The sequence below is a fragment of the Talpa europaea genome (genome assembly GCF_964194135.1).
Source record: "Talpa europaea genome assembly, chromosome: 11".
In the NCBI taxonomy this organism is placed as follows: domain Eukaryota; kingdom Metazoa; phylum Chordata; class Mammalia; order Eulipotyphla; family Talpidae; genus Talpa; species Talpa europaea.
In genome coordinates, this window is record NC_140078.1 from 69,217,693 (window position 1) to 69,285,855 (window position 68,163).

Consider the following 68,163-nt stretch of genomic DNA (forward strand, 5'->3'; position numbering starts at 1 on the left):
TCGGCGCCTCTACTCACTCTGTACCGGGGGAGAGAGGGCGGAATTAAACATGACGGGGACGGGCCAGGCTCATAGCACCGCCTCTGGGTGTGGCTTGTGCCCTCCCCGGCTTCGGAACATTTTTTTCTGGAACTAGGGGAAGCTTTTCCAGTAGTACCTTCCGGCGTCGCCAACTCAATTTCCCGTGCGGCACCGCGGCCGTTCTTTCTCTTCCGGCTCAAGGCGCCTGGGGAGCCGCGGGCCTCGGTGAGTGCTGGCCGCGCGGCATCCGAAGCCATCCGCTGCTCGCGGACGGCGGCAGGGCGCTAGCCATAGAGAGAACGGAGAGAGCGGCTGCGTGGCTATGGAGAACGGAGGCCTCGCGCCTGGGGTGGTGGTCTTGGGTTCTCAAGGGATGGATGAGAGGGGAACTCGAATTCGGGGGGAGATTGCAATCTTGCGGCTGGGTGTGTTTGAGTGAGGAGGTCCGTTTTGAGGCTCCACTAACAGTTTGGGAGGTGGGAATTGATGTCGGGTTGTGCAGAATGAGTCGTGGCGCGAGTGGAGGCCCCAGAACCAAGGCATCCGTGCTACTGCCTCCCTCTGTTTCTGGAGTCACGTTCTTCCAGATCAGGGCAGCACAGTTAGGTCCTCGGCAAGACCCCAGCCCTTATCTCCACTCTTCTCCAGGTGCAGACATGGCCAAGTCCAAGAACCACACCACACACAACCAATGTAAGTTTCCCAGGCCCGTCGTCCATCTCTCGCCCCGGATCCTGGCCAGCATTAGGGATACTGGAGCAAGCGAGAAGGCGCATTTATGCCATGGGGTCTGGGACTGATTTTGGTTTCAACCAGCATAGCTTTTGGGTTTATAGATTTTTAAGGAAGGAGTCCACTTGAGATACCTACTGTGTTTTGCTTGCAGTGTTAGTGGGGTTCCCAGGTCAGCTCTGGGAAGTAATGGTGGTCCTGGGTTTGTCAGCTATGGTGCTGGGTGGTCTTATTAGAATGCATCTCATTCTTTTATCTAATTACTTTCCCTGCAGCCCGAAAATGGCACAGAAATGGCATCAAGAAACCCCGATCCCAAAGATACGAATCTCTTAAGGGGGTGAGTATATGCACTGAATCACATAGTATGTGGCTGTTTGGCTCTAGTTGCACAGTAAGGGCCTTTCATATAGATTTTTGGCTTCAGCCAAAAAACTGATGTTTACTGTCTCACTTCTTACCTGGACTACCAAAGCCTACAATTTCTGTATCTACCCTTTATTAATCTTTGCCAGATCTATAACAAAACTTTAATTGGCCTTCCCCTGTCTGGGGTATAACTCCCTAGTCAGGATATAACCTGCTTCCTGAGGGCAGTTAGAACAGGTACTTTGTGAGCCTTCCATTCTGCACTGACCAGTCATACAGCTTTGATCTGACCAGTGCTGGGTGGAGGCCAGCTTCCTTTCCTGTGCCAGGGAGTACTGAGGACTAGGTGAGAGAGGCTGATGCTGTAGGGCCGGAGAACTGAACTCTTATCATGTCTGGCCTCCATGCTTTTGGTCTGATCTGTGGAGTAAATCATTTAATCTCAGAGTCTTTGTTTCCCCATCTTGATCCCTTTATCTTAACTTATTGTGAATCTGTTGTACTAGGCTTGATACTTAACTAACATCTTGGGGGAAGGGGTTCGGAATGGTCCTGAGAGGACTGGGGAGATGAACTGAAGCCTTCCTGTAGGAAGTTGAAGCCCTGTGACCCTGACACACAGGGTCATCTTAGTTCTTGCTTTATTTTGTATCTCTGCCATGATCTGGGCATGTAGCCATGAAAATGTAGTCCATATATAGCATTAACAGGGTGAGGTACTGACTTCAGGATGATAGTACATGTTTCTCTCCAGATAAGTTGCTATGGGTTAAAGCTATTTCAGCATTTAAGATTGACAGAGGGTGTTTAGGCCCCTAGTTGACTTCGATTGGGGCCCAAGTTTCCTGGGAAATCGCTATGGAGGGGGGTACCTGGAGTGACTTGGGGGCTTCAAACTGCTGCACTTCAGCCGCCTGTATCTTCCTGCCTTTCAGGTAGATCCCAAGTTCCTAAGGAACATGCGCTTTGCCAAGAAGCATAACAAGAAGGGCCTGAAGAAGATGCAGGCCAACAATGCCAAGGCCATGAGTGCACGTGCTGAGGCTATCAAGGCCCTTGTAAAGACCAAGACGGTCAGGGCTAACATCCCAAAGGGCAGCAGCCGCAAGCTCAGCCGACTTGCCTACATCGCTCACCCCAAGCTTGGGAAACATGCACGTGCCCGCATCGCCAAGGGTCTCAGGCTTTCGCGGCCAAAGGGCAAGGCTCAAACCCAGGCCAAGGATGCGGCTGCAGCACAGGTCCCCAAAGGAACACAGGCTGCCAAAGGTACCCAGGCCGCCAAAGGTACCCAGGCTGCCAAAGGTGCCCAGGCCCCCGCAAAGCCTTAAGAATAGAGAACACTGTCTGCCCGTGTGAGGACAGAAGGACTGGTGTCACCCCTAGGCTGCTGTCTACAGGGCACTGGTGTCTTCCTGTGCTATTTGTACAAATAAATCTGAAGCAGAAACTATCAGCTCTGTGTCTGATCCCTGGGCTGGGGCTAGGGTTCAGCTGGGGTTCATACCTTCATTTTGTGTGTGGGGAGAATTGAGTTTTCCCTGGGAGGTAGGGTCTGGGTAGGAGAGTGGGCCTTGATATGCAAGAGGGACCTAGTGAATGAGAAATGGTTGGGTACTATAGAGAATCTGGCACATAGCTTACTGGACTGGGTAGGCTGCTGAGGGAAGAACATCCTCCTTTGGTCTTTGGTCCTTCCTTTCCTGAGGAAAGGAAGGGGGCCCAGCTAAATTCTGTGCTTTGAGATGAGGTATTCTAGACTCAGTCTGTTCTTAGTGTACCTGGCCAGCAGCCACTGCTCTTGGTGGTGCTGATCCCCTAAGTGCTAGGGACCCTGGAAGACCAGGCAGTAACTGAAGTCATTTGACCAGGCTACTGTGCCTCCAGGATCAGCTGCTGCCCCTACTTCCTCAGTGAAGCAAGTAGCTAGCATAGTGGTAATAGGCATTTGTGGAGCATTCCTCCTGGTCATACTTTATGGTCCCCCAATCTGACCAGGTGCAGCAGGGCTTCAGTAACATTTCAATGTCAGCTTGAAGTTGCAGTTTTCAAGCATCTACCGAAGATGTCAAGTAAGGACTTCTTTTGTTTCACAGGTAAGCTAGGAAGAGAGCGAAGTAGCCATAGAGCCGGGTAGTCCATATAGGACTCAGGAAGTTTTGTTTGCCCACCCAGGGCTGGGCTGCTAGTTCTTGGGTATGATCCAGGTATGCTTTGGGTTGTCTGTTACTCCTCACTGAGGTGTCAGCTGGGCCACAACCAGGTTTTGTGTCCTGAAATTGGCTTGGCTCAGCCTGAAGTCATCAGGTCAGCTTCCAAACTGTGGGGGACATCCTACTCCAATTTCAGGGTACCCCAGGTGTCATGCTTCAGCTAGACTTTAAAGGGCCAGCCAGCCAGCTTGCTGCCTTATGCCTCTAGCTTCCACACAGCCTGTCTTGTGTAAAAAGCACAAGTCCCTCAATCTTCATCACCACCCGGTCTTGGGCAAGCTATTCTGGCAGAGCTTTTAAAAGGGTTCATGGTGAAATCTGTATCAAAAGGAGGAGGAAGCTGGCCAAAAGCCTGGCCCCTTGTCTGCTCCATGAACAGAGGTGATTAACACTATCAAGATTAGCCTGCAGGCCACAGAGCCAGGCTCTGCATTTCCTTCTTAACTAGGAGCTAGCCTTCCTGTGCACCACAGGAGGTCAGAACAGAATCAGATCAGATTACCTAGAGGAGCAGGCTCAGCACCCAGGGTCCCTACCTGACTTAGCACTGCAGGGATCTTAGCAGGCCTGACTGAAGCCCAACTAGGTCACTCTAAACACTGACCCGTGATACCTGGCCAAGGTGCTGGAGACCCAAAGAACTGACCTGGCCAGGGCTCTCAACACCAAAGCGGGGGTCACACTTTTCCTTTTAAACCCTGGGGTTTTTGATTACCTGCTATTCAGGCCTTGCTAGCTATCTGCCTGCCCCACATGTGGCAGGCCTCAGCTGGCCTTCAGTTCAGGTCCTGCCTGAGTGTGCTTAGTGTTCCGCTCAAAGTATATCCCTTGCCTCACAAGTCAAATACAGGCATGGTGGCCACTGAGAACAGAAACTGGCCCCTTGTTTCCAGGGTGTGTCTTGTGGGGGCACACACAGCTGGTACTGGATGGTGTGCTGAGTCAAGTGCCACAGAGTAGCACGGGGTGTTGGGAAATGCCCAGAGTCGGGCTATTTCCTCATCTGTGAAATGGGGATGATAACGGCATTTCCCTAGAGAAATGAGAATCCCTGTTCCATGAACATCCTCGTGAGTACTTCAGAGGTATCCCCTGTCCACATAGACTTTATTGTTGGACACGGGGAATGAAGGGTCATTGGCACTGGTCAGGGTGGAAGCTCCAGGGGTAGAGGTGGGGAGCATGGCGCTCACTTGTCATTGGGCAAGGCTGGAACGCTGGCCAGGGCAGGCAGCAGCCGTGCATATATGTCCACCCCACGGAGGAACACAGCCTCATGCAGCCGCTCGTCGTGGTCATGCAGCAGCACAGGTGTGCGGTTCATGGGTGAGAAGCCCAGTGCCGGGACCCCCATCTGCAGGCAGTGAGGAGGAACCATTAGGAGTTGGGCCAGCATCTGGGATCACCCCACTCCCCAACCTGCAAGCGGCTGGCTCACCGCACGGATATAACGGCTGTCCGTTGCAGCAGGGAAGATCTTCGGCTCTAGAGTGAGGTTCCTGCAGAAGGAAGAGCCTGATGAGTGGGGAGAAAAGGAAGAGAGGGCAGGGGCGGGGACTGAAAGCACAAAGGAAGAGAGAGGGAAGGGGAGCGGGGAGTGGAGGGCTGGCCAGTGTGCTCACATGTCCTTGCAGACCCCGTTAAATGCTGCCCACCAGGGGTCTGAGTCATCAGTAGATGTCATTCGGGGCTTCGTCCACTTCTGGGGGAAAGGGAAGAATGACAGGGTCAGGACAAGGCCTGGCCATCTTGCTGTTTGGGCACAGGGCACACTCAATCACCCACCTCTCCACCCAGATATCCAGCTGGCCAGGCCAGCCACAGGCCCTCTTTCAGTCCTTCAAAGTTCCCCAGGTCAGGGCCCTTCCCCTGCCTTCCATCTACTATCTATCCTTCAGATCCTAGCCCAAGTGTGCCTTCCTCAAGATAGGTCTCCCAGCAGTCCGGGACTGTTAAATATTCCAATTACAGGTTCTCAGAGAGGAGGTCACACCCTTTACTGGACCATGTGTTCATACTTACATAAAAGTAATGTATAAATATTTGATTGTCTATTCCCCATTCACAATGAAAGGACTAGGAGAGCAAGAACCGTGACTACACTGGCTCCCTACAGCATGCCCCAGCACCCGGTGGTCACATCCGTAATACTTGGTGGTGTATGAAATGTGTCTCTCAGCTTGAGAAACGCTCATAGACAGGTACACGAGCACACATCTCCTGTGGCATACACTTGGCGAGCCCAGTCTCCTCAGCAATCTCAGTTGACTCCCTGTCAATACCTGAGCAAACTCGAAGGTGACCCCCTCGCCAGCTGCCCGGCACCAGCTATGCAGCTGCTCCTCAAAAGCCTGCAAGGAGGGAGATGAGTTGACTCCTCAGGCTCTCCCTGAGCCTCCAGAACAGGACTGAGAACCGGGGCTCCCTCCTCAAACCCAGATGGAGGTGGCACCTTCAAGTCCACATCTGGTGCCACACGGAAGTCAAAGCTGGCGCTCATGGTGGCAGGTACCACATTATAGGCCACGCCACCTTCTAGCTTAGTCAGGTTCACGGAGGTCACAGCCCCCTCTGACAGGTGGGGGTTTGACTGCAGCCTGTGGTTGGAGGAAGGGGCGGCAAGGGAAAACAACAGATAAAGAGTAGTTCAGTCTCCCTCTTGCCCAGTGTCCAGAGCCCAGCCCCCTCCCAGGATGTCTCACCTCTGCTTCTCCTTCTCTCGGAATGCCAGGATCAAGCTCACGACCTTGTGCTAGGAGAGTATGAGGTTAGATGTGAGTGGCCCAGGATGGAGTGTCTACAATCCCCAGCTCCTCCCCTGCATGCCACGCACCAGCTTCTCTGCTGCAGTGTCCTCGATGAAGCGTGAGCCATGGCCTGGCTTCCCAGTGCTGGTAACCCGCACCCCTGGGAGATGTAGGGGGAAAGAGGGTGTCTTCAGCATGGTAGGGGCTGGAAATGTAATCAACTCTGGGGTGGTTTTGGTCTTCCCCTCATTCTAAGCTCCTCTGGCAGGGTTCTCCCAGAATGCACAGTACAGAGCTGGTTTCTGCTCAGCATTAGGATCTCCCCTCATTAGCTCAGGAAGGCAAATGGGAAAGGCAGTGGGGGCAGAGACTGGGTTCAAGATGCACTCAGGTCCCAACTTGTTATGTGACCCTTGGCAGGACCTGCCCCATTGGCCTAGTCTCCAGCCTGCATGGTAGCCCCTCCCTCTATGTCCATACGCACACCAGGGGCTCCGCTCGCTGTAAAAGACAGTGAAGGCATCAGTGGGGTTGGCCAGACCTGAGGAGGGAAAAAGGGTTCAGAGAATGGGGTGGCCCAGACCCCAACAGCAGCGTCTCCAACCCCTGCCTGCTCCTCTGTGTTTTTCTACCCTGCTCACCCTCATCCAAGGCAAAGCCAGCCCTCAGGGCCTGGAACTCAGGTCGCTGCACAAATAGCTCCATGCCTTGGTGACCCCCAATCTCCTCATCTGTAAAAGCAGCAGGGATATGAGATGAGGGGACCACACATGCCCCTCCCTAAAGGTGCTCCTTCCCAAGCCACTCCTACCTGGCACAAAAGTCATGTGGATAGTTCTGGGGAAATGGTGGCCCTCAGTCTTCAGCCTCCTCACAGCCTCCAGGTATCTGAGGGTCAGTGAGAGGGTGTAAGCCAGGTGCTGGGGGAGCCACCAGATGCCAGAGCAGGCAGGATGGAGCCCTGAGCCATGGACCCTGCCCTGCCACAATCTGGCAGGGGCTCCAGAAAGTCTCTGTCTTTCTCTGGACTTCAGGCTCCTCATCCATGCAATTGTCACAATAGAAAATCCTGCCCAAGGAGGGGATGGGGGTCATAATGTTCCTTGGGGTTTTGCCTCATTTCATCTGAAAAAGCAACATGGGTCACCAGCAGCTCTATTAGAGCCATCTGAGAAAATCTGGCCAGGGTTTTTGCTCTTGTGATGCTGTTCAAACCAGCATAGTCTGATCCAGAAACAATACGGCTTCAATATGAGCTGCCAGTGTTTCTGCCCGTACTCGAAGGATATAAGCTTCATTAAATTGGACTAAGTGAACTTCTTTCAACAGGTCATTCAAGATCCCTAGCTTATGGCAGAAACAAAGCTAGCTCTGTACTTAAATACTTGAAAAAAAAAAAAAAAAAACTCCAGTCACAACCCAGGTTGTGGGGGACTGGAATTAGAGGACACTCACTGGATGCTGACACACTTCATGTCCTGGGCACCCCTGGCATAGATGTAGCCCTCAGCATCCTTGACGGCCTCAAAGGGGTCATGACTCCAGTGTTCCTGTGGACAGGTATGGGAAGAGGAACCCAAGCCCCAGATTTCATCATTAATCTAACTCTGGTCAACTGTGGCCCACCCCTAGGAGCCCACTGTAGGCAGGGGTGACTGGTGGGTGTTAAAGGGGTCAGAAGTGTGCTGAAGAGGTTAACTGATTGCCACCCCTCATCTCTGCCTCCCACCTCAATCCCCATCAGCATTAGGATCTACCCTCAAAGCTCAGGGCATGAAGTAGCTGCTGAGCAAAGGCTGCCCTAGTGGAGTAATACCATATGATGTTGACAGGACCAGCACCGTGGGCTCCCTGAGGTTGAACAGGGGTCTGCATTATCTTTGTCCCTAAGAACTGCACCATTCCCTGCCCCCCCCCCCCAAATACCTTGAAGACAGGTACCACATCTGTGTGGGAGTTGAGCAAAAGGGAAGAGAGTCTGGGATTGGTGCCTGGCCAGGTCAGCACAGTCACCACACGGCCAGGTGCCACCTGGACAGGGTCAGCAAGTGGGATAGTCAGCACAGGGTGAGGCGGTACCCCGGGCCCACCTCCCCTTGCTACTCAGGCTCACCTCTACTTTCTGACAGCCCAGGCCCAGCTGGTGGGCTCTCTCCTCAAGGAAGGCCACAGCTGCCCCTGGGGGGACAGAGAGTCTTGAAGCTGCTTCTGCCTACCCATGCCTTCCACTGGCCCAGACAGAACAAGGAGGGGTGTACGTCCAAAGAGGGGAACAGACTCCCAAAAGGACAGTTGCCTCCTCAATACAATTCCACACCCCTCAGAGACAATTGCATTTCTGTCTCCAAAAAGATTTTTGGTTAGTGACCCTTAGTGGAAGGCCAGGTGGGAATTTCAGGCTTAGAAGGCGTCATTATCTTCTGTAAAGATGGGACAACTGGGGCCGGGAGAACAGGAGATTGACCTGAGGTGTTCCAGCTGATGAACCACATACCAGGGATCTGGACCCAAGTACACAATTCCCAAAGGGCTGTGGCCTTTGTCCAGTCCGGTAGGAGAATAGAAACTTCTTTCCTTGTGGTTGCCCCAGGCTCCCGTCCTACCTTCCCCCCTCCTCAAGCCCTGAGGAGTGAGATGAAATTGATCCCTAACTAGGAGACAGGTACAGCAAAGCCTCCCAGGAACAGGTTGCTCCACAGCCTGGAGGGGATGCTGAGCAGTCTGCTGACTTAGGGAGAGACTAGAGAAATTGAGGAGTCCGCAGCAGCATGGAGATGACCAGGATTAGAGCTTGGTTTAGAACACAGCCCCCACCCCTTCAGCCCCACCACAGGCCCTGAACGGGCGTGCTCACCATAGTCGGGCTGAGGTTGGACTGTGCGGATGCGCAGGTACTGGCGGAAGAGCGTCACGGATGGGTGCTCTGCTTCGCGACCCTTGCTGGCCATGGCTGCCTCTGGCGAGCTAGGGACAAAGCGAGTGGCTCGCCTATCCCTTCCAGCTGCTGGGACCAGTGGACTCCACCTGCAAACAGCCCCTCCCCAGGGCAGTTCCCCGGACATCCCCAGCTAGAGCCCCCTTCTGTTTCTGCTACTGTACTGGCTTTCTTTCTTTCTTCCCCCAAAGAACCCAATAAAATTCGTGCCTCTGGCTGCCCACTTTACAGGAAAGAAAGTTGAGGTTCAGGAACGGCTAGAGTAGCTTGAGCCAGGTTTGAACCCAGACACTTGATTGCCCAATTCGCCCAAACGCCTCAAAAAATTTCTCCTGGGTCTCCCTGCTGGCGCAAGGGGTTAAGACGCAGCACTAAGAAGCTACCCGCAGCCACCGCAGCACGAGTTCGATCCCCGGCCAGGGAACTACCCACATGGCGCAACAGACCTCTCCTGACTCACCCACTGCTCCCCTCAGCAGTGTATTTCGTCAGTCTGCCTGTTCTGTTCCCCGCTCTGTCTCTGGTGAATCCTCTCATCTCCGCCCCATCTCTGGCCTGCACCCCAGCTCTTGTATGCATAAATAAAAAAATCTTTAAAAAATTTTTTCAACCAATTGTCCGGATTTCATGCCAGGGAACCCCGGGCCCTCTACCCCTCTGGATCCCCCACCTCGCTCTCTACAGGTCTCGGGCACGCGCTCCCCTCTCAGCGCCTGCCGCGGACTGTGCGGCGGGACCGAGGGTCCCGTGAGGTCGCAGACCCGGAACCGCCCCGATCCGCCCACCACGTGGCCAGGCCCGGATCGCGGGGCGGGGCCGAAGAAGCCGCCCGCCGCCCGCCCCAGGTTCCAGCCTCCGCCAGGATCACCCAGCGCGCGGATCTAGCCCCCGCCCCTGGGTAGCCCCTCCCGCCGCCAGCTCCGCCCGCGCCGTCAGGAGCTCCGGCCGGGCCCGCCTTGCCCGTCAGAACGCGCCGCTCCGGGCCGGGGCCGCGAGCTCCGACGGCCCCGCCCACTGTGGGCTCCGCCTCCCGCAGCCTTGCGGTTGCCCGAGGAGAGGAGGGCGGGCTCGTCGCGAAAGGTCGCGGCCGCCCCCAGGCTTTGTGGGTAAACCGCTGCAAAATCCTGTCGAGCCAGGCCCGGCCTTCCCGCCCCCCCCAGAGTCTCCTACTTCTCCCCTTTTCAGGGCTCAGCACCGACGAAGGTCCTCCTTGACTGCCTCATCCCCCAGGTTAATATCTGTTGTCCCGACTGTGAGCTCCAGGTTGGTTCATGTACCTGCAGAATTCTGTTCCTGGTAAGGTGCAGAGCGGCTGTGGGCAAATCTGTGTAGCAGTGGGGATGACAGTTCACATACAATACCAGTGTGAGATGATGTTGGCTGTGACAGCATCTGTGACAGGATGCCGTCAGAACACTAGATGACGGTGTGAGAGGGGGGGAAACAACACGAAGGCATAGATGCGGCACACTCTTGGCTAACCCCGCTCCAGGGCCCCAGAGAGGGGGGATAAAGAGGCACAGATGTCCCACTGGCCACCCACAGGCTACCACTTGTGTGCCCAGCTGCCCTTTGTACTGCTAGCCAGTTCTACCCTCTGTTCCAGGAGCTGAGTCAGCTTGAGGAGGGTCAGGGGTTGAAGAGTTCAACCTCTGGGCTCAAAGGAGGGTGGTTGGGAGGGGAGAGGAGAGATCTACCTCGGCCCTCTGAGGTTTAGGTCTGGACTGCTGAACCACAAAGTACCCAGGGGCAAGCAGGCTTGGTGGCTCAGTAACCATGCTATGTTAATTGTTAAATCAGGTCCCCTACCCTCACGCTATACGTCTAGCTCCCTTTGGCCATGGATCCAACATTCCTCACTCAGCTCAGACCTTGATATCCCATTAATCCCAGTGGTCATGCAGCAGTGGTAACACCCTATCCCTCCCACCCAACCCCCAGCCTTGTGTGGCCAAGTACGCCTCATAGCCAGAGTCATTCCATCTCAAACTGCCTTCTGAGGTGGGTGTTACCATCACATTCATTTTATAGATGAGAAAACTGAGGCACAGAGTTGTGAGGGCAGCTGGTTAGGAAGTAGCCCGTGTTCTTAGTCTTTCCAGGCCACTGGAGCATTTCTTCCAGCTCGCAGCCTCGCAGTAGTCACAGACTTGCCTCCCACTCCTTCACCCACCTGCAACACCACCAGGAAACAGGACCCGTCACCACCCAGGCATGACAAAAATGCTTTTTATTTTGCCTGTGAGATGAAATGAGAAGGCCTGGCTCTCTCGTCTCTGCCTTCCAATCCCAGGGGCTGCCTCCCTGGCGTGGGGATCTGGGGAAGACTGGTTGAGACCCTCCAAACTCAGGCCAGGACTGGGACCTGGGCAGTGGGTGAGCTCAAGGCAGGTGGTCAAGGAAGGTAAGGAGGACAAGATGGAAGTCATGCGGCTTGTGGAGGTAGCAGGCGTGACCCGCATCGCGCAGCTTCACCACAGAGTGGTTGGGCAGGTGCCGGAGATACCGCAAGGACTGCATAGCTGGAATGCGGTCCAGTTCGCCATACAGGATGAGAGTCGGGGTCTGCAGGGCAAGGTAAGGAGCTGTGATCCTGGGACCTACGGTGATCGACCCTCTAGTCACCTCCTTAGGAAATCTTTCCCAAGCACCCCATCTCTCCATCCAACGGAGACCTAAGTCCTCTCACCCCATGACTCAAGCCAGGGATAGGAAGCCAGGATCTTCCGAGAACCCTCCTACTGGTACCTTAATGGCCCAGAATTGTTCCTGGCTGTAGTTCTGGGTGTAGACAGGTGCAATGGGCACGAATCCATGCAACTGGTGGTGGCCTCGAATCAGGAAAGGCAGGGCATAGTGGCCACTCAGCGAGGGGCTCACCAGCACAGCATTCTGTACCTCCAGGTCCCGTAACACTTTTTCCAGGAGCTCCACCCTTCCTGCCTCTGTGCTTGCTTCCTTTGATGGAGCTGAGTTCCCAAAACCTGGGAACAGGAGAAGGCACCGATTGAGGAAGGCTGGGCAGCTCAGGACTTCCTGCCCATCACAGTGGGGAAAAGAGGTAGGGAGCTGTGAGTGGCATATGGTACACGCTACCCCAAACTTCCTAGGAGGTATTTTTTTTTTTCAATGTGATAGGCCTACTAGAAAAATATCTTTGGGGCCTCCTTGGTGGCGCAGGGGATTAAGACGCAGCACTATGAAGCTATCTGCAGCCACTGCTGCAGGAGTTCAATCCTCAGCCAGGGAGCTATGCACATGGTGCAGCAGACCTCTCCTGCCTCACCCACTGCTCCCCTCAGCAGGGTATTTCAGTCAATCTGCCTGTTCCCCACTCTCAATGGTGAATCCTCTCACTCCCCTGCATCTCTGGCCTGCACCCCAGCTCTTGCATGCATAAATAAATAAATCTTTTTTAAAAAAGAAAAACATCTTTTATTCATTATACTGGAAAACAAACAAACAAACCTGACAATACTCATTGTTGGGGTAGATGCAAGGAAATGAACACTTTCATATATGGTTGATGGGAGGATAAAACCATGTAGCATTTTTGGACCCTAAGGTAATATTTGCAACACTTTTAAAATGTGTGTTCTTTAATCCAACAATTGCCCACAGCTCAAATAAGTACATCCAAAGATGCTTCAGCTATATCCCTTAAGTATTTCAACTGATACTGAAACTATCAATCAACCTACATGTCCACAGGTAGAGGATAGCCAGGTAAAATCTGCCCATCCCTCCAGTGGCACACACTGCAGAGTTGAGGACCCTGAGGGAGGTTCATGCAACTGGCATGATCCAGGAGACATGGTAGAGAGGAAGAAAACCAAGTCGCAGATCAAGTCTCTAAGCAGGCAGGACACTAGTTATGTCTATAACCCTCACCACAATCCTGCATATTGCTTGTATCTCTGCTACAAATAGCTAGAAAAGGACCTGACTCCCCCAAACTACTGAGAGAGGGGAAAAGGAGGGAAATGTGGCCTGAGTCTCTGAGGGAGTCACTGTTTTTGTTTTGTTGTTTTTGTTTTTTTAGTGACAAGAATGGTAGCATAAATCATTTGTGTAGGTAAAAAACCAAAAAGCTACAAAATTTGTCATAAAAAGTACAGTGAGATGCATGCAATTGTTTGTGACGTGAGTCATGTTTCTCTTTGCTTTGTGCAGGCAACAATCCACACTGTGGTTTTCAAGGTAGAAAAAAAAAACAAACCCACAGACCTTTTTGTATTGCCATCTGGTGTGTGACCTGCTGCTGCTTGTCCAGCAATGGAGTCCAGATGCCCCCCAGCCACACTTCAGTGTTTCCTACCCCTCCAACTCCTCCCTCTGGGAGGCTGCCTCCCAGACCCAGGGATGGGGGCTCTCACCTGGGAGGTCAAGGGCCACAGCCCGGTAGCCCCTCTGCGCCAGCAGCTGCAGTGTGCCCAGCTGCTCCCATGTGTAGGAGTTAAAGGCCTTTCCGTGGAGCAGCACAACTTCCACCCTGTGGACAGAGAGGGGAGTCATATGTCTTGGGGATCCTGGGGGCAGCCCACCATTCTTTCTCCCTGGGCTTCTCCCACTGCCTTCCCAGGTCTTGAGTACCCCTGAGTTGACCCAGGATCCCACGTAGGGATTCCCCTTGGGTTTCATCCTTCCACTGCACCTGAAGTCAACACCTACCTGCGTGTACGGTGGAGGGGGAGCACCTCGCGGTAAAACATCGGTGAGTTGCCAGGGGTTAGACCAGCCAGGGTTGTGACATTGGGGTCTCCCCAGGGCCAGGAGGTCTGCTCAGGAGGGCCTGGAAGTCCTACGTACAGTAGCAGCATGAGCAGCAGGCCCAAACCCAGGAGGGCTATCTGAAACCAACTCATGGAGGTCTGTACCATAGTCTGAAGGAGAGGAGAGGAAGGACAGGCTGGCACTGAGTCCCACACGGACTCCTGGACCCCATCCCAAGCCCTCCCTGAAGCCCCCATGGAGAAAAATCTCTAGCCCTTGCTCTTTCTCTGCTCTGAATAAGAGTCCAACAACTCCAGGAAAATGGCTCAGATGCCCCATAGCTGGAGGAGCATCTGAGATGTTCCCAGGCCAGCTCAGTGGCCACTATCATCCCATGCCAGCTGATGCCACTTCCCTTTCTTGAGTGCTATGACGGTCATGTACTCGGCCCTTCACATCCAAGGGCTCACGAATACACACCAGGACAATGGGAAGATATGATTATGGGTCTTTTACGCTAGAGAAAACTGAGATTCAGTGAAGTGAATCCTCCTGTCCAAAGAGCAGAGTAATGAGTGTGGAAATGGACTTAAACCCACGGCTGGGTTCCTAACTACCAGGCCAGGCTTATTTTTGCCAAAGAGGAAAACATGGGGTTGGGAAGTGGCAGGTAAACGGGAGCCTTGCTGATGGACAGCGTAGTGAGGGCGTCAAAGATGAAAGACCATGTGTGACGTGATGTCCGACTGGGGGCATGGAATGGTTCTTTTTATACACTGCATAAAACAATGCTGAAGTCAGCATGTGTTTTACAGTTGATGGGAATACTTAATGCTCTACTCCAACTGATACTCAGCAGGAGGGCTCATGGACAGTATCCGTGATGGAGGAAATGCTGAGGCATGAGAGGATGTCAGAGAGGAGCACACTCCCACCGTTCCCCGTCCCCCTGCCCAAACTTTATGCCAAATGGCCCACTTCATGGACTCCTCCAGTCAGGGTCATCTGCCAGCCCAGAGGACAGACTTCAGGACCCAGGGTTCAGACAAAACAGTTATCCCTGCCTTTGAGAATGGTCTCTGCCACTTCCTGGCAGTGTAGCTTCAGTTTGTCAATAATATGTGGGAGGATAACCTTCTGGCTGTCCTCCCAAGCCTTACATTGAATTTGACCTGGGGCTGTTGTCATCATTTAATTGTTTCTAGGGTAAGCCTGACTGCTTTGTTCCCAGATTCTACTGCACACATCTCTGTTGAGTGCCAACTGCACCCTGGAAGAAGTTAGGAGCTGGGGACCGATCTGGAGCCCCACCTACCTCTCCAGCTAGCTTTGGGGATATTTCCCTAGATCCCTCCCCCATGCTCTGGGGTCAGGTGGTGAGTGGCAGCACCAGAAGCTGAATGGAGGAAAAACGTGCTCCTCCAGTCTTTCTGGCCAGGAACAGCTTCAGACCGCTTGGCGTTTGCCTAAGTCCCTATCCAGGAGGACCTCTTCGCTGTGCCTCTGCTTGCTGTGAGCCTGCGAAGCCGGGAGGTTGGGGAGGGGGGCGGAGAGGGGTGGGGCTTCGGCCGTTGTCCTGGCAACTCAGGCAGCTGGCGTCCAAGACAACGGTAGAGGGCAGACAGCCAGCAGTCTTGTCTACACCACAAGGATGGGTGAGGGGAGCTGTACCCGCATGAGGTCCTTGGCATACGGGTCGACCACGAGACAGACGAACACACAAACATTAAGTCTTGCCCTCACACTTTCCTTTTGCATTAAGTTATTCTCTGCATGCAAGCCTCCTTGTACACGCACTGGCCTATGCCCAATCAATCCCTTCAACACACACCCTGAATATCAGCACACAGCCAGACATTAGGAAGGCAGACCGACAAACACACTCGCCCCTAAAATCAAATACAGTACCTCAAATTTCAAGCATACAGTCATACTCACAACCTTGAAGCTACACACGCACACAAGAAACACGCAGAGGCAGGCAAACGGGCACACAGAGAAACCCTCAAGAACACCCCACAGAGACACTCAGGTCGACACACACCCTCAGAACCTCGCAGAGAAACACAGAGCAGAGACAGGCAGCCGGCAGGCCGACTGACACACCCCCAGCATAAGAACTCAGGAAGAGACACTCATCACACCGACAGGCCGATCACACCAAGAACACCAGCAAACACTTGCGCGCGCCGCACACACACCAGCACCCCCGCCGCGCCCGCGCCTCCCACAGGACTGTGCCCGGGGCGCTGGGGCGCGGGGCGGGGCGAGGGCGGCCCGCCCCTGCACGCCCGGCCGGCCTCCCCCGGCGGGACACTCACCGGGATGACCGCGCCGGCCCCCGCGGGGCGGGCCCGGCCCCAGCGGAACCAGCAGCCAAAGAGCGCGGCGACCATGACGCTGCCTCGGCCACTCCGCGGGCGGCCCCGGCCGGGACGCGAGGGCGCAGCACCCGGCGCGCCTGCGCAGTCCGCAGGCGCAGGCCCGTCGCCTTGGAGCCCGGGGGGGGGGGTGGGGGGCGGCGCCCTAAAGCACGCGGGCCTGCCCCCGCCGTCCAGGTTTCCCGGATTGCTCGCGGCCTGGCAATGGCAGGGAGGCGGACTTGGCTTCTTCCCACCCGCCCGTCTTCCTCCTCTCTCAAGTTCTCTGGATGTACGAGGGGGTTGACGGGACTCATCACACGGGTTGTCTTCATGACTTACGGCTCGCCAGGCCTCAGAACAGCCTGGCGCGGGGGCCCGGCCGTGTCAACACAGATCTTGTTAAACAGCAGCCCCAGGTCTCCGCCCAAACAGTTCCCTGACCCCTAGCAGGCAGCGCGCGGCGTGGAGCGTTAGGCCAGAGCTCGGGGTGGCCTCTGGCAAGGCTTCCCTTCTCTTTATGGCTCCTGTCCTGGTGGGCGATGTGTGACCAACGTCTGGTCTGCCCCTAAGCTCGGAGATCTGCGAGGCCATCAGGCCTGCCACAGGGAGGCAGCTTGGAGTGCGGCAGACTCGCTGCTTCTTACCGTCCTGCACGAGGCGAGCAGTGTCATCCATTCCATAGACAGGAGATGTTAGCGAGAAGATCAAGGCCAACTGGCTGGTCATTGTCTGAGCCTTGCATTCAGGCTTGCGGGATCTCACCTACAAGCTAGGCGCTCAACTCTGCCGGGCAGTCTTAGCCTGGCATGAGAGGGTGGGAGAGGATGGTGCAGGGAGCAGCAGGGATGCAACTCCAGAGGAACCCTTTTCCTCGAGATGCATCATGCGCAGGTGGAGCAGGTTGCTGAACGCCTCCGGGCCGCACCCAGCCCAGTGCGGGGCATGGGGCACCAGGGCCCGAGGGGTTTGGGGAGCCTGAGAACGCTGTGACAAGAAAGATGGGTCTAGGGGAGCAGAGCGACCCGGCGACCACTGGTGGCCACAAGACGGCGCCCCGGAGCACGGGCCCGCCCCCGGCCTCCGCCCAGCCACAGTCCCGGGCGCCCCGTCCCGCCCCGGGCTCCCTCCACAGTCAGCACTCTGCATCCTATCTGAGCGGGCCCACGCAGCTCCCCAGGTACCCGCCCTGCGCCCCGACCCTCTTCCTCTCTCCAGCTAGAGCCAGCCCCCACTGCTCCTAGTCTCTCCCCTTCCCAACTCTGTTCCCCAGGTCCCCTCCCTCGCTCTATGCACCGCCCCCCCACCCCGGCCTCTCTGCGCCCTACTCAGCCCAGCGAGGCCCGGAGCCCAGGTCCGCGAAGGGTCGGAGCCAGGCGTGGCGCGCGGGCTGTCGCCGTCTGGGCCCCCGCGGACCCCGAGCCGAGCACCCCGCGTGCATTCTTTGCGGGCCTGAACTCCACAGCCTTTCTCCGCTCTGCGTTCGGGTTTCAGCCTCCGGAAAATGGGCATTTTACTCCAATTCCGATTCCTTCCGGGCTGAGGTGCAGTCCCAGGACCTGCAGTAGTGCCTTGAAAAGGACGAGGTTGATAAGCAAAATAGCTACTTACTGTCGATTGAGCATTTACTGTTTACTGAGCGGTCAGGCGCGAGTGTTTTAACACGCGTGACTTCATTTAATCTTATCAGCCACCTGTGCGTTCAGTGCTATTTTATTATGCCCAGTTGCTGAAAAGGATGTTAACAATGAGAACAATAATCATAAAGGGAGCCCCACGTATTGCGTTCTCTTTTTAAAAAAAAAAAATTATTTATACAAGAACTGGGGTACAGTCAGGGGCGGGGGAGGGTGAGAGGATTCACCAGAGATAAAGCCGGGACCAGAACAGGCAGATGGACCAGACACTGCTGAGGGGAGCAGCGGGGAGGCAGGAGAGGTCTGCCGTGCCATGTGGGTATCTCCCTCGCAGGTTGGGAATCGATGGCTGGGAATTGAACCCGCGCTGCAGAGGCTGCGGACGTCTTCACAGTGCTGCGCTCAACCCGCTGCACCACTGGGGAACCCCGTATTGCATTCTTAACAAAAGCAGGCGCCCTCCCTTGTCAACTCCTTTTTCTTCTAAACTTAATAATTTTTGAAATAGGCTTGACTGTACCATATTAGAGTTCAAGGTCACACAATTAAGTGAAAGGCAGAGGTAGAAACAGCACCTATGTCTACGCCACTCCAAAGCATGTTCTAGAGATCTGGGAGTGTCCTGGAGGCCTCCTTACTATGCCCTCCCGCCCTTGGCAATCTTTCTGCTCTACCTGGGCGGGGTGTTCTGTGGCTCCTCATCAGCTTGGCCTTGAACCACAGGTACTTCACCCATACAGCAGCAGGTATGGCGGCCGTGGAGCAGCAGGAGGGCACCATCCAGGTCCAGGGCCAGAATATCTTCTTCCGAGAGGCTCGGCCAGGCAGTGGACAGGCTGCCCGTTTCTCCGTGTTGCTGTTGCACGGCATCCGCTTTTCCTCTGAGACCTGGCAAAACCTGGGCACACTGCAGAAGCTTGCCCAGGCTGGCTACCGGGCTGTGGCCATCGACCTGCCAGGTAATTCCAGGGCAGACTTTTGGTCAGGGGTCATGGGGCCTCCCTGGGGACCAGGGCTAGGGGCTGGGCGACTGGGACGACCTAACAAGGCTGGGCCCTGAGCTTGACAGGGCCCAGTGGATACTGCAAGGGCCTTTAAGCGTCTCTAGTCTTGATGTGGATCAAGCTGGACACTGCCCAGCTGCTTCTAATTGTTCCTTGGGGCAGCGTCTCAGTGTCTCATCGGTAATGGGACATAACCACATTCATTTTGGGGGGTTGACGCTAGTGAGAATGGAATGAGATTACCCATGTGAGTATGTGACCAGCACCTGATATCTAATAATTGCTCTGTCAATTGCAAGTAAACTACATTGACAGAGCCACAACTACAGGCTCTGTTGGAAGCCCCTTGGAGTGAGACTGAATCTCCTGACACCTTTGGATGCAGGGTAGGGCCCGGTGGCCGGCTAAGCTCCCAGTCATGATCCCACATTTAAAGCCCTCAGCTAGGTTCTGGAGGTGGGGCAGCCCCCAGACTGCCAGTCAGAACCTGGACCAGCAGGTGCCAACTATGGAAGGAGTAGCACCACTGACCTGCTCCCCTAATTGGCCATGGTGGGTATGATTTCAGTGCCCAAGGGCGGGCCTCCAGGCTAGGCCAGGATTGGTTCTGAGAGTGGGTTGGACTAAAGATCTTGAGCTAATCTTGCTGGGGAAGGCGGGGACTGACTAATTGGAGGGGGAGGTATGTGTGCAGAGCCTGTCTTTCAGTCACTGTCCTCAAGACACCCGCCTCACACTAACCCTGGTGCCTCTTTAAACAGTTAACTGAATTTTCACAACAGTCTTAATTGGCAGGTTCTTTGTTATCTTCTTTTAGCAGATGGGGAAATTGAGCTGCTGAGTGTGGGCTGAGGGGGCACATACAAAATATCTACTTATGTGACCAAGGTCAAATAGAGAGTAAATGGAGAATGGGACTTGGCCCCAGCATGTTGGACTTCAGAGCCTGCTTCTGGTTAGGACACTGCATGGCTGGGAGAGATGGGCCATGCAGAAATGCCTCACGCTTGCCACAGATATGACAGCTCTAGGCTGTTGTAAGAATAAAGTCAGACATGCTAGGTGTGTTGCAGGAAACTGACATAGTGAGATGGACCTCCAGGAGGGCTTCCTGGAGGAAGGAATCCCCTCTCCCCTGTTTTCCTACTCACTTGTACCTGTTTTGTCTCTCTAATACCTGAACCCCTGCAGGTCTGGGGCACTCTAAGGAAGCAACAGCACCTGCCCCTATAGGCGAGCTGGCCCCCAGCAGCTTCCTGGCAGCTGTGGTGGATGCCTTGAAACTGGGTCCTCCAGTGGTGATCAGCCCGTCATTGAGTGGCATGTACTCCCTGCCCTTCCTCACTGCTCCTGGCTCCCAGCTACGGGGCTATGTACCGGTGGCCCCCATCTGCACTGACAAAATCAGTGCTGCCGACTACGCAAATGTGAAGGTACCTGTGTGGGGGGCGCTGAGATGCTCCTGCAGGGAGCAAGGAAGGGCCCCTCCTGGGGCCTCTCCTCATCCAAGGGTGTGGTCACCAAGGGGTGGTTTCTGGGAGGAGCTGAAGTACTACATTCCACCATTTCGGTTTACTTAGCAGCCAATCCCTGTGCTAAACTGCATGCTGGGCAGACACTAATCCATGTCTCTGTCTCTTAGGAGCTGGGGCCCTGCTCCCCACAACCAGCTTGTCTGACTTGTCACTCCTCATTTGGTGTGACCCCAGACAGAAACTAGAGATTATGGGGAAGGCTGGAGTTGACCTCTGGGAGGCTGGGGATGGTGTGGCAGGTCCCTGACTCTGCCTTCTTTTCCTTTCTCAGACCTCTGCTCTTATCGTGTATGGGGACCAGGACTCCATGGGTCACAGCAGCTTTGAGCACCTAAAGCAGCTGCCCAACCACAGGGTGTTGGTCATGGAGGGGGCGAGTCACCCGTGTTACCTTGACAAACCCGAGGAGTGGCATACAGGGCTGCTGGATTTCCTGCAGGGGCTAGCATGAGGGCTCCCCTCCCTCCCTCCTCTTCCCCTTCTCTCCTTAATGGGCTCCTGCTCATCATGCACACACAGCAGGTGTGTCTGTGTTCTGGGGGGGGGGGGGGCTATTGTCTCTTCCTCTTTCTCTTGCAGTGACAAACTGAGGAGGTGAAATCAAGACCAAAAAACTTCAGGAATCAAGGGACGTAAATGGTGGAGGGTAATCTGTTAGATAAATTTCTCTTACAGCTTTCCTATTCCTGGCATACCTTCCTCTGCGGGCTACTATCCTCTCCCTACCTTCCACTTCCTTTGGCTGCCTTGCAGGGCAGTCACGCCCTCTACACTGGCCTCTTAGACCACAGATACATACAGGCCCACATTCATGCTTACACATTTAAAGCCATCTGTGTTCCCAAACATGACCTTTCACAAGGGAGCAGCCACACAGGTGTATGCAGCTCTGGACTGACATGCAGTCTCGTCTTACACGGCATTTCATGCACACATACACATGCGTGCTTGTGCCTCCAGTCAAGCACATACACAGGCATATGTGCCTTTCCAACCATGAGGCACCCCACTCTCTGGGAAGATGGGGGCCCCATACACTATCCCTTGCAGGGCAAACTCTTCCAGATCGTGGGTGTGCTCAGCCCTGAATTCAAATGACATGTAGTGAAAGGTCCATGCAGCAGGCCGGAATGCAAAAGCCTACCCGGAAGCCCACCTGGGGGGCAGGAATGCGGATACCTGCCTGGAGGACTCAGACAATGAGCCTCCCCCCTCCCCCTACGAGTCTCATCTCAGACAAAGAACCTCTACCTGCCCTACAAACTTTTCCCGCCGTACGACCCCAACTACCCACCTGACCTCTCCCCACCCTATAAAACCCTGCTTCCCCCTAACAACGTGCGCGACTCCACTGACCCCCGCCTTGGGTCTGTGAGGTCCGCCCGGGGCGCAATAAACTTTCCCTCCCTTTGAGAAATGTAGCCTGGCTCTCCTTTTCTTTACCGCGCCGAACCTTTCATCTAGTTTGCAGCTGGTCCCAAAGCAGAATTGGCCCCCCGAAAGGGGAGGTACACCCCTGGCCCCGCAGATCTCCCTGATTCCCGCTCCTTCCTGGGCACTACACCTTTCCAGGGTCTTCTCAGCCAAGCTTGTCTCCAGCTCTGAGGTTTGAGGGGGTTGGGGAGCCAGAGTAGAGGTTGGTGAAATAAAGTGATGCAATTAGACCCTGCAGGCTCTAGCGTCTCTAGAGCGCCGCCCCTCCCCCACCCCTAGGGACCGCCACTGCGTGCCCCTCCCCCACCCTGGCAGGACCATATGGTCCCCCTGCCCTTTGTCCACCAGGCCAGATGGATGGGAAGGGAAATTGGATTCCCTTCCCCACCCCCACACTCCCAGGTGCCAAGAGACTCAGTTGGGGGGTGAGGGGGGGCGGTGGAGGTCAGTGGGACCCGGCTGAGCCGATTAGGGAGAGGGGGAGATAGATTTGCTCCCCGGTGGGAGGTGATGGGGTGCGCTGGGAGAAAGAGACTTGGGAAGTGCATAACTCCTCCCCCTACTTTTTACCTGTTCCCTAGCAGAGTACTCAACTCGCGGCCCTGGGGACCCGAGCCCCCCAAAGAATTCCGGGGGTAGCTTTGGGGAATCGCGGGGCGGGAGCACTCGGGTCACAGCGCTCTCCAGCCCCTCCTCCAGTTGGCCCCGCAACCTGTCCCAGGTGGACACGGGCCGGGCCTTGCGAAAGCTGCGGGTGGCTGAGGGTGTGAAAACAAGGGGCGTTGGCGGGGGAGAGTCCGGGTCGGGGAACCGACGGCGCAGAAGCAAGGAGAGCGGGGAATGCGGCCCCGCAAAGGGTCGAAGCCCGAGCTCCGAGGGTCCCGACACAGGAGCGAGGGGCAGCGGGGCAGCGCGGGGGCTGGCGGCCGGGCGGAGGCCGGAGTGGGGGTGCGGGGACTCGGCGGAGGCACGGGGCTGGCGGCCGGGCGGAGGAACTGGCCGGCGGGGAGCGGAGGGGCTCGGAGCCGGGCGCGGCGCGGGCGACGCGGGGAGGATCGCGGCTGGGACCGCGCCTCAGGCCGGAACCCCCGCTCGCCCCCCACTCCCAGGGCCTGGGGGAGCCGCCAGGGGAGGGTCGCCCCGGCCCTCCCGGAAGCGGCCGCCGCTCGGGGCGCTCCGCGGCGCGCGGGGCGGGGCGGGCGGCTGCGGCACTGGGGCGCTGGGGCGGGCCCGCCGCGCTGTAATCGGATCCGGGGAGGGGGCGGGGAGGGGCCGGGCCGGGCTGGCCGGGGGGTGGGGGGGTGCGGAGCCGGGCTCCGGGCCGGCCGGGCTCCGCGCCTGTCAAACCCCTCATTGTTCGCAGCTGATGTCACTCGCAGTTGTGAGCGGCCGCCTCTCCCGGGGACAATGTGGGACTGAGCGGCCCAGCCGCCGCGCCGCGCCGCCGCCGCAGGACAGCTCCAGAGAGGTAGGGCGCGGGCCGGGCGGGGCACCCGAGCCGCGAAGTTTGGGGGTTCGGCCGGGGGCGGGGAACCCGCGCCTGAATCCGCAGGCCAGGATCCCGGGTTTTCGGGACTGGGAGACTGCGAGGAACACGTTCAGCGCTCCACATGGGCCTAGGCCTGCACAGGTGGGGGGCGCTGGTCGTCAGAGGAGCCCCCAGTACTGGAGAGCGGCTTCCAGGAGACCTGAGACCCCAGATTTGAGGTCCTCATCCCATCTGCTGTTTCTGTCCATTGGACCTGCTCTTCTCTCCATCTCCTGACCTGGTGCTGGGTCTGCCCCATCTCTGTCCCCATCTGCCATTCTCCTGCAGTTCCTGGCCCAGTACACACCCCTTCCCATTCTCTGCAGTCTTTGGGGGTAGGGAGGGGGGTCAGACCAGACCTCCAGGGAGGAGTATGTGGAGATGCTAGTTGGGGGCTCAAAAGTGGTCCTTCCTGCCCTGTGACTCTTCAGCCCCTCAGCACTGACTTAGCTTCTTAGCTGGTACTGGGGTCCTGGTTGGGGGCGGGGGGTTGGCGCTCAGGCTACACACTTTAGCCTGGCCCTCCAGACTGCCTGGCCATGAGAGGGAGGTGCCCGCCTCCTCACTCCCCTATCCCAGGCCCGCCATCTTGAGACCTGTGGCACCCAGTGCCCCACCCGGCCCCAGCATCCTGGGAGTGGTCTGCAAGGGGATGCACCCAGGGTCAGTTGCATTGTCTCCTCCCAGAATATAGGCTCTTGTTCCCACCAAGCCCAGGATGATCACCTGGTGGGACCAACAGGGCATGTGTCCCAGGGGCTTCCTTCCTCCACAAAGAGATCTTAGACCCTCAGGAGCTTAAACCTCAGCTCTGGCCCTCACTGTTTCCTGGGGTTACCCTCATTGTCTCAGAGCCAACACCTGGAACTCTACCCTTTTCCTATCTGAAGGTCTCTAGTCCCTTCTAGCCCTGGAACCCCCTCAACCTCCAAGGCACCCCCATCCCTGCCCCCAACCCCCAGTCTTCATCAGCATGCAGCCTCAGGCTGCCCAAACACAAGGGGATTGTTCTTCTTGCATGCTCAGGGTGGGGGGCTGGGAGCGGGCGGCCCACACACCCTGGCAGGCCCAGGCCAGAGGGAGGCTGGTTTGCCCCGCCCTATGTCCCCAGATAGGCTGTGTCCACCCTCCCTGCGCCCATCGCTGCCTCCCTTCTAGCCTCCATCACATTTGCCCAGTGGTACTGACCTCTTGAGGAAGGATCTCTGAGTCATACAGGTAGACTCCTGGGTCCTCCTAGCTCTTCCAGTTGCCTCTCATAGGACCTTACAAACAATTCCCTTCCTCTCTGGGCCTTCGATTCCTCTCTTGATTGGTGAGTCCCTTCCAGAGGTGACAGGTTGAGCCCAACTTGGCAAAACCTATGCCATACTCCAGTTCTTCTAGAACCCCTGCCCCATGGAGAAACCCACTCTGGCTCCCCAGACATCTCAAGACGTAGTGTAAATCCCCCATCCTAGTCCCAGAGAAACAACTGGAGCAGGGGATGGAGTGCTGGGAAAAAAACTAAGCATCCCATGTAAGTAGATCCATGCTCTGGGTTCTCTCACCCCACCCCTACTGTACCTCAGGGACCCTTAGTCTCAGCTCTGGCCCCTAATGCATCCAGGCTCTGTGGGTCCTGTCTTCTTCCTGCACACTGAGTTTGGTCTTGTCTCCTGTTCACCTGAAGCTCTCTGTATAGTAGAAAGACAGGCTCAAGGTCTCCCTGGTGGCCTAGGGGTTAGTCCCAGCACTATCATCACCACAGCCTGAGTTCAATCCCAGGCCAGGGAGCTGACCCACTTGGTGCAGCAGATCTCTCCCGACTCGCCCACTGCTCCCCTCAGCAGTGTATTTCAGTAAATCTGCTTGTTCTGCTCCCCACTCTGTCTCTGGTGAATCGTCTCACTCCCCGCACCTCTGGCCTACACTCCAGTTCTTCCGTACAAAAATTAAAACAAAAAAGAGCAGCTCAGAAATTCCCCATTGGGGCTTCTTTAAGTTGCAGGCACATAGGCCTGAGTGACTACATCTGAATTGAAAGGTTGGAGATGGTTTCACCAGGAGGTGGTATTTGAGAAGGATTTTGACAGAGAGTGGGGAGGATGGGCATTTCAATCTCGGATCAGCCTGGGCAAAGGCCCAGAGGGATGGAGGTGCTAGGCGTGTTTTGCAGCTTGATGTGTGTGGGGGTGGGGGTGGAGATGAGACAAGAGAAGTTGGCAAGAGCCAGATCATGAAGGACCTTGAGTGCCTGTCTATGGAGATCAGGATTTATTTCTTGGGCACTGGGGAGCCAAGGATGGCTGTTGAGCAGCGGAGTGACCTAGTCGCCAGCATGAAGAATGGAAGCTAGACAGATCTTTCTCAGTTGGGTGAGACAGTGAGATGCTGGGTACCAGTGGGTGGGGCTGTGCGCTTTCTCTTGCACCTGAGCCTGTTTCAGTTTCCCTTGGTCTGAAGCCTCCTTGGGTAGGCTGTATGTAGCATTTCTAGCACCCAGAGCTTCCTTTTGCCACCAGGCACCGAGTCCACAGATAGTCCTGGTCAAGGTCTAGAACTTGAGGACCCCAGGCTATACCTCCTTCGGTCCTTCCCCCCTCCAGCCAACTCTCCCAAGAACTGGGTATGAATGACCATTCTAGGAGACTGTACGGCTGAGAAGCTGGGGGTATGGGTGCATGTATCTGAAAATGCTGTGGCAGTTCTTGTGGAGGCCTGGTTAATCAGGGAGGGTGAACATGCCCAGAGAAGGGGTCAGGGGAGTCAGGATCCCTCAATGCTGGCCACCCCCCAGACCCACTGTCCACCTCCCTGCCACGCCCTGCCTCGCCTGATGCCCTGAGCTATTCCCCAGCATCACTGGGTGTGGCCAGCATGGCTGCTGTGGAGCAGGAGTGGAAGGAGGCTGCTTAATGGGGGATTGGAGATGCTAAGAGGAATGTTGAGAGAAGTGAGGTGGGGGATGAACTTTGGAGGTTGAAGCTACTCTACTTCCTTGTCCAGGTGGGTCATAAGCCTTAGCTGGTCCAGACACTCTGGCCTGCCGAGGGAATCCCCCAAGGGGCGGGTTAGTTCACTTGAATTGCCTGGCCCCAGAGCCCTCCCCTCTCCGGATTGTTCTTGCTCCAGAACAAAGCCAGGGTGGACACTTGATCCCTGCATGTGTGGGGCGGTGGGGGGGGGTAGCTGGCTAAGCCCCCGGCCCTTTGATTGGGCAGCTGTCATGAGAGAGAGACAGCTGGGGGGGAGGGGCAGGAAGGGGCAGCTACCATCGCTTACACAGCTGTCACCCCCCCCTCCGCCCCCTTCAGCCTGAGTGGCAAGAAGCCAGGGACAGAAGGAGTGGGCACTGCATCTGGGGAGGGGAGCTGGGAAGCAGGAGGGAACGTTCGAGGTCAGAGGCCTGGTCTGAGCTTGGTATGTTCTGCCAGGGAGCCCTGCTGACCAGACGGGGCTGGGCACCCCCAGAGGTGAGCTGGAGGTCAGTGTGGTATGTCTCATTACTGCCGTGTGGGCAGCCCAGCAGGGACTCAGGACCCACCAGGCTGGGGCAGCAAATGACTCCCCAGAGCCCTAGTGAAGGCTAATAAGACTGCTTATCCTCAGGACAACTTAGGTGAATAATTTGGGATATGTGTCAGCACCCCTTGATTCCACCTAAAGATAGCAGAGACCTTGAGGATCCCTCAGAACAGGAAGGACACAAAGGACATCTCTCCCCCCTCCCCTGCACACAGTCATAGAACAGGTGGGTAAACTGAGGTCCAAGTCATGTGAGTGCCTAACTAAGGCGACCCACTGAATTTGGGGGAGTGGGGCTTTGCTGCAGACCTAGGTATCTTTGTCAGGGCAGGAGCCCTAGTTCTGGCCACATTCCAGTCCTTCTGCCCTATTTTTCCTGGAGCTTTATACTTATAAGAAGTGATGTGGAAATGGTATGGGAACAATGTCAGGTCTCCCAATAGTTACCACCACAAAGGTCCGTGAGCCCCCAAAAATTCTGGAGCTTAAGACCATGGCTCTGGACAAGCTGTCTGCTAGCTAGGCAAAGGTCTCAGAAATGACTAAAACCTGGTCCTCACCTTTGAAGATCCCCCACTCTAGGAAAAGGACTGACAGGCCCAGGAGCAGCAGGAAAGGGGAGGCAGATTGGGGCTATGACAGAGAGCCCCAAGCTAGCAGGCAGGACCCAGCTAGTGCCACCGAGCCCCACCTCTCTGTGACCTTGGGCAGGTTACAGACCCTCTCAAGGCATCAGGTTCCCCTTTAGTAAATTGAACTGTTCCGCTAACCAGTGTGTTCCAAGCACCTTCTCTGGCTTGGCTTGGGATGGCGCGCCAGGGACACAAGGAGAAGGAGGCTGCCTTGGCTCCTGCTCTAAGGGGCTCCCGGGCTTGGCTGTCCAGGGAGACAGAAACCAAGCACGTCATCACAAGTGCTTTGATGGGGGAAGTGCAGGCAGCTGGGGGAATGTTATTTGCAAGGGCAGCCAGCGTGAGACTGGCCAGGATGTTGAGAGAGCACAGTGCATACACCGTCAACCTCTGACCTCTGGAGGTTCTATGGACAGAACTTGAATAGAGGAGCAGGTGCCTGGGTTGGCAACAATTTTCAGGTGCTTGGAAGGGAGACAGGGTTGTCACCTCCATTATATAAGATGAAGAAACAGAACCTCATGCCACAGTGGCTTGCTCAGGTTTCCTGAGCAAGAAGCAGACTGCGACACACCCCCTTCCCACTCCATGCCCAAGTCTAATTCGCCAGGGGCTTCAGAAGAGGGCACTGGATAGAGCTCCATGCCCTTGATCCTTATGTGAGGATACAGCAGGGGGCTGAGGAGGAAGGTGCCCAGAGGTTTCTAGAGTGCTCTGGGCCCAGAACGCTCATCCTTCACTCCCACACCCTGCGGGCAGGAGGAATTTGCAGGGTTAGGACTCAATCTTGGCTCAGACTTGGCACCAGCTTTCTGGTCCCCCAGTGAGCTCCTCATCAAGGCTGAGCCTTGGTGGCTGACAGCCTTTGGAGGAGAGGGATTTCCACGCAGGATTAAGGTTCAGGATTAAGTAGGGGCATGAAATAGGGTCGGGTGGGGAGGGCTGGCGGCTGGGCTAATCCTAGCAGCTAATCTCTGGCTCCTCCTTCCTTCATCAGTTAAACGCCTTGACATTCCCCAGCCCCCCAAATTCCTTTCTTACCCATCACCCGGTCCCAGAGGGAAGTATTTTCTCTATTTTATGGGTAAAGAAATTGAGACTCAGAGCCCAAATGACTTGTTTCTGGTACAGTAGAAAGTGCCCCAGGCTGGGAATGTGGCCAGTCTGGACACTTCTTACCTCCTCAGCACTTAGGAGCCGGCTGGGAACACCATTATGCAGACCTGATCCCCTGACACCCGTTCCCTGACACCCGTTCCCTACGCTGTAATGCCAAGTGATTCCTGCTTGGAGCTGTCTGCAGGGAGCTTTGGCTCCAGTGACCTTTAGTGCCTCTAAAGGTGGGGTGCCCAGACCACCCCCAAAAGCCTTTGCCAGGCAGAGGGAAGCAGGAGCAAGAGGGCCCCTTCTAGAGCCTCACCATCCTCACTTCTTTCCTCCTTTCAACACCCGCCCCCCCCCCGCCCCCAGGGCTGCTGTATCTTTCTCTCTAGTCAGTGGGGCTTTGGCCCCTGGACACAAGTGACTCTTGTTTGAAGTAACCTTTCAACCTTAACTAAACCTTCAAGGCCCCCATTTTTAAGAGGTGAGAGAGGGGTCTCCTCCTCTTTGGATTTCCTTAGGCCACTGCAGCACGAGTTCGATCCCTGGCCAGGGAGTACCCACATGGTGCAGCAGATCTCCCCTAGTTAATTCTACTAATATGGGGGGAAGGGAAGAATACTCGTGGAGATTGGGTTCCCCCTCACATATGCGCTTCTCTCATTTTAATACTCGTAACTCTATAGGGTTTGGAACTTGTGTCCCCTTCTCACACATGGAGAAGCTGAGCATCAGCTGGGTTAAATGAGCTGCCCGGGGTCACGCAGCTCGAGAGCCGCACACAAGCAGGCTGGCTAGCAGGGCATTTGAAGCTTGGGCTCCACTCTGTCTTCCTTTTCTGAGGGTTTGGCCAGCCCAGCTCTGGGGGCCCCACATCAGGGCAGGGAACACAAAAGAGAGCTGGGTTCCTTCCTAACCCCTTTCCCGCCACCCCACCAGGGCCAGCCAGGCTGCAGTGTGGACACACTCCCAGGCCGCTGTGGCCCCAGCCCCGCCTGACAAGATGAGCGGCTCAGATGCGGGGCTGGAGGAGGAGCCAGAGCTCAGCATCACCCTCACGCTGCGGATGCTGATGCATGGGAAGGTGCGTGGTGGGGTGGGGGGTGGGGTTCCCCTGTGGCTTGGGAGGGGGCAGAGGGCAAGGTGAGGTAAGGCCTGGCCAGCTTGAATTTGATCTCAAGTGGAGCCTCCAGCTTGGCTGAGGGGATCCCTGCACATGGAATATTGGCACCCCCTGACTTTACTCTTATCTTGCTTGCAGGAGGTTGGCAGCATAATTGGGAAGGTAGGTGCCCAGTTTTGTCCTGTGTGTCCCCTTAACCTGAGGCCAGGAGAGGAGACAATGGCTGCTCAAGCTAAAAGTGATTCTATTTTGTCTCCCACAGAAAGGAGAGACTGTAAAGCGAATCCGGGAGCAGGTGAGGATGGAGTTTGGGGGAGGAATCCAGGACACCTGATTTGCACGGTAGCGGAGGAGATCCCTGCCCCATCTTCTCTCTGAACCCATCTGAGTGCCCCAGAGGGAGGTGCTCTCCTACCTTGGCTAGGGTCTGGTGAGTGGGTGGGCAGACAGGCTCCTGGTGAGGAAGCAGAGCCCTAGCCCCGCTGCCCAGCTCTTGTCCTGTGCTCACAGAGCAGTGCCCGGATCACCATCTCTGAGGGCTCCTGCCCCGAGCGCATCACCACCATCACTGGGTCAACGGCAGCCGTCTTCCACGCGGTCTCCATGATCGCCTTCAAGTTGGACGAGGTCTGTGCTGGCCCCGGGTGGGGGAGACCAAGGGAGGTTCTTGGGAGGAACAGGCCTCTGGGTGGGGGGGAGGCCAAGCCCAGGCAGTGTTCTCTTTTTGAAGTGGGACTTGGGGCAGGGTTCCCCCTTCATCCCTTATCAGAAAGGGGGAGCAGCAGGGATGTGCATAGCCAACTCACAGTTTTCTTGCCCAGGACCTTTGTGCCGCTCCTGCAAATGGCGGGAATGTCTCCAGGCCTCCAGTGACCCTGCGCCTGGTTATCCCTGCCAGCCAGTGTGGCTCACTGATTGGGAAGGCCGGCACCAAGATCAAAGAAATCCGAGAGGTGAGAAGAAGGGGACACCCTCCCAGGCAGCCCAATCCACCGCTGCTGAATGGGGTTCTGGGCTATGGCCTCTTTTCCTTTTGGGACCCCTGGGCCTGGGTAGCCCTTCTCTGGGATATGGGAGTAGCCAGAAGTGGCCCCTGTTCTCTGCTTGCAGACTACTGGTGCTCAGGTGCAGGTGGCAGGGGATCTGCTCCCCAACTCCACAGAGCGTGCTGTCACTGTGTCTGGGGTGCCTGATGCCATCATCCTGTGTGTGCGCCAGATCTGTGCTGTTATCCTGGAGGTACCACCCTAGGGAAGGGAGGGAGGGCGCAGGCGATGGTCCCTGAGCCTGCCTCGGACACACCCTAAGCCCTACACATGATGCCAGGTGGGGGCAGGCGGGGGCTACAGGGATGCATTAAGAGCTCCAGCATGTTGGGATGTATTTACCTGTGCGTAACAGGGAAGGCCTTAAGGACATATGTCCTTTGTAGGGGGTGTCAGTAGGGCCTGAGAGGGTTCTGACAGAATCTCCCCACTTGTACCTTCCAGTCCCCACCCAAAGGAGCCACTATTCCATATCATCCAAGCCTCTCCTTAGGTACTGTCCTTCTCTCCACCAACCAGGTGAGGGGGACCAGAGGGCGGGGTGGGAAGCATTACTGGAGAAGAGATTGAGATGGGGGAGTGGGTGGAAGAAGGAATTGGGGGTCCATGAAAGTGGGTAGGAGTGAGTCTAGACAAACTGCCTGGATCTGTCACAGTAACCTGCTTTTCACCCACAGGGCTTCTCTGTCCAGGGTCAGTATGGGGCTGTGACTCCAGCTGAGGTGAGTGACCCACAGCCCAACAAGGCCCCTCCTGAACCACGCCTCCTCTGACTTCTGACCCTCCTTCTCTGGCGCAGGTCACCAAGCTTCAGCAGCTCTCAGGCCACGCCGTTCCCTTTGCCTCACCCAGCATGGTGCCAGGTGAGAGTCCTGCAGAAGGAGGCAGGGGCGGATCTCAAGGGGCTGGGCTGCCCCCCCTAGAATGGTAAGGAGGCAGGAAAGGCCCAGCACCATGCCTGATCCCTCTTCTCCCCACTCAGGACTGGATCCTGGCACACAGACCAGCTCACAGGAGTTCCTGGTTCCCAATGACGTAAGCAGGGAATGGGTGTTTGTGGGTGGGGAGATGCTACTTGGGGTCTGGGCCTCACCTCGGTTTGAATTCCGCCCTCCCCCCAGCTGATTGGCTGTGTGATCGGGCGCCAGGGCAGCAAGATCAGTGAGATCCGGCAGATGTCAGGGGCACATATCAAGATTGGGAACCAAGCGGAGGGCGCTGGTGAGCGGCACGTGACCATCACTGGTTCACCAGTCTCCATCGCCCTGGCCCAGTACCTCATCACTGCCTGGTGAGTATGGGGGAGCAGGCATGTTGCAGATCATGGGGTTTACACACCCAAGAAACTGCCAGGTGGGATGGGGAGAGCTGACCTCCTTTCTCTGTCTGGGTCTGTCTTCTGCTACCCCGATCCTGCCTAACTCGTTCCATGTTGCCCCATCTTCCCCCTCTGTCCCTCATGTCCTTGCCCATCCCTTTCTATTTTCCCTGGGTCTTCAGCCTCCCCTTTGATCCCCGCACCCCATGCTATATCCGCTTGTCCTGTCTTCCCAGCCTCACCTTTCTGCTTTCCCGTCTTCTCCCCAAACCCATCCATCCCCACGTCAGCGGTCTCCTCAATTTCTCTCTCCTATTTTTCATCTAATCTCACCCCTATATTTGCCCTCACTTTCCCCTCTCTCATCCCCCTCTTCCCTTTCATCTCCCCCCAATATCCCTCTTTCCAGTCTAGAAACGGCCAAGTCTACCTCTGGGGGGACGCCCGGCTCAGCCCCTGCAGACCTGCCTGCCCCCTTCTCACCGCCCCTGACTGCCCTGCCCACAGCTCCTCCAGGCCTGTTGGGCACACCCTATGCCATCTCCCTCTCCAACTTCATCGGCCTCAAGCCTGTGCCCTTCTTGGCTCTACCACCTGCCTCTCCAGGGCCGCCACCGGGCTTGGCTGCCTACACTGCCAAGATGGCAGCAGCTAATGGGAGCAAGAAATCTGAGCGGCAGAAATTCTCCCCCTACTGAGGCCAACTGAGGCACAGGCTTGGGGGGTGGGCAGGACCACCGGCCGGGGGCTGTCTCCACACTCTATCTGCCCAAGGAAACTCCACCCTGGGGTCCCAAATGCCGCTAATGCCCAGACGCATGGATGCACCTCCCTGCCCCTGTCCCAGTATGTGGGAGTTTCTTCTCTCAGAATTGGGGGAGTTTCTGGCCTAGTGTTCTGGGAGCCTTGGCCCCAGGGTAAGGGTTCCACCCCTTAGTTCTGTTCTTGAATGCAGGGAGCATCCTTAGTGCCCCTACTTTGGGGAGTCATTCATGCACTCCCCACCCCTTAGGGCTTCCCAGCCTACTACCCCCCTGTGGGGATCAGGGAGGAGAGCTGGGGGCCAGCTGGGGGCCATGCTTCTCCCCACCTCCCTGCAGATTCCTGCTGCTTCCACTGAAACCCTTTTAACTGGAATGGACTGGTTGGGCTTGGCAGAATGCGACCCAGAGAGGGAGCACTGCCAGGTAGCTGGGGGAGTGGCATGGGGCAGGGGCCGAGCTCTCAGCAGCAGACACTCTGTACAGTTTTTTTCAATTCCTGTTTTTGAATAAATATTCTCAGAGACCAGGAAGCTGTGAAACACTGTGGGTATTGGGAGGGCAAACCCCTGAAAATGGGTGCAGCTGAGGTCCCAGAGGACCCCCAATTGGTGAATCCATCAGTCCCAGTTGGACCCTGGTCCCTTGTATATGCCAGTCTGGGACTTCATGGCCCTTTGAGGATCATGTTATCCAGCCTCCTGCCTCTGGCACCAATCTGATCCAGCTGTTTTCCAGGCATTTTAGAAGGTGATGGAGGAGTACAGTAGCTTTGTCCAGTTTCTCCTCAGTGCAGAGGTCAGGGCAGGCTCCCTATTGGCTCCTCCTGCTGTGGCTGTAATGCAGACCCTGCCCTGCTTGGCCCACCCCTTTGGCTGTAAATGCTAGGGCCCTCTTATCTGTGTCCCTGGTACCTCTACTGCTTCTTTGGCCTGGGGACCACCCAAAACAGCTAGCTGGAGGAGCCTTTAGTCATGGTCCAGAGTAGGGAAGGGAAAACAGGCCCATGAACAGGTAGTTTTGTGCGCAAGGCCATGTAGAGTGGGGTCCAGAACCTAGGATTCCTCACCAGGCCCAGGTACACTTTCTCCCATTTGGAGCCAGAAATCTAGGCAGGACCCCTGCTACAACCTGTGCAGGAGGCTGGATGGGTCCCTCTGATACCACCCTCGGTTCTCCAGTCCTGGGCTCAGCTTGGGAGAGAGAGCTCTCATGTAGCTTCTGGTATGTGCAGACTCTCCCCTCTTGTCAAATCCGAGTCTTGTTCTGGTGCCTCAGAATGACCTAGGGCAGGGCCGTCTGAAGGTCCCTGGAGGTGCCGCAAGAGTGCCCGTGGATGCCAGGTCCTCGGAGTGCAGGCCCATGGTGGCCTCGGCAGGACTTGGCGAGCCAGGCGGCCCAGGGTCCGGCGAACCGGGCGCTGCAGTAGGCCATACAGGAAGGGGTGAACTGCGAAGGCCGAGTAGGCTACCCAGGTGACTGCAGTCTCCACTCTTGCGGCCTGCGCAGCAGGTGCTAGACATGCACAGCCATAAGGAAGCCAGCAGGCTGCAAATTGGCCTACGGCCAGCGATGGGGCTAGGGCTGCTTTGCCCCCCGGCAGGCGAGGCTGGAGGGGTGGCAAAATGGAGAGGTGGCTATCCAGAGAGTCGGAGCGTGGACGCGGCCCGCGCGCTGGCAGTGGGGGCCGCAGGGCAGCGCGGCGCGCCACAAGGAAAATGCCGCTATAGGCCCCAAGCAGCAGGAAGGTGGGCAGCGCGAAGGCCACCAGAGCCCAGATTGGCCGGAAAGGGCCAAGGCCCCCTGCTAGCACCGAGCAGCGACCTGGGGCAGGGGGCGGTGCAGAAGGTGGCCCGAGCAAGGAGAGTGCGCCCAGCAGCCCGGCCACAGCCCACAGGGTGGTGAGCACCAGAGTAGGCGGAGGCCAAGCGCTTGGCCGCAGCGGTTGCACTATGAGGCGGTAGCGTGCTAGGCCGAGCGCTGCCACGCCAAGAGTGCAGGCGGGCAGTAGCACAGCGGAGAGGAAACGCGCCACACGGCAGGGTGCGGGGCCCAGGTGCATGCGACCCAGCCCTGGTGGCTGCGCGGTCAGCAGGCCTAGTGGCATAATGGAGGCCGCTGCCAGCAGGTCCACGATGCACAGGTGCATCAGGTAGAGCGCATCGCGCAGTCCTGGCGTGCGCAGCACCACGACCAGCAGTGCACCGTTGCCCAGCAGTGCTGCCGCCTCCACGACTGCCGCCAGGACCAAGGCCATCGAGCCTGCTACCTCTGTGGCATTCAGCCCTGTGGTGTTGGCCATTCAAGTGCTCAGGCTTCACCCTGCGCTAGGATGCAGAGAGCAAAAAGGAATGTTCCCTTCCCCTCCCTCCCCCCATCACCAGGCCCATGCTCCTCTGGCATCTCACCTCATAGGCTGCCCAGGTACTGGCTCCCTTGCCCAGGCTGCCATCCTCTGGGGGGCTTGGCTGGTCCCATCAGGGGTGCAAGACCGGGCCTGCCGGCTTTCTCCTCTGCCCCAGCTACTCAGCCCCAGCTGGAGATGGTACTGGCTGTCACTCTGATGTGCCTTTGGAGACACACAGAGCTGGTAAGGGAGGGGCAGGGCCTGGCACCACACCAGCCCCCTGGGTCCTAGCAGCTGCCAGCTGAAGGCTGCAGGCCCTGCTGTGAAAGTGCCTGGGGGTGCCTGCGAGGGGCAGAATAGGCACAGGCTGGAGTCTAGGCTTAGGATGTTAGTGTGGACTTTGGAGTCAACCAGACCCTGTTCTGCTGTCCCGAGGTAGCTCCCCATCAGTCCTCCCCTCCCATCCCCATCAGGGGGAGTGATCAGATCATACAGCCCTTGTACTGAGGTGCCAGTGAGACAAGAGAGAGCTAGAGCAAGGAGACCCCTAGATACCCTCTGGCCCCCAGGAGGGCTAGCTCTTTCAAAAAGAGAGGAGGCTAGGTAAAATGAGAGAAAAATCACAGGACTTGGCACATAGTAGGCACTCAGCTAGTATTTATTAGCTTGGCACAGAATAGGTGCTTCATGATAGCATGTGGAATAAATGAAAGGCGTCCATAGGGAACAATTGCTGGTTTTGTTTGCTTTTGCTGCTCAAACAAGTCCTAAGGCTTGTTTACTACGAACACCCTGACTTTATTTTAAGAAATCACCCCTCCCCAACTCCCAATTGGATTACAGATCTCAGAAATAAGATACCGTCCCTTTGATTAGGCAGGAGTCCCAGTCCTAGCCAGCCAGGCACCCCTAACCTCACCCCCCTCCCTACCCAGATGGTCAGCTCAGGGAAAGTCCTGTGACTCCAGTGGGATATGTCCCCCAAGTGAAGTCACCCACACCCACGGCAAGACCCCATCGATACATTGATGGCTTGCATTTGTATCTGAAGCTCCTTCCTCTTCCCTGAACCTGTGATTTGAGTGTCCAGCTTCCTCTTCAATATCTCCATCAGAATGCTGACTGCTGGGCATCTCAAACTTCCTGTTCAAAACAGCCAACCTGCTCCTCACAGTCCACCTTAGAGTAAACTCCATCTCTGAAGTTCTCATTGCTGCCTCTAAACTTCATTAACATACCTGAATGCAGTCATTTCTCCCACCACCACTGCACTGGTCCCAGCCACATCTCTCACCTGGACTGTTTCAGTGTCCTCCTAACGGATCTCCTGGCCTCTGCCTCTGCAACTCATGCTAGTCATTTGCTTCAGATCCATTCCCCCATTTTCCACAGTGCTGCTCTGCCCTTTAGCTTCCTTTGCCAATCAAATTTTGGATATATTCAATCAATGGGAGTAACCAGCAGGACTGGAGGGTGAAGGGAGAAAATAGGGATACTCTCCTTCTCATGCTCAGCTCTGGGCTCTGGGTCTACCTCCATAGAAGACAGCCTCTCTCTCCATGACCCTGATTCCCTCCAGGCAGGCTGCCCTGCTGAGCCTTAGAATAACAATTTTCTTCCACCAGTCCCCCAGCCTAAGCTTAGTTGCTAATCTTTGGAATGTCTCATCATCCCCTTTAGTAGTTCAATTCCTTCCCTGTATCAAATTCCTCTTGCTCAGAAAACCTACAGTGATTTCAGTTTTGCTGACAGCATCTTGACTGACGCATCCTAGAATCCATTTTCTACATAGCACCTGAAGACAGATCAGATCCTGACACTATTCTCATCCCTTAGAGCAGAATTTCTCTGAGAAATTTCTCAGAGTAGAATATTCCATCAGAATAGAATATCTGTTGGGCCTCCCAGGTGGCGCAGCGGTTGAGCGCTGGGTTGCGAAGCTGCCCACGGCCTCTGCGGCGCCGGTTCGATCCCCAGCTGCTCCCCGGCCACCGGAGGAGGGTCCCACATGGCGTGCAGACCTCTCCTGCCGCCCGCTGCTCCCCTCAGCAGTGTACCTCAGTCCTTCTGCCTGCTCTGCTCCCAGCTCTGGCTCTGGTGGATTCTCTCACCCTCCCGCGCTTCTGACTGTACCCAGTGCATGTATAAACAAAACAAACAAACAAATAAATAAATAAAACATGCCTCTATTTAAAAAAAAAAAAAAAAGAATAGAATATCTGTTGCTCAGATTGGCCTTCCTCTTTGCTGATTGGCCCTCTTCCCACCTCACCGACCTCACCTTCCACCTTGCCTACCAAGCTTCCAGCCAAAGCAATCATCTTGCTGATCCTTCTACATGTCAAACTGTCCACCTCAGGACCTTTGCACTTGCAGTTTCCTCTGTCAAAACACCCTTCCCACAGCTTGCCCCCTCACCAGTTCAGGATGCTGCTTGAGAGAGGCCTTCAGTGACTATCTTTTGTAAAATCGTTCTACCTTCCCATCACTAATCCTTTCACTCTGCTTTATTCTTATTTTTGGCTCTTCTCCTGCCTGATGTGCTATTCCATATCTATGTACCTGTCTTTGTTCAGAGCCTGTTTCACTGCGCAGTAAGCTCCATCACAGCAGGGACTTGGCCTGTGTCTTGCTCATACCAGTGCCCCTAGGGCCCATCACAGGTATAGTTAGCATCAACACAGAGTAGGTGGTGGAGACAACCTGGAACTCCAAGTTCAACTTGTTTCTTGCTGGAATTCAGAGGGCCTCAATATAATTTTCCATAATTCAGATGAGAAAACTGGCATCCAGAGAGGGAAGGAATATGTCCCAGATCACAAGCTGAGCTATACTTTGTTTCTTAGGCTCTGTGCACATGGACACTACTTCCTATACTTGGCCACAACTTGAACATGGATTTGCTTCTGGGAGGTGAAATTCGTTCCAGGAAGGGAAAGGCCAACACCTCCTTTCTCTCTTCCCTGCCCAATTAGATCTGTAGGCCTGAGGCAGCCCTTGAGCTATCAGGGTCTGGAGGTGACTTAGCAGGGCCAGATGGGAGCAGCAAATGAGAAAGGTGGGCTGGAGAAGGTAACAGGGACAGATGGGGATTGTGGTGGGTTGGAGAGTACATGTTCCCTTAAAAATTACTCAAATAAATTAAAAATTAAAGCACTCTGTAGTTTATCTGTTGTTTAATTGGCAAAACGAAATGCAGGATTAACCAGAAACTAATGGCATTGGCTTCGTGCAGCAGGTAAGTGGGAATGGAGTGACGAGCTAGGAGATGGACAATTCTGAGCATGCATTTTTGTATAGATTAGGCCTTTTGGACTATGTTAATGTTCTGCACATTGAAAGAAAAATAGGTCAGTGAAGATGGGGAAAAGCCCCTAAAAGTGAATATAAATAGAAACAAATGAACCTACCTATATTTCAAGTTAATAGCATAACTACATTAAAGGGGTATAAATAACTAATCCAACTAACATGTTGATCATCGACCTTTAGTCTAAAGACAGAAAGATAATCTTGAATAAGAGTCACTAAAATTCGAGCTCTGCTTAGAAAGTTTATTTTTCACAATGGCATGAATAGTATAGCAGTTTCTAAATGCCTTTTTATGTGGGACTGAGAAAAAAATTGTTGTGTGTGTGGGGGACTGGTAGCAACCAAGGTTCTTACCATTAGAGCAGGAAGGTATAAATGTGGAATTTGAGAAGAGTGGAAGAAGCCTGTAGTGTTTCATTGGAATTGGAGAAATACAGACAGACAGATATGTTTTTGTTTATTTATGGGTACTCTTTCCTAGCACTCTTGCTACAAGGACGTAAAGGCCCCAGTGCCAAGAAGCACAGCCATTAGCCAGAGCTTGAATTCTAAATTACCATTTCCTGCTCGAGGGAACCAAGGCTCCTTGGAAAAATGTCTAATTCCAAGTTTGTGCAAGAGGAACCTGGGACATTTTGTGAGGCCAGAAAGTAAGGCATTTAATGAGCTCAAGAAATGATGGAGACACAGAAATCAGCTTCAAGGACCTTTATTGGTCAATATGGGATAATCTGGAGGTCAAAATAAGTAATGAGAATAATATATAGAATGGACTATATAGTGCATTGCATAAAATAAGAATCCAGAAATACATAGTGATAATAAAGAAAGGGGAATATTATTTAATGAATATGAAAGAAATGATGAAATCAAATAACTACCATTTGCAACCACCTTAGCAAAAATCGATTCAGATCATCCCTTTCAGGTAAAAATCATCAATGGATATTATAAGTCAGTGGGTGAAGGTTAATGAGGAAAGGGGCATTTAAATTGCAAAATATTTTCCCAAAGATTCCTGGGAAATTTACAAACAGGAGAAATGGTACCTCCTCAGTGGAGAAACCTGGTAGACGCCACCGGAATTAAGCAATCAAAGTTAATATGACCAAGTATGAGACATGTCCTTTCTGCTACATGTACTGAGAACACCTCATTTATATAATGTTCCTGCATAAAAGGCAATACTTGAATCTAATCTTGCCAAAACTTGGACAAAGCCAAATTGAAAGAGATTCTATAAGACAATTGTCGTATATTCTTCAGGAGTGCCAGGAATGCCAATCATGAAGGGAAAAAAAGGCTGAGCAACGGTGTCGGGTTAAAGGCGACTGCAGAGACATGACAGCCCAAAGCAGTCTGATCGCGGGCTGGATCCTGACCTGCTCTCCGGCATCTCCATCTTTCGTTTGTAGACAGGGGTTATCTGGGGTGACAGCGGGCATTCCTTTAATGACTGCAGAGCTGTGCCCCTCTGATGTATGTTCAACTCATTTATAATATTCAGACATAAGTCACATGAGGATGCTGAGATATGAAAACTTTGATTTACCTGGCAGTACCGGGCCTAAAGGACAGACTCACCAGGGGGTTTGCCAAGTGGCTAATTTGGGGTCAGGGTCCTCTTTGAAGACTCAATTATCAAAAGACGTTTGTTGTTGCAGTGATGGATGTAAGGTTGATCAGGGCAGGAGTGTGTGTGTGTGTGTGTGTGTGTGCATGTGTCTGTCCCATATCAACCCTTGTGAGTGCATGCTCCCTGGTGTGGGGCTGGAGTGTCGTGATGAGTTGCTATGGAGAAAGGAGGTCCAGGTCTGGTGCAGCTGCAGTGCAGTCAAGGAGAAGCTGGGGCAGGGATGGGTGGGTGAGGGAGTGAATTTACATCTTTAATGAACTTGCTTGTGATGCTTAAAGTTCAGCTTACCTTGGTGATCATACCTCTCAGGTGGACAGTTTGGGCCAGGGTACAGCCTGGGTGGATGTAGAATCTGGCCCACTTTTAGCCTGTGCCCCTCTAACCACACAGCCTTTAATAGGCTGCTTCTCCATTTCCCAGTAATAATGCCAGCCTAGCATGCCCATCATCTAAGGAGGTGAGACCCTGGGGGGCACAGCCATACCAAGGCTAACAAGGATTGGGGGATCACTGTCTGGGACACAGAAGGGAGATTTGGAAGCTAGAAGGGGTATACGGGGACGTCAGAGGTGAGCAGGAAGATTGGAGGTGATGGTCTAGTTCCCAGCAGGGCCCTGGGGGCCGGGGTGGTAGCTCAGAGGTGAACCTCCAGCAGGTAGCGCAGGCGGCACTGGCTCTCTTGGTAGATGAGGTACTCACTCTGGGAGAAGCTGGAGCTGCTGAATGCTGCACAGGGCACAGGTCGGCCCTGGGGCACTGCTACTCGCTGGCCATCCAGTTCCAGTTCTGTGTCCTCGGTCGGATCTGCAGGGCACAGCAAGGGTCATGGTGCCTGATCTCAACAGTAAGTCCTGCCCCACTATGCTGTCTACTTCTGTTTCAGGGAATGCCTGCTCATTCCCACCTTGGCAACGTCTAAATCACTACTTGTCATCACATCACTTCTCTGAAGCCCTCCTGGTGCCCAGGAGTGATTTGTTGAATCAGCAAATGTTTGTTGAATGACAAAGTGAACTACTGCAGAGAGAAAGCCTGCTTGGTTTTGTCCCTCTTAACAACCCCTTCCTTGCTCACCTCCTCCCTGAAAGCCTCCTGGTCCCCTATCTCAGTCCTACCTCTATTGTCAGGCCCACCCAGCTTCTTGGGACTCACCTGGCTCTGTGTGGCCTCGTGCAATGACACTGTCGAAGCCAGGGGGTGGCTGCTTCAAGTTGGGCTCATCAGTGGTGATGTGGTGCTCTCTGCCCAGTGCCACCTCACCCAGGAACATGTAGCCAATGCAATGGGTCCCGCAGGACATGCCCGTAACTGTGGGACACAGGGAGGTTCAGGCGGACAGTCTGGCCCCTCTTGCTTGACTCCCTGGGCTCCTCTACTCTAGTTATTGCCTCTGGTTTTGCTGCCCCATACCAGAAAAGTGCCCTCTCTTCTTCCATCCTAAAGCACCCCTTGTTCTGGCTGTGCTCCCTCATACCTTCCTCCCTCACTCTTGGGGCCTCTGCAGCCAGGCCTCTGTACCTCCATTTGGCCCCACCAAGGTAAAAAATGGCTTCCCGGTGACCAAATCTGAGGTGGGAGCTTTTCTCCCTGGCCTGCTGCTTTTCCAATGGCATCCTTCACCCCCTACCTGGGACCTGCTTGTACTGGCTCTCCTGAGGTCACCCTCCCTTCCTTCTCAGACTCCTCTGCCCTCTTGGTGGACCCCTTGGCTTTGGGCAACCTCAGAACATCCTAGAACTTCAGCCCCATCTGTCCTTGGATGAATCCTTGGACCTTGCTCTCTTGGATGGGTGGGTAGTGGAGTCACTAATGATGGGGTCAGCCTGGGCTGAGAAGTCAGTGTGGGGAGGTCATGTCAGTGAGGATACCTTTGGACTGAAACTTGAGGGTTATCAGAGACACCCTGGACCTTTTCCCATATGCTGCCCATTCCACCTCCCACAGGTCCTGATACTCCCCCACCTACACTGCCTTAGGTGCCATCACATATGACCTGTGTGACTGTAAGGCCTCCCCTCAACCTCTGCCTCAGTCATGGCTGCAGCTGTGGGCCTGCCATACATAAGACCAGCTGGATGCCACATGGCTCCCTTGATCTTCTGGAACGCCCAAGGTCCCTGCCCATGCTAAACCTTTGCTCTATGGTATATTGTCAGGCTCTGCTTGGAGGCCTAACCTTCCACAAACTCCCAGCCTCTGCTAAATTTCCTCTTTCAGGCCCTCCTAGCCTGGTTGCCATGCTTGTCTTATCTGTATCACCTCTAAGAAGTTGTCCCTGACCACTGGGTACACTCGGAGTCTCCCCAAGCCCCAGGATGCCCTGCTGAGCACTCTGATCAGAAACCAATCAATGGCTCCTTTCGAGGATCCACTGGGTTTCCAGTGGACAAGGGTAGGGCCCAATCCTCCTAGGGTCCCCATACCTGCCCAGAACTTGGCCCTGAGGGGTGCCTCACCATAGCCAGCTGACTTGCTGTTCTCCGAGGCAAAGTAGATGCCCTTGCCAACACGGCCACCAGAATGTGGCATGATGCGGAGCCCACTGGTGAGAATGGCGGCCACCACAGCCACGTTGGTGCCATGCCAAAGCAGCCTCCGATTACCCAGCTTGGAGTGGGCCTGGAACCTGTCTTCCTGAGGGGGGAGGACGTTGGAAATGGGAGAGTCATACCATCCAAGCTCAGGCAGTTCTCCCTGCTTTGCAGAGGCGTGTGACCAAGGCCGAGGGTTCCTCTGGTCACTCACACATACATGCACAAGGCCTAGGCCTGGCAGAAATTGGCCAGCGTTCCTAAACAGACTCGCTAAGAGCAGAAAGGCTGAGATCGTCTCTCTAAGGGACACGGTGATGATGGGGGAGGAGATTGGGGGAAACTTCTCTCACCTCGCCTTCTCGGTTCACTTTCCAAACATGCTGAAGAGCAGGGCAACTGTAGTTGTTGCTGGTCTGTTTTAAGTAGGTAAGTATCACCTGTGGGGAGAGCAGAAGTTGGGTGGCAAGATTGAGAGGCATGTGAATGACCCCACTAGACTCCTACTCCCAGAAGTCTTCCTCAGGCTGGTGGGCAGAGATATGGTGCCTACTGTGAGCCTGGCCCACCTGGTACTCTGGTGCCTTTGAGTCCAGCAGCTGGAGCTGGCATTTGAGGAGTTGGTAATCTCGGTCCAGGGGGTGTGGCACCTCCTCCACTTTCTCCTCCTCCTCGGGAGCTGCCTGCAGCGCCTGGGCCAGCTCGATGTCCGCCAGCACCTACGGCAAAGGGCATCAGCTGCTTGACTGCCCACCTGATCCCAGCTCCCCCTCCCTCCCACTGCAGGTAACATGGCCACCCCATGTCCGTCCACCTGCTCGTCCTCCTTCCATTTCTCTGTCTGTCCTTCCACTCCCCTGTCCTTCAGTCTGCCCACTGCAGTCTCTCTCTCTGTGCCTTCTTGACCACCTGTCCCCATGTCCCTAGCCCTGCCCGTCCAGTACTCCCACTGCCTGCCCACCTGCCAGCCCTTACCAGCAGCATGTCTTTCTTGGCCTGCAAGAGCTCAGGGGAGTTGATGAGTGGGGGCCGGTTGCGGCCGAAGTTGTGGGGGATGACCGTGTAGAAGTGGGAGGACAGTTCCTCCAGGCTGCGGGCATGATCTGTGGGGGCTTTCAGGGCTTCCTCCAGGGCCTCCAAGGCCTCAAAGCCCCGTGCAATCTGCTGCTTGCTCAGCTTTCCCAGGGGCATCTTCTTCACATCTAGGGGGAGAGGGTGAGCAGGGACACTCAGACCCATGGTCCCATCTCCTGGGCCCCTGCCACCCTGCCTGGCCCCTCTCCCCTCACCCAGGTTCATTTGGGCCATGGAGTTCTTGAACATGTCCTTGCTGAAGATGTTGGTGATAAGCTTCTGTGTAGCTGCATCCAGAGAACAGGGCCGCACCCGCTGAAGCACAGTCTTCACTGGGCCTCCGTCCACCTAGCAGAGAGAGAACATGGGTGCAGGAGCAGCTGAACTGGGCTCCCGCACCTGGAGCAGGGCCCGGCACTAGACAGAGAAAGGCCAGGCTGAGGCCAGAGCGGGGACATCTGTGCCTGAGTTTCCACAGCCGGGCCGCGGCAGAGCCCGTGGGTCTCTCCATCCAGTCCCTTCCCTTGGCCCAGGACCCACCCGCTATCCCAGGCCATTTTACCTTCACCACAGCTTCCTGGGCATCATCCTCCGCCTGCACTTCGATAAGTGTGTACTTCCCAGGGTGGGCCACAAAGTGGTTGCGCTCTGCCCAGCTGTTCTTGGTTTTGTCCCGAAATTTCTTCTCAAAGTCCTTCTTTGCATCCTCCAGTAATGCAAAGTGGCTGAGCTTTGACTGGCCCACCTCCCCCTGCAACAGACAGCCTTCAGGGGCGTGCCCACCATAAGCATTTGCTGGACTCTGCGGTGCCAGACCCTGTATCTAGCCCCCTGGACAGGTGGCGAGTGGGAGGGGGCACAGTGGACAGCTGTGGCCTTTTGGGCTGAGTAAGCTTGGGGACTGGAGGGAGCGGGGGCAGGTACCAAGCAAGGAATGGTAGGGAGGAGGTGGGCACGAGGGAGGTGGCACTCACCACACGGCCCCAGCGGTTCCAGCAGGCAAAGCCATCACCTTCTTTTAGTAGCTGGATGACATAGAACTTATTGTTGTTGTTCCCGATGTTGGTCTGGTTTAGGGTGCAGTCATAGTCTTCATGTACCTGTGGCCGGGAAGGGTGTGGGGAGGGCGGGCTGGCTTGGGCTGCCCCAGTGTGGGACAGGGTAACTGCTGCAGCACACTGGCGGGGGGCTGGGCAGGGCAGGAGGCAGCCTACTCACCAAGGCCTGACAGACTGGGCCTTCAGAGGAAGCCGTCTTGGAAAGCATGAGAGGGTCAGGGCTTAGCTCTGGGGGATGCAGTATGAGGGGACACGGCTAATCTTGGGCATGGTGGGGGAGGATCTAGAACATGGCTGTATCCTGGGTGGGGGAATCTGAGGGAGACATGGTTCTTTCTTGGGCATTTGATAGGGACACAATCCTGCCCAATGAGGGATCTCAGGGGGATCTGGTTTGAGGGGATATAGGTGGGGGCACCTGAGAAGCTCAGGGAAGAGCAGATACAACCTGCTGCTATGATGGGATATAGCCCTGCCTGACCTTTGGGATTTGGGGAGAACGTTGTTTACTTAGGAAACTTGAATTACAGAGTTGAGCCCTAGAGGCTAGGAAGCAGGTCTCAAAGTATTTGCACTTTCAGAGGAGGGCTACAGCTTACCTGGGTCTCAGGATTGCTGCTGAGTGGGCATGCAGGGTCCACTCGGATGATGCGCTTCTCTGTGGGTGCAGCCCTCAGGGCCTTGGCTGCTGAGCGGAAGCTGTCCTCCTCCTCTGCCCCCTGCCGCCCCTTCTTTTTCTCAGGGACCTCATGAGATACTGGAAGCTTGCGCTTTGGAGCCATGGCTGTTCTGGAGCACAGAGCAGGCTCAGGTATCCATGGCCTCTGCCCTTCCTAGCTGGCTCAGCACCAAATTTGCCACACCCTGGATTTGTACTTTGGCAGCCTCCCCATGCCTCCACTGTCCCCACTCCCAAACTGGCTCTCTGCACCTTAGATATACCCCTCCACACAGTCAGGTGCAAGGCCAATCTGCCCACTCTGTCTGGGAAGGGTGATTCCCTATCCTGACTAGCTCTCCACTATACCCAAAGGTGTTAAGGAAAGTGAAAGAAGCATCTCTCCCCTCCCACTTCCAGGCTCCTCCTCCCTCCAGAGCTCTCTCTGGGTACTGCCTGCTCCTCCCTCTCATCTAACACCACCTTGGCATGGTTGCAGGGCTGAGTCACCCCAGCTATGGAGGACAGTGTGCAGCGGCTCCCTGGGGCAGTCTCCTAGGGCCAGATCTGTTTGCCCGTCTAGAACTTGGAACCCAGGGCACAACTCCCAGCTGGGGCTCAAGAGTTCTAGGGTGACAGCTAGGGCCCCAGATCATGGCCTTGAATTGTTAGGGGGAAAAGAATGTCCTAAGCTAATCTCATACAGGCTTTGTGGACTCCACCCCCACTCCAGACCAAAGCCATTAGGACATTGGGAAAGACAAATCCCATCACCACCAAAGGGAAGGTTGCTGGGACCTGAGGGTGGGGTTAAGCAGCCAGGTTTGGTATAAAACCAGACATGTGGGCCTTGGGGGGGCTCCTTTTGGCTCTCTGCCAGCTCTCGGCCAGTTCTCAGAGTGCCATTGGATTTCCAGGTTGGTGGATGGGGTAGGACGCATTAAAGACTTTATTTCCCTATTTTCTCCCTGAGTTGTACATTCCCTCATTTCCCCTTCCCTTGTAAATAAACCTTTTATTAACCTTTTGTGTGTGCCTATAGTGGAGTATTACTAAGTCCCTTTTAAGCGCTTGTGTGAGGACCCACAGCCAGGCAACCCGTTTTATATCCGGGCTGCCCTGTAACAGAACCACCAAAGGGCAAGGGCTGGTTCCACCCTACCCTGCCCAGCCCTGCCCAGTCCAGCCCTGCCCATCCCTGCCCAGGGCTGCCCAGGGCTGCCGGCAAAAACCTTCCTTAGGGCACTCACCTAAGAGAAGCAGTGACCTGAGAGATGTGGCTGTCACAGGGCCTAGTATCAGGACCTCCTACAAGCAGTCAAAGTTCTAGGGTCCCCTCTAGCACTCTAGCAATCCTCAGTAAGCCTTAGGAGTGACTTAGGGAGGGACTTCCCAACAATCGCGGGGGGGGGGGGTTTGGGGGGAGGAAGGGAGGAGTGACAGGGGGGTGTGCAGGGAGGGGGGTGTGTGGGATTCTAGTCGGTGAGTCAGAGGCTGGGGCAGGCGGAGGCCAGTGGCCTGTCCCATGGTTGGGTGGACACTTAATCGGGACATAGCCAAAGCCGAGGGACTGATGTGTCCCTAGTGCTGCTCGTCTGGCCTGAGGCATGCAATCCGCATCCACTGGATGCATAATGACCCTGGGCGTGAGCGCAGGCACTACCTCCCTCTCTCTGGGATGCCTGGATCCCCCCGTTATCGAGCGCCAGGCTGGTTCACCCTACCCCGCCCCTGACGGGGAGGAGTCATGCTCTGAACACACAACCCCGTATCTCTGACGCCCCCTAGTGTCCATGGTGCAAACGCACAGGGAAGCGACTTCTAGGCCGACCCCTCCCTAGACGCACGCTAGCCGCAGAGCGCACGCGCCTCAGTCGTGGCCGGAAGCGCGGGGAAGAGACTCTTCCTGGAGGCTGGCGCGGGAGCCTAGAGGACTTCTAGGGGGCGTGGCCACAGGCGCTTATCCTATGGGTGCTCGAGGGCGTGACCGAGACTACTGAGCGGCCCAATGCAGCTGCGGGAGGCGGGGCCCGCCGAACGCTGAGAGCCTATCAGAGCGCCGAGTCTTGCCAGACCGCCCGGTTGTAGCCGCCACGTGAGTTCCTCGGCCGCTGCTGTGACACACACGGCCGGCAGCATGTCGGGGGCACTTGCGGCTCGGAAGCGGGGCAAGATGAACTCAGGGGCCGGGGCCAGTGGTGGTGCCGGAGCCAGTAAGCGGCGGCGAAAGGTGAGAATGGCTGTTTTGCGGGCAGGGGTCATTTGCGTTACCGGGACCACAGTTATCCCCTCCTCGGGGCTCCGGCGCCCGTCCCCACGCCGGCCTTCTCCCGGGTCCGCAGCCGGGGTCAGCTTCGTCCCTCTCACCTCGGGCCGAGGCCTGGGAAGCCTTGTTTTTTTTTTTTTTTTTTTTTTTTTAATAGAGGCATGTTTTTCTTTATTTATTTGTTTGCTTGTTTGTTTGTTTTGTTTATACATGCACTGGGTACAGTCAGAAGTGCGGGAGGGTGAGAGAATTCACCGGAGCCAGAGTGGGGAGCAGAGCAGGCAGAAGGACCGAAGTACACTGCTGAGGGGAGCAGCGGGCGGCAGGAGAGGTCTGCGCGCCATGTGGGACCCTCCTCTGGTGGCCGGGGAGCAGCCGGGGATCGAACCGGCGCCGCAGAGGCCGCGGGCAGCTTCGCAACCCAGCGCTCTACCGCTGCACCACCGGGGAGGCCCAAGGGAAGCCTTGTTTTTGAGCCGGGGCCAACTCCTCTCCCCTTCCCGGGGTTCTCGAGAGACCGAAAGGGCCTCTTGGTCAGTGCCGGCGTGGTGGAGACACCTTACCAAACAAAAGATCATGTAATTCCCAGGCCGGCTCTGCTGGGGACAGGGGCAAGTCCAAAGGTGGCGGCAAGATGAATGAGGAGATCTCCAGCGACTCTGAGACTGAGAGGTGAGCTCTTCGTTTCTACCTAGTGAAAGGGAACGCGGAGCCTTTGGGGTGTGGAAGACTGAGTGGGGGCAGAGTTGGGCTAATAATCCAGGACTCTTTGCTCCCAATCATGACACCTTTTTCCAGTTTCTGACCCTAAGAAGTACTTTCTCCCGTGCAGGGTCCCTGAGCAGAACCTCACCCCCAGTGGGAGATAATGAGACCTCCCTGACTCACGGTGGGTAGCTGAGCACAGGCTGAACTCACTGGCAGGGAAGTGGTGGAGAGATACAAGAAATGCTGCTCATTCTTCATTCTGTGTTTCCACATTTTCACCATTACCTGACTCACTATATGCCAGGCACTGGCTTCCCTGTGGAGAGTATAGAGATGAGCAGGCAGGTGAGGAAAGAAATGTATTGTAGTGGGATGGGTATCTTAAAACTCTGTTCTCCGAATAGAAGAGGGAACATTTAAATAGTGTCTGGTGAGATGAGGAAGAGTCCCTCATAGAGATAGGGAAGGCATTCAGAGAAAAATCTGGGGTGTAAATGTGCCAGAATAGAAGATGGAAAAGATGGAATGGCACATTGTGAAGGAGGGCCTGAATACCTTCTTCATTCTGAGGTGACAGAGGAGGTGGGGCATGTCGCAGGGCTTCAAAGAGGGTGAACAAGGTATCAGGCCTTACCCTATGGAGTGGAAACTTGCATATTAGGAGCTCCTAGTGTCTTCCTTAAGAGTTAGTTTTAGGAATTCTGCTTCCGAAATTGAGTATGTGTTGACCGGAACCTGCCTGTAGAAAGACTTAATGTATTTTTCTTAATCCTAAGCTGCTCTGGGTGTGTGTGTGTAGCCAGGCTCTTTGTTAAGCACTTTCAAATATTTTTGAAATGTGTTATGAAATGTATTAGATACAGAAGAGTTGGAAAGTACTTGAACTATAGAGAGTACTGAGGTGATGAATCTCTGTGTACCCACCTCTTCTGTTAAGAACTAGACCATTTGCAGAAATTTAGAAGTCCCAACTGCTGCTTTTGACTTGAGTTAGTAATTTCTTTGGTTTCCTTCCTTTTCTCCCCCATATTTTCATTTAGGTAAAGTTTACATACAGCAGCACTCATCTTTTTTAGTGTACAGTTCTGTGAATACTGATCAGTGCAAACAGTTGTGTAGCTACCACCTCATAGAAGGTTTTTATCACTCTCCAAAATTCTTCCCTCCTCCTCTGTAGTCAGTTCCTCTCTCTTTCCCCAGTTCCTGATAACCACTTTCCCTAAGGTTTTGCTTTTTCCAGAATGTTATATGAGTAGAATCACACAGTGTACACTTCCCATGATTTTCTTTAGAGTTCTGTCTCCTGTGTGTGAATCCCTGAACAATAAATTGATTAGCTTGTATAAACTGAGTAGAAAGTGGGAGCTTGGCTATGTAAGGGAAGGGGAGCACCACTCTCTTGGCTAAAGGCTTGTTGAGTACCAAGTAGTCTCTGGGGGGTTGGTTTGGCCATGGCTTCCTTGAGAATTTTCAAGGTCCCTTCTGGGAAAGTTGTGGGCAAGGTCATGAATGAATCCTGGGAGAGAGTTGGGACACCTGAGAGGCAGGCATGTCACAAGAAGGAATGTATGAGGGCCTCCCTGGTGACACAGGGGTTAAAGTCTAGCTCTATCAAGTGATCACCAGCCACTGCAGCATGAATTCCATCCTCGGCCAGGGAGCTAACCCACATGGCGCAGCAGACCTCTCCTGTCTCACCCACTGCTCCCCTTGGCAATGTATTTCAGTAGATCCACCTGTTCTGCTCCCCACTCTATCTCTGGTGAATCCTCTCACCCCCACCCCCACCTCTGGCCTACACCCCAGTTCTTTTATGTATAAATAACTAAAAATAAATCTTAAAGAAGAAGAAGGAATGTATGAGCTGGATTCTGAGATCCTGTGACCTACTCTAGCTCCTAGGAACAAGTCATAGTAGAACTTGTCTTGAGTGAAGTAAATGTTCTCAGCTGGTCCAAGGATTGGGCTGTAGAGGGGAAAGCTGGACTGTCATCTGCAAAGGTCAAGCCAAGGCCAGTTCCTGGCTTCACCCAGAATCTCCATCCTTCAGGTAAAGGATGGGTGATGATAGTCCCAATATGTCTGCCTCTCCAGTCCTTGGATTGGATCCATTTGGCTGCTTCCTCATATCTGGGGTGGTTGTCCTGCAACCTACCTTTTTTGCCTCCATGTTGGAGCTCTGCCCCATCTCCCATGCTTTTGTCATTCTTTTTTTCTTTCTTTTTTTTTTTTTTATAAGATTTATTTATTTATGCATACAAGAGCTGGGGTACAGGCCAGAGGTGTGGGAGGTGAGAGGATTCACCAGAGACAGAGTGGGGAACAGAACAGGCAGATCAACCGAAGAACACCACTGAGGCGAGTAGCGGGCGAGACAGGAGAGGTCTGCTGCGCCATGTGGGTTGTTCCCTGGCTGGCTGGGGATTGAACTCGTGCTGCAGTGGCTGCAGACAGCTTCATGGTTGCATCTTAACCTGTTGTGCCACCAGGGAGGCCCTGCTTTTGTCATTCTTAGTTTACCCTCCTGTTTGGGAGCACATCCCCCTTCCTTAAAGGAGAAAAGATCCTTTCTGTGGTACCTTTTACATCTGACAGTATCTTCATTGATGTTGATGGTTTGACTAGCTTGGCATTCCAGGGATTAGCACTTTCCTTGAGAATTTCGTGTGTGGCTCCTTTGTGGTCCTCCTCTCAGTGTTCCTGCTGAGATATGTGAAGCTATTTTGATTCCTGACCCTGCGTGAATTTTCTTGGAAGCCTATAGACCCTTCTCTTTCCAAGAATTTTCACAATGATCTCTTTGGATTTGGGGTCTGTTTTCACCCTTACGTAGGGCACTGTTTGGGGCCTGTTATATTTGGTAAGTCACGTCCCTGGGTTTTCTGTATGTGTAATCATTGGCTGTGAGACGGATAGCATGGTGGGTGGTTAAGTGGCAGAGGGGGGATAGTGAGGAGGCACAGTCCTAATGACTGGAGGAGCCCTTCAAACCCAGCTACCTCCTGCCCACAGCCTAGCTCCTAGGAGGACTGAGGAAGAGGAGGACGAGGAGCTGGAGGAGACTGCACAGGAGAAGAAGCTGCGCTTGGCCAAGCTCTACCTTGAGCAGCTCAGGCAGCAAGGTGAGCCTGTGGGTTGGGCAAGGGAGGGCTGGGGCCTGTGCCTAAGCCTGCCTGCCGCTGCTGCTGCAGCCCCAGCCACCTGATGGGTGACTGACACAGGTACCTAGAGGGCAGCCAGGGGTGCTGATGCTGATACCCTGTGGGAGGGACAGGCCAGACCTTCAAGGGGCTTTAGAATAATCTGATAAGTAAAGACAGGGGTGGGCAGAAGGAAACCATCCAACCCTCTGCCAGAGGCAACCTGAACTTCCTGTGGGGCCCAACCCAAGTATTTGGGGCCCAGGCCTGAGGTGGTAGGGATGGGGGGAATGGGAAAGGAAAAGAGGAGTCTTGACCTCAGTTTTCTTGGTTTGGTCTGTTTTACACAGAGGAGGAAAAGGCTGAGGCTCGAGAATTTGAGGAGGACCAGGTGGCTGGGCGCCTCAAGGAGGATGTGGTAAGTGGGGAGGAGGTGTGAGGAGGAGGGGTGGGGCGGGTCTTTTCCTGGGATCTCACCCCTTTCTTCTCCATGCAGCTGGAACAGAGGGGAAGGCTCCAGAAGACAGTGGCAAAGGAGGTGAGTGGACAGGCACTTTGGTATAAAATTGGAGGGAATTGGGTTGGTAGGTAGACAGCCCAGTTGGGGACCCAGCTGGCAGGGTGTTTCCTCTGGAACATGGTAGGCACTTGGGCAGACAGGGTCAGAAAAAGGTTTGGTCTTTGCTGCCCTGTATCAGTTTCCTTCTGACCAGGGGGGAAAGGATGCAAGTATGTGTGGAGGGATGCCTTTGCGTTCCTAGTTGCAATGATTTCGCCCTGCCTGCCCAGATCCAGGCTCCAGCCCCGTCCGACATTCGAATCTTACGGGGTCACCAGCTCCCCATCACATGTTTGGTCATCACCCCTGATGACTCAGCCATCTTTTCTGCCGCCAAAGACTGCACCATTATTAAGTGTGAGTGAGTGCCCGCGTTGGGGGGCTGGGGGGAGGCATTGCAGCCCTCTGGGGTCTCCTGGGAGGGCTGGCCTTGGTGGGAGGTGGTCATCAGGGCAGTGGAAGCCTAGTGGGGGAAGCTTCTGGAGGCAGGTTTGCTCCCAAGGTGGGTGACCAGGTGTGGGGCTCATGAGCTCCCTGTCAACACTCGTTGGAGACAGTTGATCACCGGTGGAATGATGATTTAATGGGAAGGGAGCTGAAGATGGGCACTTGGGCCGGATGTTATGGTGCTGAGGCTCTGCGCAGTCCTGGAACTGAGGTCCTGGTGCTCTGGATTCCCAGCCTTCAACAGCTGAGCGCTGTCCTCATCCACCCTCAGTGTCAGGGAGAAATCCCACCATTTGTCCAAAGGACTTTTCTGTCCCTCTGGGCTTCCTGGCTGCCCTTTGGGATGCCTGTCATCACCTAACAGGAAAAGAAACTGAGGTGCTCTGTCCAGGGCTCACGGTGGCTGAGCCAGATTTTCTTACCTGAGTCAGGGCTTTTTCTGTGGCCTCATGCTGCCCTTGTGGAGGGGTTCCTGGCCAGCCCTGCTCCCCATTCCAGTAGCCTCTGTCCTTCCCTGGCAGGGAGTGTGGAGAGTGGACGGAAGCTTCATGTGATCCCCCGAGCTAAGAAGGGCGCTGAGGGGCAGCCCCCTGGCCACAGCAGCCATGTCCTCTGCATAGCCATTTCCTCTGACGGCAAGTACCTCGTAAGGCAGGGTTGGCCTTGGGATGGGTGAGAGGCCTGGGGGCACAGTGGGTGCCTGTGGCCATTGTCCTCATCCCTATAGGCTTCTGGCGACCGCAGCAAGCTCATTCTCATCTGGGAGGCCCAGAGCTGCCGGCACCTGTACACCTTCACCGGGCACCGTGACGCCGTATCGGTGAGCTGGGCCTCCTTTGATGGACATTTATCCAGTGCCGAGTGAGCCAGGCTGCTGCTGGACCCTGGAGAATGGGGTGACTGAGACATAGGCTCCCATTCTCAGGAAAGCTGCACCTTGGTGTAGTGAGTGGCACTATAAAGGACATAAGTGGGGGGAGGGGTGGAGGGAGACTGAGTTCAGCTTGCTCAGGGAGCAGGAAGGCCTCCAAGAAGCCTGCAACTGCTCTAGGGCAGGTGAGTGTACTCCTGGCTCCAGACGTGGCTGCAGAGACCACTCTGGAGGGGAACTGGCTCCCTGTGCCTTGTGGCTTGCTTCCCTGTGGGCCTGACCTCTGTTGTGCCTGCATAGTCCAGGACCCCCTGCCTCTCCATACCCCCGCAGGGGCTGGCGTTCCGCAGAGGCACCCACCAGCTCTACAGCACCTCCCATGACCGCTCTGTGAAGGTGTGGAACGTGGCAGAGAATGCCTATGTCGAGACGCTGTGAGTGTATGGGAAGAGGGTGTGCAGGTGTGTGTGTGTACAAGTTCCTGTGCGATCCCTCTTCTCCCTCTGTCTCCCTGTCCAGCTTCGGGCACCAGGATGCCGTGGCCGCACTGGACGCCCTGAGCAGGGAGTGCTGTGTGACAGCTGGGGGCCGGGATGGGACTGTGCGTGTGTGGAAGATCCCCGAGGAGTCCCAGCTTGTGTTCTATGGCCACCAGTAAGGCAGCCTGCCAGGCCAGATGGGGCTGGTGGGAGTGGTGGGGGTGGGGTGGCTGGGTGGGTTGGACCCCTGCTTCCTTGCTGCTCCCTCCTCCAGGGGCTCCATCGACTGCCTTCAGCTCATCAACGAGGAGCACATGGTGTCTGGCGCAGATGATGGGTAAGAGCTGCCTTTTAAACGTCTCCGTCCACTGCTCCCGGGCTTGCCTCATAGAGTCCCCCCCGCAGGGAAGCTGTTGTAACCCTTTCCTAGGTAAGGATACTGCAGAGAGTGCAGGTGACCTCGTCTGAATCCCATGACTAGTATGCACTTGATCCCTTCCCGCTGCGTGGCCTTTCGCCTGGCCCCTTCATGTCTGCACTCTGTGTCCACAGCTCTGTGGCCGTGTGGGGCCTCTCCAAGAAGCGGCCACTTGCCCTGCAGCGTGAGGCCCATGGGCTACGGGGGGAGCCAGGCCTGGAGCAACCCTTCTGGGTATCATCAGTGGCAGCCCTGCTCAACACAGACCTGGTGGCCACAGGTGAGTGCCCCGGGCTTTAGAGAGCAGGGGTTTGCAGGGTGGGCTAGTGAGGGGGTCAGGGGACGCTCACCTGTCTCCCTGTCCCACAGGCTCCCACAGCTCCAGTGTGCGGCTCTGGCAGTGTGGAGAGGGCTTCCGGCGGCTTGACCTTCTCTGTGACATCCCCCTGGTGAGTGCGGCTTGAACGCTCAGCAAGTGTTTGCCACACTAGCAAGGACCCTGGTGCTCATGGCCCTTAGAATTTGCTTCATACTGTTCCCTGCCAGAGGGCGCCTCAGAGCTGGGCCAACTGTGACTTCTCTTTATAGTCCCAGATGCTAGTGTGGGACCTGGCAAGGACTCCTTCCTCCTTCCTCTCCATACTTCCCCTCCTCCCCTCCCTGTCCTGGGTGCTGTTCTGGGTACAGGGGCACAAGGCACAGAACAGTGTGGGCAGAGGCATGGAGGCCTGGTGCTGTGATTGTTTCTGCATGATTGGTGCCAGATTGGATGCCAGGCTAGGGCGAGTAGACTTGGGTGACCTAAGGGAAAGTGGCAGGATCTGTCAGTGATGTCTGAGAAAGTGTAGGGCTTGGGTCAACTGTGATGGTCTTGAGGCCTCCGGGTCCTGGGCAACACCTGACACACTTGGCATATACTGTCACCTCAGTCCTCATGGACTCACCTTAAAGCTGTCGCTCACTGCCCCTATCTCACAGATGTGGACCTGAGGGGTAAAGGGCAGACCCTAGGTGGCAGGAGGCAGAGCAGGAATTGAATGCAGGCCTGGGCAGGTGGGGCGAGGGATCTGTTCGCACATCTTACGTTGTCCTTCGCTTTTCTCAGGAGGGCTTTATCAATAGCCTCAAGTTCTCCAGTGCTGGGGACTTCCTGGTGGCGGGTGTAGGCCAAGAGCACAGGTATGAGGCACCCCTTGAGTGGTGAGGGTGGGATGGGGGCTCGGGGGTGGAGGAGCCTGGTGGGGGCTGGGCTGGGCCTCAGCTGCTCCTCTCTCCACCCTGCAGGCTTGGCCGATGGTGGCGGATCAAAGAGGCTCGGAACTCTGTCTGTATCATCCCCCTCCGCAGGGCCCCCAGGTCCCCTGCTGCCGGCTCCTGACAACACTCGTCCCTTTTATTTAAGTACTCCCCAAACTATGCCCTGCCTCCTTTGTATTAAAAACCTTCTTTTTTTGGCCTTGTCTCCTACAGCTTCTTGGGTAGGAAAGGAGGGGGGATGGCAGGGACAGAGGGTTGGAAAGGTCTGGGGCGGGACAATCACTTAGTTCTGCCACTCTGTGGTCTGTTGGGGCTTTTTTTTTATCCTTTTCTAGAGTATTTGGGGACGGGGACCTCAGCTGGCTTCTGCCTTCTGGTCCCTGAGTGTTCTGTCTGACCTCATTTCGGTAGGTCCCCTCTCATTGCTGCAGCTGAGAGGGGGCGGGAGCTGCTGACCCTCCCTTAAGAAGCCACGACCCTCCCTTTGAGGGCTAGTTGCGGGGTCTGAGAACTGAGGCAGCCAAACCTGCAAGTCAGGCTGACCTGCCTCACTGAGGGCAGGGGGTTTGTGTGTGGGTTCCTGTTCTGCTTACTGTCTGGGGCAAGGCTCAGAGTTGGGAGTAGCTCTACCTTTGGTCCGAGTGACAGCCAGGCCTCCAACCTGTCATGGCAGTGACTGCCAGCTAAACATATCAAAGGAATTTCATTTCCTGATTTCACCAACTGGATAATTCACTCCTGTTCTGGTGATGCTAGAGAAGGTGGAGAGGTGCAGTTAAGTTTGCGGCAAGTGAGAGGGAGTGTTAAGGACTCTGCTCTTAACCTTCCCCTTAACCTGTTGGATCTAGCAGCTGAACCTCTGGTTGTCAAGGGGCAGTGTGGTCCTCCCCTTTCTGCATCCTCCTGCTTCCATGCACATGAGGCTTCTTCCTCAGACAGACTTGCCCCTGCCTTCACTCTGGGACCAGAGGGGTCAGATTTAGATTCAACTCCTGAAAATCAATCAGAAGATGTTGCTAGCATTTACTCTGTGTCCTGCCTCAAATTAAGCTCATCAATGCCTTAAACCTATACCCCGAATAACTTTGCAGGCAACACTGAAATGCCCCTTAGTGTATGAATCCCTTTCCTGATAGCACATTCCCAGAGGGAAATCAAAATAAAAAAATGCATGCCTTTGGAGTTGAAACTAAAAACAGTTTCTCCTGTGGCTTCTATTCTCAGCCTCAGTCAGCTGGTGTAGTTGGGCTCTTAATCACAATAAAAACCAAAAAATACAACTTCTTAAATATGCAGTTTAGTAGTGATAAGTACATTCACATTGTTGTACAACAGATCTATAGAAACTTTTCATCTTGCAAAACTGGTGCTCTGTAATCATTAAATGACTACCCACTTTGCTGTCCCCTAGCCTCTGCTAGCTACCATTCTACTTTGTTTCTATGGACTTGACTACTTCAGATAACTTACAGAAGTGGAATCATGTACAGTATTTGTCTCTGGCTTATTTTACTTAGCACAGTGTTCTCAAGAGTCATCCCTGTAGCATGTGACAGGGTTCCTTTTGAAGGCTGAATAATATTCCAGTGTATCTACCTCCCTGTCTGCCTGTCTGTCTTTCTATCTCACATTTTGTCTAACCCCTCATTGGTCAGTGGACATTTGGGCTGATTCTATCTCTTGACTATTTTGAATAATGTTGCTATATACATAAAGGTGTTTTCAAATCTTTTGGATATGTATATACATGCTCAATGGGACTGCTGGATCCTGAGTATTTCTATTTTTAATTTTTTTAAGAACTATTTTGCTTAGTGGTTGCCCCATTTTGCAATAGTGTACCAGAGTTCCAGTTTCTCCACATTGTCACCAATACTTGTCATTTCATTTTATTTCATCTTATGTATCTTTTCGGTCGTAAACATCCTAATGGGTGTGAGGTGCTATTTCATTAGGATTTTGTTTTTCATTTCTCTAATGATTAGTAATATTGAGCCTCCTTTCATGTGTTTTTGTTCTGTGTGTCTGCTTTGGGGAAATATCTATTCTTTTGCTCACCTTTGACTCATACTTAGTTTTTGTTAAGTTTTGGAAGTTCCCTTTACTTTCTATATAGTTAGCTTTTTTTTTTTTTTTTGTGGGTGGAGGGTGGAGTCACTCAGGATGCCACCTTTTTTTTTTTTTTATTTAAGATTTCTTTATTTATTTTATACAAGCACTGGGTACAGTCAGAAGCGCGGGAGGGTGAGAGAATTCACCAGAGCCAGAGCGGGGAGCAGAGCAGGCAGAAGGACTGAAGTACACTGCTGAGGGGAGCAGCGGGCGGCAGGAGAGGTCTGCGCGCCATGTGGGACCCTCCTCTGGTGGCCGGGGAGCAGCCGGGGATCGAACCGGCGCTGCAGAGGCTGCGGGCAGCTTCGCAACCCAGCACTCAACCGCTGTGCCACCGGGGAGGCCCTATAGTTAGCTTTTTTAAGATACTGTGGTTTGCTAATATTTTCTCCCATTCTATGGGTTGCCTTTTTGTTGATAGTCTTGATACACAAAATTTAAAATTTTCCTGAAGTCCTGTTTGTCCATCTTTTCTTTCGTTGCTTGTGCCTTTGGTGTCATCTATAGAGCATTGCCAAATCCAATATCATGAAGTCTTTTTTTTTTTCTTCTCAGATCTATATAGTTTTGGGTCTTAGCTTTAAGTCTTTGATCCATCTTAAGTTCGTTTTTGTGTGTGGTGTAAGTTAGGGGTCTGGTTTCGTTATTCTGTGTGTGTATATCTAGTTTTGCCAGCACCGTTTGTTGAAGAGATTGTCCTTTTCTCCACTGAGGGTCGCGGCTCCCTTGTTGGAAATCATTTGACCATATATGGAGGCTTTATTTCTGGGCTCTATTCCATGTAGTTCTTGAGCAGCTGCTGCCGTTAGCAAACCTGGTGCTTTCTGGGATCCTTTCCTTTCCCTTTTGCTGTGACCAAAACCTGACAATTTCATGAGGCTGTACCTCCCACCTAGCATCTGAAAGTAGAGCGGGTATTCTCCACACTTCTGCGTCAGTTAGCTGTTGCTGGGTAACAGACTGTCCTAAACTTAGTGACTTAGAACAGTTATTGCTTGGACAACTGATTGATCTGGTCTCAACTGAGCTTATTCATGCTTTGCTCTCAGCCTTGGGTTGGAGACTTTGTTGATCTTTGCTGATCTGATTTTGGTTGGCAGGCCAGTCTAGGACCTCAGCTGGGAAACTGGACACCTCTCCTATGCATGGTTTCGCTTTCTCTAGCAGGTGAGCCCCTGCTTGTTCGCATGTCTGCACAAGGTTCCAGGAGAGTGAGTAGAACTGCAGAAGTCATCAAGAGACCTAGGCTTGGATCTGGCACTTCTATCACATTCTGTTGGCTAAGGTCATTCCCAGGCTAGCCCAGATTCAAGGGAAAGGGGTTCCACCTCTTGATGGGAAGCGCTTCAGTCATGCTGCGAAAGGTATGGAAACTAGAGGTGTTTCTGCAGTGTACTGTATGTCCTGCTGCTCAGTCCACAGCATCACTTCCCGCCAGTCAGAGCTGATCTGTAACTGCATAGAGGAGGATATTACTAGGAGGCCATATCAGACTCACGGTCCAGGAGGAGTCAAGAATGGAATGACCAGGCTACAGTTTTCTGGTCACCATTAGGAAGCTGGCACAACCAGTGAGTGGCCATTGTCTACTCTTCTCTCCCCCTGCCTGAGAATGGGTCCAGGAGTAAGGTCTAAGCACCTTCCCCACAAATGAAATGAAATAACTTCCTTGTTTCACTCTGGGGGAAGCTCCATCAACCCTGACTCCAAAAGGGGGAGTGAGAATCAGAGAGGTGAAGGCTACATGGCTGGCAACCCACCTCCCCAGGATGAAGCCCTGTGTGTCATCTTTCTGTACTGCTGGGATATACCCTCTGGTGTCAGTGTCAAGGGTGAGGCCACTTCACAGGAATGGTGACATATTACCTGTCTTATGAAATGAACTTCCATTTCTCTTGGAAAACTATCCCTTCTCCATGTAGCATGTGCATCCATCCATCTGTTCAACAAACCTTTACTTAGTTCCTATCATACCCCATGTTCTGAGTCATGGGGATAAAAATAAAATTTTCCTACATTGAAGAAGTTTATACTCTAGAGGACAGATATGTAAACAGACAGACATATTATAGAAATTCATATGATTGGTGTTATGAAGACAAAGCGGAGTAAGAGAATAGTCTGGAGAAGTGACATTGAGTGAGGCCTAAGCAATGGGAAGGCTTTGGAAGAGCCTTGCAGCCCCTGGGATAACCTGTGCACAGGCCTGAAGGCAAGAGAAGCAGGTGGTCAGCATGACTGGAGCAGATGATGGGAAGGTGGGAAGACTTGGAGATGTCAGCAGGGCCAGTTTGGGTGGGATTGGGGTCTTGGGGTTTTATTTAGATGCAATGAAAAGCTGGGAGAAAACAGAGCAGAAAAGTGGTAAGAACCTAGTCCACACTAAGAAAAACAACTCTGGCTGCCAGACAATGATTAGGGAGAGAGGTTTGGGAAAGGAGGGAGGCTGGTTAGGAAGTGACAGTAACAGCAGACCTTAAGGCCAGATCCATCAAAATAGAGCTGCGGGTGTTCACCTCGAAGATGTCAGCTTGCGAGGCCCCTGAGCGGCAGCTGATGGGCGCCCACAACTAGCAACAACCGTGGACTTTAACCAAGGCCTCTCGCCTTCTCTCTCAGCCAATAAAGTTCAATTTCTGTGTCCTTGGACTACATTCCTAAAACTATATAGACCCTTGGGTCCCAGCACCTCCTCGGTGTCTCATGCCCAGAGAGGTCTTTTCTGGGCACTCTTTACTTGCCTTTTCACTGATCAGTAAACGCTGATTCCTTGCCTGCCCTCACTGGTGTCTGGAGGCTTCTTTTCTATCTTGACCAGAGGGTTTCAAGAGCCCATTTCCCAGCCTGGGAGTGGGATGCCTCGGTCTATCCCTCTGACTCCTGGCAGGTGGAGGAGAGGGCGGCAGCTGGCACACTGCCAGCTTATCTGCCAGTTTTGTGGGGGAGGTTGGGATCGGGCTGAGGAGTCCAGGGCCTGCTCCCTAGTCCAGTGACAATATTACCAGCAAGCAGAGATGATTTTACTCTTTCATAACCAATTTGGATGTCTTTTATTTCTTTTTCTCACCTAATGGCTCTGGTTAGGACTTGCAGCACCATGTTGGAACAGGGATGGTGAGAGTGGGCATCCTTTTCTTGTCCCCGATCTTAGGGAAAAAGTTTTCAGTTTTTCACTATTGAGGATGACACCAGCTGTGGCCTTGGCATTTATGGCCTTTATTATGTTGGGGTACATTCCCTTCTCTGCTGAATCTATTGAGAGTTTTTTTTTTAATCATGAAAGGATTTTGAATTTTATCAAATGCTTTTTCTGCACCCATTGATGCTGCCATTCACCTCTCCTAAGGGAGTCGTGGGTAATAGTTTGGTGCTTGTATCTTTCTCTCCTTGCCTGTACATTCATACCATATAAAAACTATGTATCTTGATAGTTTTACTTACATCAATGGAATTATAATGATCTCCAAACTTTTCACTTATAAATAGATCTTTTATCCATTTCCTCATCCAATTAATTATTTTTATCTTATTTGGACAATAGAAAAGGTGGATTTATTGAAATACACTGCTAAGAGAAGCAGCAGGTGAGACAGGAGATGGAGGTCTGCTGGCCCAGATTAATTATTTTTTAAACATTTATGTAGTGTTCCATAGTATGAAAGGATTATAAGCCATTAAATCCATCCCTGATTTTACTAGTTGGGGATATCCCCAACGACTGACTACCTTTGTGCACCTTTATGTCAACGAGCCAGTAGTTTCTGTGTCTTGGTTTGTAGCCAGCACTTGGGTCATTTCTAACAGCAAAGAAGGGCCAGTACCTCTGTCTTTTCCTTGGAGGAGCTTTATTTTTTTTTATTTTTTTATTTTTATTTATTTATTTATTTATTTATTTATTTTATTAATTTTTTTTTTATAGAGGCATGTTTTATTTATTTATTTATTTTATTTGTTTGTTTGTTTTTTGTTTATACATGCACTGGGTACAGTCAGAAGCGCGGGAGGGTGAGAGAATTCACCAGAGCCAGAGTGGGGAGCAGAACAGGCAGAGGGACCGAAGTACACTGCTAAGGGGAGCAGCGGGCAGCAGGAGAGGTCTGCGCGCCATCTGGGACCCTCCTCCGGTGGCCGAGGAGCAGCCGGGGATCGAACTGGCGCCGCAGAGGCCGCGGGCAGCTTCGCAACCCAGCGCTCAACCGCTGCGCCACCAGGGAGGCCCTATTTTTTTTTTTAATAATAAATTTTATTTTTATATTCCCCATACAATTGCAGCCCCCCCATTCTGACCCCAATCCCTCCCCTCCCGCCCCCGCCCCCCTAAAAGTGTCTCTGGTTCATAGTTTTTTGTTGATTTTGATTTTCACTTTCTTATAGTTATTCATTTTCCTGGTCCCTTATTTCAGTTTTCTAGATTCCTGTTATGAGTGAGACCATCCGGTATTTTTCTTTTTCTTTTTGGCTTATTTCGCTGAGCATGATCCCTTCCAGCGCCATCCATGTTGCTGCAAATTGCATGTGTTTATCTTTTTTGAATGCTGAGTAATATTCCATGGTATATATGTACCACATCTTCTTGATCCAGTCATCTATTTTTGGGCATTTGGGTTGTTTCCAAAGCTTAGCTATTGTAAACAGTGCTGCTATAAACATAGGGGTGCAGGTGCTCTTTGGAATTGATGTTTCTGTGTCCTTTGGGTAAATACCTAGGAGTGGAATTGCTGGATCATATGGAAGCTCTATGTTTAGTAGGTCCAGAAATCTCCACACAAGCTCTCCATAGTGGTTGGACCAGTTTGCACTCCCACCAACAGTGCAGAAGAGTTCCTTTTTCTCCACAACCTCGCCAACATTTGTTGTTGCTAGTTTTTTTAATATGTGCCATTCTCACTGGTGTAAGATGGAATCTCATGGTAGTTTTGATTTGCATTTCCCTGATGACAAGTGATGTTGAACATTTTTTCATATGCCTGTTGGCCATTTGCATTTCCTCTTCAGAGAAGTTTCTTTTTAGATCTTCTGCCCATTTTTTGACTGGATTATTTTCTTAGTTGTTGTTGAGTCTCATCAGCTCTTTGCAGATTTTTGTGATCAGTCCTTTATCATTAATGTTGGGTGCAAAAATGTTCTCCCAGGGCCTCCCCGGTGGCGCAGCGGTTGAGCGCTGGGTTGCGAAGCTGCCCGCGGCCTCTGCGGTGCCGGTTCGATCCCCGGCTGCTCCCAGGCCACTGGAGGAGGGTCCCACATGGCGCGCAGACCTCTCCTGCCGCCCGCTGCTCCCCTCAGCAGTGTACTTCGGTCCTTCTGTCTGCTCTGCTCCCCGCTCTGGCTCTGGTGAATTCTCTCACCCTCCCGCGCTTCTGACTGTACCCAGTGCATGTATAAACAAAACAAACAAACAAACCAGCAAAACAAAATAAAAAGCATGCCTCTATAAAAAAAAAAAAAAAAAAAAAGTTCTCCCAGTTGGTGGGGTTTCTCTTTGTTTTTGTTATTGTCTCTTTTGCTGTGCAGAAGCTCTTTAATTTGATGTAGTCCCAGCTGTTTATCTTTGCCTTTACTATCACTGCTTTGGGTGATGTGTCTGTAAAGATGTCTTTGATGTGCAAATCACGTAGTGTTTCGCCTATGTTTCCTTCTATATATTTTATGGTTTCAGGTCTTATGTCTAGTTCTTTAATCCATTTTGAGTTGATTTTTGTGTATGGTGTGAGGTAGTGGTCAAGCTTCATTCTTTTGCATGTAGCGACCCAGTTTTCCCAGCACCATTTATTGAACAAACTTTCTTTGCTCCAATGCATAGTCTTTGCTCCTTTGTCAAAGATTAGTTGACCATAAATCTGTGGGTTTATTTCTGGATTTTCTATTCGATTCCATTGGTCTGTATGTCTGTTCTTGTTCCAATACCATGCAGTTTTGATGATTATGGCTTTGTAGTATAGTTTGAAGTCTGGGAGTGTGATGCCTCCATTCCCTTCTTTTTTTTTCAGGAGAGCTTTGGCTATTCGGGGTTTTTTGTGATTCCATATGAATTTCATCAATAATTGTTCTATTTCTTTGAAGAGTGACATTGAAATTTTGATTGGAATAGCATTGAATCTGTATATTGCTTTTGGAAGGATGGCCATTTTAATAATGTTTATTCTTCCAATCCATGAGCAGGGGATGTCTTTCCATTTCTTTGTGTCTTCTTCTATTTCTTTTAACAGTGTTTTATAGTTTTCTTTGTATAGGTCCTTTACCTCTTTTGTTAGATTTATTCCCAAATATTTGATTTTTTTTGTTTCAATAAAAAAAGGGATGGTTTTTTTTTTTATAGAGGCATGTTTTTATTTATTTATTTATTTGTTTGTTTGTTTTGTTTGTTTATACATGCACTGGGTACAGTCAGAAGCGCGGGAAGGTGAGAGAATTCACCAGAGCCAGAGCGGGAGGCAGAGCAGGCAGAAGGACCGAAGTACACTGCTGAGGGGAGCAGCGGGCGGCAGGAGAGGTCTGCGCGCCATGCGGGACCCTCCTCCGGTGGCCGGGGAGCAGCCAGGGATTGAACCGGCGCCACAGAGGCCGCGGGCAGCCTCGCAACCCAGCGCTCAACCGCTGTGCCACCTGGGAGGCCCAAAAAGGGATGGTTTTTTTGATTTCTTCTTCTTCAGATTTATTGTTTGTGTATAGGAAGGCTACTGACTTTTGCGTGTTGATTTTGTATCCTGCCACTTTACTGAACTGATTGATGAGTTGAATTAGTTTTTCTGTGGAGTTTTTGGGGTTCTCTATGTATATTATCATATCATCTGCAAATAGTGATAGTTTGACTTCTTCTTTCTTGGAGGAGCTTTAACTCTTGGCAGCCATTCTGTGCCTGAGTCATAGCTGCCCTTATGACATCATAGGTCTCCGTTCTCTCTTACTACTCATGCCATAGCTGGAGAAATACAGACCTGAGGGGATTTGATCCATCTACACCCAATCCATGTGGGACCAATGGTAAGTAAGAGAGAGATGGAACATACCAGGCTTTTTAGGAATGTGCCATAGATATCTCAGGATGAAGGAACCCCCTTGACATCTGAAGACTCTGGACAGCCCTAGAAATAGGGGATGTGTGGGATACTGATGGGGTGGGGGGGCGGGTGCAGCCCCACCGGTTAGCCTTTCTCCTAACCATTTATTGCAGGAGAAGGACCAGCCTGAAAATACTGAAGAACAGACTAAAAATGAGCTTCAGAAGAAAACAGAGCTGACTGGTTTATACTCAGAATCATCATCACTCTCAGTGAAGACAGAGGTAGGAGGAGCCCTGATTTATATGTCTCTTATCTTTGTGTTCTTGTGCTGGTGGTTAGTGTCTTTTGTGTGACCCAGAGCTAAGATCAGGAAAAAGCTTATCCTTTTCTGTATTTTTTTCTAATTTCCTCTTTTTTTTTTTTTAAGATTTATTTATTTATGCATACAAGAGCTGGGTTGTAGGCAGAGGTGCGAAAGGGTGAGAGGATTCACCAGAGACAGAGCGGGGAACAGAACAGGCAGATGGGCCGAAAACACTGCTAAGGGGAGCAGCGGGCGAGACAGGAGAGGTCTGCTGCGCCATGTGGGCATCTCCCTGGCCGGACAGGGATCGAACCTGTGCTGCAGAGGCTGCCGACAGCCTCACAGTACTGCACTCAACACCCTGTGCCACCAGGGAGGCCCCCTAATTTATTTTTCAAGCTAAATCATTGAATCTGACTGACACAAAAGGAATGTCTGGGCTGGGCCTGGGAATATGGGCTGTGTGCATGGAATGGGATGTCTGAGATATAGGATGTTAGATTTAATAGTGTGTGTGTGTGTGTGTGTGTGTGTGTGTGTTTGAGTTTGTGCATGCATGTTGCTTACAACGAAGATTCAAAGTGTGAAAGTCAAGGGCAGTGAAGAAGAGGAAGAAATAAGAGAGAAATTTATGGAGATGGAGGACACGTAAGACTATATGCCATGACAAGAAAAGAGCACACTGTGGATTCGAGCTGGTGTCAGGATGAAAGGGTAGGATTAACAAAGGATGTGGCTTCTCCAGCAGGTAGTAGAGGCTGGGTTGGGCAGGGGACTGAAGGGTCAGAGTATCCTGATTAGGTGGACAAGCTCAGACAGGACATGGTAAGTAAGACTTTGACCCACAGATCATGGTGTTCTTTCTGGAGGCTGACCAACTTGATCCACATAGAATTGGGTACCCAGGGCAGATGTACAGCCGTTTCACAATGGGGACGCTAATGTTCAGAGGGCAATCTAACGTGGACATGTACATTAACCAGAATGTGCAGAGGCAGGACATGGACTTGGTATTCTGGTTCCAGCCAGTGTCTGATGATTCTGAGGGTCACAGGAAGGGGTGATTATTGATAGGGGATTAGAGCCCCCTCCTGGCATACTCTGGGGCTAAAGTGGGTGGGGATCATTCTCTGAATATCCCCTTTTTTTTCTTACAAGATCCCAAATAATCCTCCTAGCAGTGAAACAGATGTTGTAAGGATCCAGGCCTGGTGGCGGGGCACCCTGGTGCGCCGGACGCTGCTGCACGCGGCCCTCTCTGCCTGGATCATCCAGAGCTGGTGGAAGGATAAGCTGATGAAGCAGCTGGAGCAGAGGCGGCGGATAGCACTGGAGACCTTTACACGGAGGGAGTGGGCTGCAGTCAAGCTGCAGGCCTGGGTCCGCATGTGGCGCATCCGCAGGCGCTACTGTCGTTTGCTCAACGCCGCCCGCATCATCCAGGCCTACTGGCGCTGCCGCTCCTGTACTTCCCGAGGTTTCATCAAGGGCCAATACAGAGTCACGGCCGACCAGCTGCATCTCGAGTTAGAGATCTTGCTGGACTCAGGGCCTTGCATTGTGTCGGAGTGTATTCCCCTCCCAATAAAGCAGTGACGTGGTCTTCCTGTCTCTCTGTTAATGAGCTCCAGGAGGTCAGGGCCAATAACGGCTGATGAACTTAATGTGTCTGCAGGGGTTATCTGGGGAGAAGGATTCTGAGTGCTTTTCCTGACGGAGCAGACTGTGATTGATTAGCAAAGTCTGCCAGAGTTGGCAAAGTCGGGCTTACAGGTCTGCCATGTGGGCCAACTCAATATATGTCATGTTTGATCTGTGTAAATGATGTCTCTCCCTAAAACTGTGTGTGATGGAGTCTTGGGGGAACCGGGGGAAGGTTGGTGAGGCAATGGCAGCACATTTACCAGGAATTCACCCACTAGGTCTAGTTGCTTAGGGCTTATTATCCCACCCTGGTGACTGAAAGGAGTCTCCCACCCAGGGCATGATCCTGCTTGCCTCCCCAGCCGAGGGCTGTCTCATCATACTTGGTCTCCCAGTCAGATCTAAGACTCAAACTGGCGATTGTTAGAATGCAAAACCCCAGTTCTCAACTCCATCTCAAGCTCTGACCCTTGCCGTCCAGACTGAAACTGAAGCTGGGACGCATTCTCCTGCAGACCTGGTAGGTGTGAGGGGTTCCATCAGCGTGGGAGCAGAAGAAGAAGGCACCCCCCTGCCGCCAGCCTCTAAGGAGTGTCAGACACCTGGAGCGGAGGAGGCATTAGTTATGTCTCCCTTACCCTCCCTGCAGGCCCAGTCTCTACGGGCCTGGTCAAGGCAAAGCTGGGACCTCTGACAGTCCCGTCTTGTGGAAAGTCACTATCTGGGTGGGATTGGGGTCTCAGTTTCAGTGATGACAAAGAACCAATGAAGAGGCCAAGCTCAGGCTGTCCCTTTGTCCATCTGGGCATTGCAGGCCTGTGGTTCCCTACAGAGAGGAAAGGATCTGGGCACTTGGGTCATTTTTTACAAGAAACCCTATATGCAGCTGCTCCAGTTATTCTGCCTGGGTGAGTTGGTGCCTCAGCCCCCAGAGGTTCTGAGAAGCTTCCCAGAAGCGTGGGCTCCAGCTTCTGTTTTGGCTGGGGTGAAGCTGTGTATGTCCTGCTCGTCCCTCCTGCCCCTTGGGCCTCACGCAGGCCCCAGTCTCTCTCCCACTCAGGAGCATTTCTGTCTCCTCTCTCCTTACCTCTCTTTTTGCATCTAGTGTCTTTGGAACTAGACTGACCTCAGTCAGATCCCTGGCTCCCCTGCTCATGGCTGTATGGTCGTGGACATGTCATTTCCTCTCTGATCCCCCAGTTTCCTGAGCTCTTCATTTAGCTCTCGTTCCAGTTTCCCACACCTGGAATGTCTGGGCACCCTCTGTGTGGGTGTTATGCACTGTGATTATCCTGACTCCCTACACCACTCTGGATGCCTGGTACCTGTTCCAGCCATGGCCTTGGATGCCTGCACTTGGACTCCCTCCTCACCCTCCTGGGTTCCATGCCAGGAAGCCCACCTATGCCAACGCCTTACCACCTGGGTAAGCTGTGTGAGGTCTCCACCTCAGTTTCCTCACCTAAGAAGTGGGACAAATGCCATTACTCCATTGCTATTACTACTGGCAGTGGGATGTGGTGACCAGTGACAAGACTCTGGGGCCAGATTAATGGAAGAGTTAGACTGATGAGGGTCTCCCAGGGGCCTGGCTAACACCTTTATCTTCAGGCACTTCATGCATT

The 68,163-nt window shown here is 53.7% G+C and overlaps 8 protein-coding genes across 10 annotated transcripts; 4 read left to right on the forward strand and 4 right to left on the reverse strand.

Moving 5' to 3' along the window:
• Nucleotides 1-677: 677 nt before the first annotated feature.
• Nucleotides 678-2,563, forward strand: RPL29 (ribosomal protein L29; the record flags this gene model as incomplete). The annotated part of the gene is made up of 3 exons (XM_084248079.1): nt 678-714; nt 1,029-1,093; nt 2,058-2,563. The coding sequence occupies 3 exons, from the start codon at nt 678-680 to the stop codon at nt 2,451-2,453; spliced, it is 498 nt and encodes a 165-aa protein (XP_084104205.1). The 3' UTR covers nt 2,454-2,563.
• A 1,961-nt stretch (nt 2,564-4,524) lies between these two features.
• On the reverse strand, nt 4,525-9,030 carry LOC311180091 (aminoacylase-1; the record flags this gene model as incomplete). Its single annotated transcript, XM_084247756.1, has 14 exons — nt 4,525-4,689; nt 4,774-4,834; nt 4,958-5,037; nt 5,618-5,686; nt 5,788-5,932; nt 6,038-6,087; nt 6,169-6,242; nt 6,567-6,623; nt 6,724-6,813; nt 6,894-6,970; nt 7,538-7,632; nt 8,009-8,113; nt 8,196-8,260; nt 8,937-9,030. 14 exons carry the CDS (start codon nt 9,028-9,030, stop codon nt 4,525-4,527), a joined length of 1,227 nt encoding a protein of 408 aa, XP_084103882.1.
• Nucleotides 9,031-11,269: 2,239 nt separating this feature from the next.
• Nucleotides 11,270-16,126, reverse strand: ABHD14A (abhydrolase domain containing 14A; the record flags this gene model as incomplete). The annotated part of the gene is made up of 5 exons (XM_084248267.1): nt 11,270-11,582; nt 11,766-12,001; nt 13,394-13,509; nt 13,689-13,900; nt 16,052-16,126. 5 exons carry the CDS (start codon nt 16,124-16,126, stop codon nt 11,400-11,402), a joined length of 822 nt encoding a protein of 273 aa, XP_084104393.1. The 3' UTR covers nt 11,270-11,399.
• A 2,349-nt stretch (nt 16,127-18,475) lies between these two features.
• ABHD14B (abhydrolase domain containing 14B) lies at nt 18,476-20,717 on the forward strand (the record flags this gene model as incomplete). Its single annotated transcript, XM_084246975.1, has 3 exons — nt 18,476-18,686; nt 19,923-20,164; nt 20,538-20,717. 3 exons carry the CDS (start codon nt 18,476-18,478, stop codon nt 20,715-20,717), a joined length of 633 nt encoding a protein of 210 aa, XP_084103101.1.
• An 8,739-nt stretch (nt 20,718-29,456) lies between these two features.
• PCBP4 (poly(rC) binding protein 4) lies at nt 29,457-32,653 on the forward strand (the record flags this gene model as incomplete). Of its 3 annotated transcripts, none has more annotated exons than XM_084247394.1 (12): nt 29,457-29,552; nt 29,730-29,753; nt 29,854-29,886; nt 30,102-30,218; nt 30,413-30,544; nt 30,702-30,830; nt 31,082-31,156; nt 31,315-31,359; nt 31,437-31,500; nt 31,620-31,672; nt 31,759-31,928; nt 32,365-32,653. In XM_084247394.1, 12 exons carry the CDS (start codon nt 29,472-29,474, stop codon nt 32,651-32,653), a joined length of 1,212 nt encoding a protein of 403 aa, XP_084103520.1. The 3 variants fall into 3 exon arrangements, with proteins under 3 accessions (XP_084103520.1, XP_084103522.1, XP_084103521.1); XM_084247396.1 differs by having other exon boundaries at nt 29,472-29,552; nt 32,562-32,610; XM_084247395.1 differs by lacking the exon at nt 30,702-30,830 and having other exon boundaries at nt 29,472-29,552.
• Nucleotides 32,654-33,926: 1,273 nt separating this feature from the next.
• GPR62 (G protein-coupled receptor 62) lies at nt 33,927-35,033 on the reverse strand (the record flags this gene model as incomplete). Its single annotated transcript, XM_084247684.1, has 1 exon — nt 33,927-35,033. Exon 1 carries the CDS (start codon nt 35,016-35,018, stop codon nt 33,927-33,929), a length of 1,092 nt encoding a protein of 363 aa, XP_084103810.1. The 5' UTR covers nt 35,019-35,033.
• Nucleotides 35,034-40,645: 5,612 nt separating this feature from the next.
• On the reverse strand, nt 40,646-45,456 carry PARP3 (poly(ADP-ribose) polymerase family member 3; the record flags this gene model as incomplete). Its single annotated transcript, XM_084248080.1, has 10 exons — nt 40,646-40,815; nt 41,164-41,319; nt 42,468-42,645; nt 42,896-42,982; nt 43,112-43,261; nt 43,518-43,744; nt 43,832-43,964; nt 44,179-44,367; nt 44,591-44,716; nt 45,274-45,456. The coding sequence occupies 10 exons, from the start codon at nt 45,454-45,456 to the stop codon at nt 40,646-40,648; spliced, it is 1,599 nt and encodes a 532-aa protein (XP_084104206.1).
• Nucleotides 45,457-47,469: 2,013 nt separating this feature from the next.
• RRP9 (ribosomal RNA processing 9, U3 small nucleolar RNA binding protein) lies at nt 47,470-55,598 on the forward strand (the record flags this gene model as incomplete). The annotated part of the gene is made up of 15 exons (XM_084248378.1): nt 47,470-47,562; nt 48,188-48,270; nt 51,319-51,428; nt 51,797-51,864; nt 51,943-51,984; nt 52,236-52,362; nt 52,974-53,098; nt 53,180-53,272; nt 53,657-53,757; nt 53,843-53,977; nt 54,077-54,139; nt 54,355-54,500; nt 54,590-54,669; nt 55,326-55,399; nt 55,505-55,598. 15 exons carry the CDS (start codon nt 47,470-47,472, stop codon nt 55,596-55,598), a joined length of 1,434 nt encoding a protein of 477 aa, XP_084104504.1.
• Between the last annotated feature and the right edge of the window lie 12,565 nt (nt 55,599-68,163).